This window comes from Seriola dumerili, unplaced genomic scaffold (assembly GCF_002260705.1).
Source record: "Seriola dumerili isolate Sdu_G_001 unplaced genomic scaffold, Sdu_1.0 BDQW01000091.1, whole genome shotgun sequence".
NCBI lineage: Eukaryota > Metazoa > Chordata > Actinopteri > Carangiformes > Carangidae > Seriola > Seriola dumerili.
The window spans coordinates 891620-963708 of NW_019174346.1; the positions used below are offsets into that span (position 1 = coordinate 891620).

The window sequence follows — 72089 nt, forward strand, 5'->3', positions numbered from 1 at the left end:
TCATATGACCAACAGAGATGGAAAATCAGTGTGACATGAGATCATGTTCATTATCATCTCAAGAAAATCATTTTGAATTTTCAACCCATGAAGTGAAAATTCACCCTCCTATAAATTATTTACAAATTAATTGGATGATCAGAAAAATGATTTTTCACAAAGATGAAAAGAGCTGGTTTTATTTGCTCACAGAAACATCATGTAGCAGTTCTCACTCTTTATTGTATATCAGTGTAATCATGTCATATTCCCCTGGTTCAACTGTCTGAAGTTAAATTGAAGCTGGTTGATTAGAACATACATTCATCCATTCATTAGCCAAACAGCTTATCCTTCAAAGGGGGGCTGGAGCCAATCCCAGCTGACATTGGGGCGAGGGGGTGGGGGGGGGTTGCAGACCGTGGACAGGTCGACTGTGTCTATCACAGGGCTAACATACAGAGACATACAACCATCCACACTCACAATCACACCTACGGGCAATTTAGAGTCAATTAACCTGCATGTCTTTGGACCCGGAGGGTTCAAACCCAAAGCCTTCTTGCTGTGAGGTGACAGCGCTAACCGACAATGCTAACCACTGAACCACCGTGCTGCCCTTACAATATATAGTATAAGAGTCATTACTTCAGTGCACAGTGACTGTTGTAGTTGATCTGAAAAATGAAAGTTAAGTTGACAAATGATATCTTGAAAATATCTTACAGGGTCAGTGAGGACATTTAGGATGTTCAGCTAATTAACAGACTGAGACAATGTTGTTCTGGAGAATGACCTGAAGCATAGTGAGTCAGCTTTTAAATATAAAGGTCACCTTTAAAAATATTAGTAATTATTCAATATGTAAAATATGTGTGTGTTTGTGTGTGTGTGTGTGTGTGTGTGTGTGTGTGTGTGTGTGTGTGTGTGTGTGTGTGTGTGTGTGTGTGTGTAGCAATAAGAGTGGCTGAGCTTTAGTTTGACATGTGTTTTGTTATGACCATGTGTCGTAGTCAAGAGTCAGGAAGCAGCTCAGAGCTGTGATCAGCTGCTCTGCTGTGTCAGTCCATTAGCACCCACCCTCCACCACCACCACCACCCACTGCCCTGCTGTCTTTGGCACTGTGACAGCTCCACAGGTGACCTAATGTAATATGATTAATATATTATGATGCTCATCATATTTACAAGGTGGATCTGATCATGTGATCATCTGTACCTGCTTCCTCACATCAGGACAGCTGATGTTCTCTGCTGTAAAGCTTAAAATATTACAGTGAACCTCTCTATCATGTGACTAATTAACTATTTTAGGAAAAGACTATTTTGTGGCCATAATGCTGTGTGCTGTGGAAAGCCTTGGGGCATGCTGGAAGAGAACAGATTAGCACATTAGCAGTGTAGCGGCTGAATGAAGACCTCTGGCTCTGCCTCAGGCCCTGCTGGCTATTAAAGCAACGTCTGCTCACTGATGTCAGCAGACAATCCAGCTCCTTTTGCCTGAAATACTAACACTGTAACATCAAACTATCCCACTCTGTGTCTTTGGGTTTTTTTGTATATATAATTTATTTATTCCCTCAGAGCACTGAAAATGGACGTGACATTGTTTCAGTCTACTGTCCACTGTCTCATCCCAGAGTTATAAGAGTTCACACAGAGCTCTCTCAGTCGCCCTCCTCTCTGCCCTCTGGGCCTTTATGCAGCCACAAATGAGAACCCACAAACACGCAGTGTCTTTTAAAGTGCTCCTCTTTCTCTCCAGGATATTGACCCTGCCGGTTAAGTTCTGGTTGGCTGTTCTCTGCAGAGATGTTAGGACTGTCAAAGGAAATATACGGTCCTTGTCGGGAACCCAGGTGTGCTGAGGCAAACTGTTAAATTTGGTCATTACTCTTGTAATAGTGCTTTTATGGTTTGTTCGCAGGGGTCATGTGTGTAACTGCCACAGCAGCTCTCTGTTGAAAGCTCTGCAGACAGACACGTAGGCATCAGTTGTCAGGAGGATCATATTAAAGCAGCTTCCTACGTCCTCAGACTAGGCTGACGCTGCCGCTCCCACAACTGACAGATTAGAGTTTTAAAAAGGTAAAAGAAAAAAGATCATTCTTTCCTTGGAAAAATAATAAACATACTCAATACACACCAAGGCTCCTTAGGCATGTTTTTGTGTGTGTGTGTGTGTGTGTGTGTGTGTGTGTGTGTGTGTATGTGTTCCACAGCAACATATGCACGTATGTTTTGATTTGTATGTGCTGGGCTGCTGGAGGCAGGACCAGGGGGAGGAGGCAGCAGTTGTAACGGTTTTTTGATGTAGATAAATGGCTTACAGATGGTCCACTCAATATATTCAAATGGGATATAAAAATAGGGGAGGGGCTATCAATACAGGGATGGTTCTAGTTGTGGCATCATGTGACTAGAATGCATTGATCAGTCTACCAACCAGACACAACTGAAGTGCCACATATTCAAATGTCAGGAAATGGGTTGTAAAACACTGGTCGGATCTAATGACAGTGATAACACAGGTGGAATAATACTGAACTTCAGCATTACGCTGTTTGATCTACATGTAAAGTTCAAGTGACAATGACATTAAAACAACGATAAACAAAAAGAACTTCATTCAGGCTGTAATTAGATACTTTGTGCTGACAGTTACAGTGTAAGAGATCAATACAAAAACCTTGAATATACAAACAAATACAAAACCATCAAATAACAAAGGATAATACGAGGATATCCACTTGTGAAAATAGCCTTAGGTGTTGGTATTACAACTCTGTAAGATCCAGCAGTCTGGACAGTTTATGAGTAAGGAGATAATCCTCTTCATCAGCATCACAGTCTGCAGGCGACATCCTCCAGGAATATCCTGTAACACATTCCAGACCAGAATGTTCGACCTGTCTAAATTGTATTTACCCACATTTCCCCTTTAACACTGGGCTAGAAAAGAAGACCAAATGCGATTATGCACGTGAGAATTAATCCGGAGATGAGCACAGGGTAATGTATGGTAATTATCCAACAGGACATTCTTACATAGCGATTAGCATATCAGGGAGGCCAGACAGGGATGGGAGGGTGGACTGAGAGGAAGAGAAGGACACAGCTGCTGATAAGGAGCCCAGTTTGTTTTTTCTGTTGATGAAAAATGTGGATAGTCTGGCTACAGGCATGTACCCACTCTGTTCCCCTCTATCTGACATGCACACACACACACTGCCTCAAGACTGCCCTCCTGTAAAAGCCTATAGGCTTGTTCAGGTTGGAGGACTTGTTGCAGCCTCAGATGTGAATAGACACACACACACACACACACACACACACACACACACACACACACACACACACACACACACACACACACACACACACGCAAACATACGCACACAGAATAAACATACTCAATACACACCAAGGCTCCTTAGGCATGTTTTTGTGTGTGTGTGTGTGTGTGTGTGTGTGTGTGTGTGTGTGTGTGTGTGTGTGTGTGTGCGCGTGTGTGTGTGTGTTTGTGTGTGTGTGTGTGTGTGTGTGTTCCTATGCACCACAGATTTTTATATTTTATGTGCATCTAATAAAAATAATTTAGACCAACAGGTTATTCAAAATAAACTTTTATCACGTTTAGTAAATCAATTAGCAATGCATGGATTCTCTTTTAATGGTGCAGTAAAGGTAACATGAAGGAAGGCAAAACTATACACAGTGACTTTAGTGCAAAGAAGAGACGACGGTGATTTCACTAATGACTATGTGATGCTTTGACTGAGTGACTGATGATTTGATTAAAGGCCTTAAAGGATCGTTCATCCGTCACTGTGATCTTACACCTGAAAATGTCATTTCAGCTGTATTTGTTGTTAGCTGCTCTGTGAGCTAACGCATACTGAGGCGGAGGATGTGAAGTAAAATGTCAACATGTTTGATTTTATTGCTGATGTCAAAGTGAGTTGTTCTTTGAAAATCATATTGTATGTCTTGTTGTTTCTCCACAGCATCAGTATCTGTATTTATGATTTTTTACTATCAATACAAACAAGTTCTAAGCTGTATTATCTTTTGTTTTTTTGTTCAGTTTTTTTTTTCTCTGCCCTGCAACCTCATTGCACAACGTGACCATGAGCCACTGTATCAATTCTGGGTTTGGTATTTAGGTGTAATCAGCCATGTAGGACACCAGCTTGCCAAGAAGCCGGAGCCTTTGTGAGACGCCCATCTGTTTAGTGCATTGGGACGAGCCCAGTCCCAAAGAGCTGCTGGAATGAAAGGGGTGAGAATGAGAAGGCCCAGTTGAAAAGACAAGGGTGGGCGGCAGCATCAGGACACAGTCTGTCTGCGGCACTCCTGCAGTCCACTCTTATTCTAATGCAGCATCTACGTCTTCCCCTGCGTGCATACGACTCAGAGATCAGAGGCTGACAGATGCACCATGGGAAGCAGACTGGGATGTCTGACACATGTCCATCCTTTCATCCATGCAGTCTGCCCCCCCCCCCCCTAAGCTGTTTGGCTAATATTTTCGTATTGACTCGCCAGTGTACATACTAAGCAGCTTTGGTGACCTCTTAGCGGGACATATCTGTGGAAGTGCAGATCGATTCATACAGTGGGGCTCCGTGTTGTCAGTCTTCAGTGGATGGGCTGGGCAGAGTGGGAGCAGGTGATAAACTGCTACAGGCTCGTCAAACCATTTCAGTAAGAGTCGTGACCCTACTGCAGCAGGGCTGATTATCCCTCAGCCAGGGCTGCTGGGTCTGAGGGCCTCAAGCCTCCTCACTCCAGCCTGAAACATATCACCCCTGCCTGAGATCCCAGCAGCCACCGAGGAGATGATGATAATCAGACAGCAAACACAAAAACATTGTATTTTTTATTTGTCTTCTGCATTAAAACTATGTTTAAAAATGAGTTTAATTTCTTCTAATGCATTCTCCTCTTGTTATTATCAGTATTATTATCATTATAACACATATGCTACTATAAATCAGTAGTGTCAGAAAGATAAATCGATGAACAGTGGCTGATGCCTGCTCTTTAAATTTACAACTTTTACTCTGAATTCTAGTTTTGAAAGGGGATTGAAATATAAATATAATTTATTGAAATATATATACTGCTATAGATTGGTAATTTCACAGTGTTATAAATGTATCATAATTCATGTATCATAGACCTTTAGTAAAAAAGCTAAAGCCAGAGATGTGCGGCAGGTGACCTGCTTGTGAGAGACTTGGCATGTGTTGCGTTGAAAACAGCCCTTTTCCTTGGGTGGAAGGACCATATGCCCCCAAGCTCCAGCAACCCCCCATCCCCTGTCCCTCCACTTCCCCCCAAACATACACACAAGCACGCTCCTTTCTATCAACACAGCCGGCGCCCCCACCCCCGGCCACTCCTGATAACTGACAGCAGCTGCATTGATGAGCACAATGCGTGGGCTGCGGCAGCTCAGCTGGGCTCACTCCCCACTTGACACTGGGTTGACCTCTGGCATGTGAGTCGTCCTCCCCAAAGGCTGCTCTGCCTGTAGCCTGACACACTGTCTCTCTATCTGCAGTCCACACACTCATCACTCCCGGGCAGGACACACACCCAACAATGGAGCATCCTCAGGTCAGCCCGGTCAATTAAATTCAACTTGAGGATAAATGATCAGGAAATCATGGACAGGAAACGACACACTTCTCTGCACAGCTGAGAATTCAGAAATATTCACAACAAAATCAACATTTGCTTGTTGACTCATAGATAGTCTTGAGACACACACACACACACACACACACACACACACACTCATACACAGTGTGTGTGCACAGGCAGCATCAGTGGTGGATCCAGTATGGATGAGCATGATAGGCTTGTAATAGCTCTCCTCCCTGAGGGAGTGATGACACCAAGGAAACTAAAGAGAAGTTGATGCTGTGACAGAGTGGGGGGGGGGTTTGGGCTCCCCTTTGCCATTCAGCTCCTTTACAACTTTACAAAATAGCCTTTTAATTTGCTGCAGCATCTGGGGTGTCTGAATTGTGCCCACATCAATCACCATCATCACCGGGGCTGGGGGCCCTCCGTCCCTTGGGGGCCTCTCACTGAACGACCCCTCAGGCAGATCACTCTCTCCTCCCTCCTGTGGGGTAGGTTTCCCTCTCCTCTTCCTCACTCATGCAGACAATGTGACACTGCTTGAACTCCACCACTCGCTGCTATCATTTCACCAGCTCTGGATAATCAGGTGTGGTGCATGAAATGAGCGTCTCCCCGCTGCAGCGCGGCTCTGACTAATCCACAACAGTTTCTGATGATGTTCAGCAGGACTGAATTCTCTCTTTTCACAATCGCTGTTTGATTATACACACGGGAGTTTTTACATTAACTTAATATGGCCCGCTCTCTCTGGGAGGTTCTAGGATAATTTCACACTGAGCTGTTCCATCTCCACTCCCTCTGTGCCCCTCTGACAGGGCAAGAGCAAACCATCAGTAATGTCAGTCCATAGGTGTTGGACTGATGAAGCTGCACATCTGCATGAGACCACATCCCTGATGTGACATTTTGTTTCCTAGTGTCAGATGGGAGGTAATTAAATGTGATGGGAAGAATCTGACAGTCCCTCTGAATTCTTCTGTGCTACCTGCATTACGCTCGTTGAGTCAGGCACACACTGTCCAAACACTGTAGCTGTTCTGAACATGTCCCACTGAGCTGCTCCACGTCTCAGACGGGTGAAGACGCTACAGGTGGAAACTGCTTTAACACTGCTTACAGATGTTTGTGTTTTTACCACATACCATGTTACAATCTGACCATTGAACTACAAACTAAAGCAGAGTAATACATAAATCCTACCATTATGAAGTTATTGTTACAAATGACTGTGTTCAAAATTTCAGTGTGAACCGTTGGGCAGAAGATGCATCACCTCTGATCAGACTGAGATTTGTCAATACACACAGTTATTGTGCTTAAATTCGGCTTTGTTGGCTCATTATCAGTTTTAAACTAGACTTACATCGAATACATGTATTATGTATAATTATTATAATTATAATTATAATTAGAAGAAGCTATTTGAAAAGTTCTACTTGAACTGAGCGCTGCAGACGCTCAGTGAGGAGAAGCGAGGTCAACACAGGTCACATGTGTTCTACCAAACGGTTAAAGGAAGTCAAACTGGGAGCAAACTGCGTCTTTAATTTGAAATAAGAGAGATAATAATGAAGCTTCATGACTGATTGTTTGCCAAGTATAATCCTCCTCCTGGTCTCAAGGCAGTTATTACTACTATCACTGGCGTTATGTGAGGTTCTGATTGGACGGTGAGACCCTGTGTTTTGCAGCAGGGAGCTCTTTGAGCTGCCACATTAATCATTAATCATGTCAGATTGTGTGTTGAGGTGTTTTTGTGCCATCTATAACTTTCCCTTTCCACCGCTGCCTAATCAGTTTTAATTGACTTTAATTAGCATCAAGTAATTAATTTTGTTTTCCACAAATTATTTGTATGAATATTCCCCAGTGGGTGGCCTTGCTCATCTCGTTAGGGCCAATTAGCTGCAATTAACAAATACTAATGACATGCTTTTTTCATTCCAAAACAAACAGTGTGGCTCCTGCCAGATTCCAGTGCTGCACTGAGACCTCTTGTGTGTTGGAGTGGTGCTGGGGGCCAGCGCACTGGGCCAGGCTCTAATCAACACCTCTCATGGAGAAACACAAACCCAGAAGGAGACACTTATCCACACAATTCACACTTAGTGCACCACAGAGATAATTACTTTCCCCTCTGGTCTTCTCAGTGTCACCCACTGTTACGTTTAGACGCCTGAGACCAGATTTAAGAAACTGAGAGGATGTACGAGACGTCTTCAGCATTCACTCTAATTGTGTCTGAGAGCATCACATTTATACATTGTCATTGTTCATAGTTCACATGAAGAGAAGCTCTGACAGCTGGATGTGACTGATGGGACACAAAAAACTAAAAGAAGCTTCAATCATTCACTGGAAGGTTTCTGCTCATGATTTCATGTCGTTTAATTCATTTTAAAAAGCATGAGTGTTGAGGTGTTGTCCATGGAGCATGATGGAAGAATCCTGTCCAGCACAGAAAGCAGACCCGCTATGAGCCCACTGCTAATATGAGCTGTATCCAATAAAATGAGTTTGTATACTGGTAAATGCTATTTTGTAATAAAAACCATGTAATGTCATAAATTTGAGGGAAAGATGTTCCTGTTCATGAGGTGAATTAATTGTGGTTATTTCTCTGACACATTAAATAACAAGTTTCTGAGGTTTAGGAAAATATTTAGGACATAGGAAGTTCAATGAGTCAATAACCCCTTATCCTCCCTCCATATTTTGCTCATTTGATCGTTTATTATATTGATTTTTTTTATTGTTAACCGTAATGTTTTTTTTTTTATAAATACAGAACAGAGAGATTTGTTTTTGATTTGAAATAACATCGTGGTCAAATGAGGTTGCGCGTGCTGGGTGAAGATGTTAGTTTTGATTCTTTTTAAGCTGATAAAAAACACAAAGAAAAAATCAAATCTCCTCCACTGAAGTTTAATTCAATGGAGCTTAGAGTTTCCCGGGTGTTGTATCAGGGACAGACAGAGCTGGGAGCCAGTGTGGGAAACGCGCTATCTCCGTCCCCAGTGCACCAACACGGAGCGATAACATCTAGAAGAAACAGCCAATCAGCGGAGATTATAACCATCAGTGATCCTGGTCCTTTAGGACGGGATGAAGAATAATACTGAAGCACAACATAAATAATAAAAGCCTTGTGTTCATCTGTCCTCTTCATACTGATGATGATTTATCATCTGCACTGATGCGGTCCACAGGAATACTGGATTTATTTACATGATGTCATCACTGACCCTCGGTCAGTTCACTGATGATTCCACTAAGAAGTTATTATTATAATGAGAATGTTGGTTGTTATTTTAAACACAGTTTGTGAGAATAAAGTTGGCAAGGTTTGGAAGAAACCTTCTGATATCTTGAGCCTTTTATTTCAATTTTATAAAATTAATTGAAAAAAATTATTTCTTATTGGTTGAGATATCTCTTTTGAATAAGTCGTTTTTGGAAAAGGAAAAACAAATTCTTCTGAATCAAAAGTTTAGACGTTGTAAAATACAGATTATGAGTCCAATTTAATTTTGCATCATGACACTAATTTACTACTAAATATTTTTATTTTTATTTTATCTTATTTTATTTTACATAATAGCCTTCATGCAGTGAGTGAAAGGAACCGTGGTCTTATAGGTTTTTCCTTAATCTGACGTCACAGCTTTCTTCACATGCAATAGGCTGAGCTTTAAGAGGTGCGCTCATTTCCAACGTTTCCCTCAGACTGAGCTCAGAGAGCTGAGCGGACTCATGGCAGGGCTGTTAGACACCACTCAGGATATACTGAACAACACTGAGTTGTAATCTCACGGGTAGCTACCTCACCTTTAAACCTCGAATCGTCTTGATGGCCTCTGATCTCCAGTCGTTTTCATCCTGTTTCAGAAATGCTGCCTGACACTTTCTCTCCACAGCTGAGCTTTTGTGTGGAGCTGTTGTCCACATGTGGATTGTTGTCCCGTGTAACAGAAGAGCTGCGTGTGACCTCACGGACGGTGATGTAATTACTGACATTAGTTTGGATACAGTGGATTTCCTGGATCATACCCAAGCAAGTGAAGACGGACACGTTGGAGAGAGACGCAGAGCGTGGGCAGGGAGACTCCAGACGATGCTGCAGTGTGCCAGCTGCGAGAAGCCTATTCTGGATAGGTTCTTGCTCAAAGTTCTGGACAGACCGTGGCACATCAAATGCGTCCAGTGCTGCGAGTGCAAATGCAGTTTGACAGAGAAGTGTTTTTCACGGGAGGGGAGGCTCTATTGTAAGAATGACTTCTTTAGGTAAGAACCCGAGGCGCCCACCGTTTAGTATTTATATTTTATTAACAGAAGAAAATGCAACTGTACCAAAATTATATTTTTATTGTCAATAAAAAAAGAATCGTTCCCTGACGCTGGATCCTCAAACACTGATGGAGCTTTACTCCGCTCGCTGACACATCTGAGGCCTTGTGACTCTTTTTATTTTTCGTCTAGAAACACAAAAAGAAAAAAATGTGAAAATACATTATTTCCATTCATAAAGACACTAATGTACATTACATTATTTTATCACGTTCTATGCATTTACATTTGACTTAATATAATTGTAATTTGATATGTGAGATGAGCTGCACAGTTAACAACAGTTCCCGGTGTCTTTGTGGGCCATTAGTCTGAGGCGAACTGAAGTCAGTGATGACTAGTCTTTTTGTTTAGAATTATAAAACCATCAGAAATTAACTTTGCTAACAACAAGTGTAAAACAGTAACATTACATGATGTAACACCTACAGTGAAACTTCCCTCTGACTGTTGCTCTGCCTCTTGAACAGGAGATTTGGGACCAAGTGTGGCGGCTGCGCTCAGGGGATTTTACCCAGTGATCTGGTCCGCAGAGCCAAGAGTAAAGTGTTTCACCTGAACTGTTTCACCTGTGTGATGTGTAACAAGCAGCTGTCCACGGGAGAGGAGCTGTACATCCTGGACGAGTTCAAGTTTGTCTGTAAAGACGATTATCAAAACAACAACGGCAAAGACACGATCCTCCTCTCGGGTGATTATCAGCCATCACTGCAGTCTTTATATGTTTTTTTTTTCTTAAAAAAAGGTTATTTTTCTAAATCAAACTATTGATAAATGACATGTAAAGTGGGCATTGTTTTATTTTATTTTATTTTATTTTATTTTATTTTATTCTATTTTTATTTCTAATTCTAATTTTATTTTTATTTCTATTTTTATTTTTATTTTTATTTTTATTTTTATTTTTATTTTATTTTATTATCTTCAGTGACAGTATTCCTGACATAAATGTGCTTCTGTGTTGATGAGTTACATTAAAACGTCTGAGTGGTTCAGACTGACTCCTATAATTACTAATACACAGCGCGTGCTATTGTCACGACAGTCACGACGTGCAGCGACCCAAGTCTGTCCCCGGACTCCCAGGACCCGCAGGACGACGGGAAGGACTCGGAGACGGGACATTTATCTGATAAAGACGTTTGCAACAATGAGAATGAGGAGCAGGGCGCCGTCGGGAAGCGGCGCGGGCCTCGGACCACGATAAAGGCCAAGCAGCTGGAGACCCTGAAAGCGGCTTTCGCGGCCACACCGAAACCCACCAGACACATCAGGGAGCAGCTGTCACGGGAGACCGGCCTCAACATGAGAGTCATCCAGGTAACAAGCGACAGAGAAAACGAGTGTATTTACTAGGACCCCTCTGCATCCATTATCGGACAGTCAGCTGCGACTAAACAGGAAACAATGACACAAACAAAACAACACACATACATATATGTGTGTGTTTATATATATATATTTTTATATGTATAATAAAGTCAGCAGCTGAAGTGAAGCACAGAACACCAGAAGAGGCTTTTATGGACACCAATAATCACCAGTGGCTTTCGGCGTTTTTAGACTCCACGTCTTTCAGCCACCCTGAGGGAATTCATCCTTAATGCTCTTTCTTACTTTTCAAATGGCTTTTTAAAGCAAACTGTTTTCCGCCTAATCTTTACTCCCCTCGCGCTCCTCCAGCTCTTAAAAGCAGGACTCACTCTGCACTGAGGTGCATGGACGTTTTTAAAAAGCTCCCTTACTAAAACCCACTCACGGACTAATTAATCATTTTCTACATCGAAATACTTTAAAAGTGAAGAGTGTTTCAGAGTGTGTTACACATCAGTTCATGTTCCCAAAATTAGCTTCAATATAACAAACTAAATCTTTTTCTAGTTCACCAGGATTTCTCACTTAGATATTATAAATTACAAACTTCAGTTTATTCTGTATAATATTCTATATTCTATTGTATAATATTTAAAGTGTCTGTTGTCATCAAATAGTCGGAAACAATTCAGTCTAAATATTCATGCAGCTCAGAAATGTTGCAGTGAAACTTGAATGGCGCTGGAGGACACCTGCTCGTCCTGTCTCACACCGGCCTGTCCTCTCTTTGTCCTGCAGGTGTGGTTCCAGAACCGCAGGTCTAAAGAGAGACGCATGAAGCAGCTGAGCGCGCTGAGCGCGCGAAGACACGTGTTCTTCCGCAGCCCGAGGAGGATGAGGGCGCTGGGGGAGAGGCTGGAACCAGGAGAGCTCGGACACTTCTCTTACTATGGAGGTGAGCTGCGTTCAGGGGATAAAGGATTGATGAGATTCTTCAGTCTGTTGATGGTGATTTGATGTTAGAGTGAAATGTGCATCTTCAGGTGTTTTCACCAGAATTAATGGAGTCTTCTTGTATTGAGGTGTTTTCTGTTTCTGTTGATTTGACTACATATTTTTAAAAAAAATTAAATTCTGTTCATGTTGTTTTTTTCTCTTTAAATGAAATTCAGACATAGACCTCACACTAATCCAGACTCTTTCATGAACACAGATTATCCTGGTGAATACTACAGCTCAGGAGGGAATTACGAGTATTTCCAAGGCCCACCATCGTCCCAGGCCCAGACTCCAGCAGACCTTGGCTTTGTGCCCTCCTCTGTCCCTGCTGGCACCCCATTAGGAGCCATAGACCCCCACCATCCGGGCCACCACTGTCCTGGAGACGTGCAGTGCTTCTCTGACACAGTGTCTCATCATCCCGTGGACTCGCCCAGTCCTGAGCCCAGTGGACCGGGCTCAATGCACAGCATCTCCAGTGAGCTGTGTGGCCCCAGCACACCCTACACCACTGTGTCCCTCAGTGACAATGGATACACCAACCAGCTGTCACAGCCGTCCTCCGAACTGAGCGAAGGCACGGTCTGGTAATCCATCTGAAACTGAACCACAAGGCACACTGGGATTTTGAAGGCAAATCAGTGCTTGTTATTTGTTTTTAAATGGACATTTATTTATTTATTTATTTATTAACTAATTTATTTATTTATCTATCTATCTATTTATTTGCTTGCATTTCTGTTAAGCTCTATTTAACGATTTATAAATCTCTATATTTGTATGTCAGTATAATTGTTTATTGATTAGCCTAATCAATAGATTGTGTTAAAAAGAAATCCGTGTGAATTTGACTCATTAATAGATTCATACTGCTGGGCCACACTGATCAAGCAATAAACAAACACATTTATAGGCTGCAGAAAGTGTTTTTTCTGCAACATTCAGTATTTGACATGAAATTTTAATGTGAAGATGTTTGACGGCATTTTCATCACATTTCAGTGTTTTACACACACACACACACAAACAGCCCCTCCCTCCACCCATGAGTTCACATGTAATAAAAGATTTTATCAGTCGATAACAGGTTATGATTGTGATGTTTAAGACGTTTGACCAAAAACCTCTCAGGACCGTGGAAGCATCGTTTTGGTCTGTTTTTATTTGCCAGTCCTTTAATTATTTGATTGTCAACACGTGTTTGCCTTCAAAAGGATATCTTTATAAATCTGAAAATTTTATATGTAACAGAAAATGATTTGACTTTAACATGACACGAGTCCAACCTTATATAGAGAATCATGGACACTTGTACAGAACAGTCAGTTGTTTACTCAAAGCTCCAGTATTCAGGGCTTCAAATGTCAGCTGTATAAAACCTCTTGGTTCACATTTAATGCAAACAGACCAAACTTTTATAGCTGTTTTCTTTATGTGGCTCACTGTGCTCGTTTGTATCATGTCCTCATTAAAAAAGAAAAAAAATACCAATAAACTGTTGCCAAATGAAAAGCACAGCATGAATCCTGCACCTTTAGTTGTGAGAAGCATCTATTTCTTAAGTGTTCACTTCTTAATTCTCTGAGGATGTTTCTGAGGTCAGTTCTCCAAACACCCAAGACTGAAAGAGTTTGTTTTTCTTTGTTCTTTATGTATCAAAATGTCAAATGATTTGACACTGATGGGCTCACATGCTGTCAGCAGCAGCAGCAGCAACATGTTTTCACCGAGATAATACAAGACTGTTTCAGTTTATGTTTAGACCATTCACTGTACAATAAAACACATATTCAACATTGTTATTTGTTAATGGTTTTGGGATGTGTATATATCCTGTAAATGTATATGGACAGTGATTTATGAAAGCATCCTCTGACAGAGTTCAATGATAATGTGAGGATCTCCTGCAGGACACACATATGTATTTGCAGAGCTGCTCTCTGTTCAACAGGGTTGAAGGTTTCATAAACACTTTGATCTCAAAGCTGAAAAAAACAGTGTCAGCAACTTCAAATGGCAAAACTCAGAAATATACAGAGACATGTTTATAATCAAACACACCTACATAACTGCATCACAATGATTGTGAACAACGACCGCCATGTACAATGATTTGAGATTATTTTCTCTGCTGTAGATTATTATTATAGATTATTAAAACACACCAGTAAATATCTGCTTCACTTTCATCAGCTGTGAGCTGATGATCGACAGCAGCTTGTCAGTGGTTGAAGTTCATCTTCCTTTATTCATGGAGTTTCACAGAAAACATTTGATCATTTATCATTTTTATCATTATCCCTGTATTTTTGTGTCCATGAGAAAATGCTGGCTTACACACACACACACACACACACACACACACACACACACACACACACACACACAGACACACTGAAACAATTAACAGTTGATTGATTACTTGATCAACAGAAAATGAATCATCAAATATTTTGCCATCTGATTGATCGTTGAACATTGAGGCTTTTTCTGACAATAATATCAAACATTCTTTGGTTCTGTAGCTTTTCACATGTGAAGTTGTTGTTTTTATATCATGATAAACTAAATATAAAAAACAACTCATTTGAAGAAATCACCTTGGGCTTTAGGAAACTGTGATGTTTTATGGCCGTTTATTGATCAAATAGTTGATTGATTAATAGAGAAAATAATCAACATATTGATACATAAGATTAGTCCTAATGAAAATAATCAGTAATTGCAGCTCTAAACAAACCTAATGGTGGGGCTCTGATTACATACCATTATAACAACAACTTGTTGTTGTTGGATTTAGTGGATTGTGATTGGCTGTCTCACTGAAGAGACCTGAGAATTTCATACCTGAGAATCTCCATCATCGGTTGCTGTCATGTTATTCTTGTATGGACGAAGTGAAACTCTTCAGATCTTTCACTCGACACAACCGACAGACAACATCACACTTTTTTTCAATGATGCTAAATTTCTGCAACATTAAGTATTTTCTGTTGTTACAGTCTGATGAATGAGCCTTTTCTCCAGAACTCTACAGCTGTAAACATCTGGACGTGGAGCTGACTTGTCCTCTTTCTGCAGCAGCATCATCAGCTCGAGCTGCTTGTTACTGGCAGTGCTGGCTAATCTAGATGAGACATCTCTCCACCAATCAATAAACTTTTGCATCCAGGAGCAATTGATCGGCTTTCTTCGGATCACTTTGCAAATGTTTGTGAGCTGTTGAGTTTATAAAGTGTCTGATGTCTGCTCTGTACTGTGAGGAAGGAACACGCTGTGCTACGAAAAGCTTGGACCCAAAAGTCATTTGTACCATGTGGCTTGAAATTTCTTCCTGTTTCCTTCTTTTCTCATTGAAATTAATTCACAATAATTTTCTCCAAGAGCAAACAATAACACCCAAATTCTATTAGCACAAGAGACGTTTCAGAGACAGCTGTATAAAGTTGTGTAAACTCATCAATGCACATAATTTACTGTATGAGTGTGTGTGTGTTTATTCATTCAAATAGTTTTGGTCTTTTGGAGAATCGTCCACCCACTGGGTGTCTTCTTGATTATTGAGGAGCACGGCTGCAGGGACTCAAATAACCTGCTTGTCTGAGATGACAGTCACATGTTAAGGCGTCTCTGGTAGTGGAAGAGAAGCAACTGATGACAGAGTGAATATATTTTATAGTCAGGGAAAGGTGAGAGGAGCAACAGGACAAACACTGAGTATCAAACCACTGAGGGGCAAATCACATGTGTTTGGGGGAGGAGCAGGGCAGACAGGGGCAGAAACTATAATGGTTGAGACACATTTCAGTGAAGACAACATGCTCCACAGTTCCTGTAAGACGCCACATACTGACACACATTAGACCTGACATTACAGGAAAAGACTCTCAGTCTCAAGCCCATTGATTCTTCCTGACGACTTCATCTCTATAATGACCAAGTCACATGAGTATTTATGGACAGAAGACAGCCCCAAAACAATGTTGATGGTCATTAAGAAACAGGTGTTATAATGCAACTATGATGATGACTAATGTGTTTTAATGGCCTTCAGACAGAACAGAGAACTGTGGCTCAGACTAAATTGATACAGAAACAAAACTTGTTTGTCAAATCGATCCATTGTTGGTTTTGGTCTTTTCATTTTTTAGATCAGACTTTTCCTTCACATAGTCAGACCCAGCTCTCTCTAAATAAAATCACTTTGTCCTGAGATAAGTTTGGAGTTCCTGTTTACAGTTCAGTCAGGTGAAAAGCCTGACCTCACCAGCAGGTGGTTGAAGATTATTTATACAAAAGAGGTTATTTCTGCTTCCACAGTTCTGTTTACTTTCTGTCACAGCCTGCTATGCCTCTGTCTCACTCTCCACTCTGCCACACCTCCTAATCACCTCCTAATCAGCCTCACTGTCCTCACCTGTTGCCCCCAGCTGCACTCCATCTCCAATCAGGCCAGTATATATGCATCTCCAGTTCACTCGCACTTTGCCAGATTGTTCTTAGTATCATGCAAGACTTTCCAGCGTTCATCTCCGGACTAACTTCCTTGTATCGGCTCTGCTCGTCCCTGACCATCCTGCCTCGTCTCTGCCCCGGTAAACGCCTCAGCCTTCTGTCCCCGTCCACAAGTTCTGCCTGCGCGCTTCCTGGTCCCCGTCTGCCTGTCCCTGTGGCTGTTTTTTTCCCATTACAGTACAATCTGGCCAGAAATGGACCCAGCGCACAATCCCACACCCCTGATACGCCTCGAGAGAATTGAGGGCGTTCTCCAGCAACACTAGGCCATGATGTCCGCTGCCACCTCGGAAGCTAGACAGGTGGCTGAGGCTAATGGACAGGCGCTAGCAGCGTTAGTAGGGCAAATGCAGCAACTAACGACCTTCCTGAGTCAGCCCGCTGCTCCCATGCCCTCACCAGCTCAAATGGCACCAGAACCAGCTCCAAGTTCCCCTTTGCCCAGAGATGCCGGGTGGGAACCCCAGAGCACTATGATGGAGACCCAGAGACTTGTGGCCCTTTCCTAACAAACTGTTCCTTGCTGTTCTCCCTTCAGCCCTGTACCTTTGCTACTGAGGAGGCGAGGGTGGCCTTCACTATCAATCACTTGACGGGCAGGGCTCGTATGTGGGGCACTGCTGAGTGGGAGAGACAATCTCCAGCCTGCGCTTCTTTCCAGTTGTTCGCCGGAGAGCTGTGCAAGGTGTTCGGCCTGTGGGCTTTCAGCTCAGAGACTGCACGGAGGCTTATGGGTATGCAGCAAGGAGACCGGACGGTGGCCGACTTCTCTATCAACTTCCGTACTAAGACCAGCCAGAGCAACTGGAATTCTGCAGCCCTCCATGAAGCCTTCCTCCACAACCTGGCTGACGACATTAAGGACGGGCTGGTTTCCCATGACATTCCTTCCACATTGGACGGGGTGATCAAGCTGGCCATCTGGATCGATCTCCATATCCAGGCCTGCAGACGAGAGAAGCATCAGGGGGTTCCTCTTTGCCCGCCGCCAGTTCGTTCCCAAGGGGGCTCCACCAATCCCTCATCCTCACCAGGGCAACAGAAGGGGGAGTCCGAGCCAATGCAGCCGGGCATTGGCTGCATGTACTGCGTGTAGGCAGGTCACTTTGTCTCCAAGTGCCCAATAAAAGCCATGGCTCACCAATAATGGGGGATACTGGCCCGGCTCCCGATCGGGCCCTCTACAGCCACCATTTGGGCACAGTCACGCACCAGACCATCCAGAGTCCCATGATCCTGTCCGAAAACCACCATGAGACCGTTCAGTTTCACATTCTGGACTCACATCGCCTGCCTCTCATCCTGGGTCAACCTTGGCTCCGTCGGCACAACCCCCACATTGGCTGGGAGACGGGGACCATCCGAGAGTGGGGCACCTCCTGTCACCTGTCCTGCCTGAAGCAAGCTTCCTTGCCGCTTTACACTCCCAGCTCCAGGGCCCCACCTGACATCTCCAGGGTGCCCCCGGAATACCACGACTTCCGCCAGGTGTTCAGCAAAGCCAAGGCAATGTCTCTGCCTCCGCATCGGCCCTATGACTGCGCCATTGATGTCCTGCCTGGCACATCACCACCCAAGGGTCGTCTGTACTCCCTGTCCACCCCTGAAAGGAAGGCCATGGAGACCCATGAATCTCTGGCTGCAGGCATCATCCTCCCCTCTTCATCTCCAGCCAGGGCGGGCTTCCTTTTTGTTGAGAAGAAAGATAAGACTCTGAGACCATGCATCGACTACCGGGGTTTGAACAACATCACCATAAAGAACCCTTTGCCTCTTATCTCGTCAGCTTTTGAACTGCTTCAGGGGTCCATCATTTTCATCAAGCTCGACCTTCGCAATGCCTACAATCTTGTTCGCGTCAGAGAGGGGGATGAGGGGAAGACAGCGTTTAACACTCCCACGGGGCATTACGAATATCTCGTAATGCTTTTCAGACTCACCAACACCCCTGCCGTCTTCCAAGCCCTGGTGAATGACGTGCTTAGGGACATGCTCAAACGCTTCATCTTCGTCTACCTCGGTTAACATCCTAATCTTCTCCAAGACCCGGGAGGAACATGTTCATCATGTCCAGTCAGTGCTCCAGCGTGTCCTTGAGTACTCCCTGTTTGTCAAAGGCAAGAAGTGTGAGTTCCATGCTTCATCCGTCTCCTTCCTGGGGTACCTCGTGGCACAAGGCAGTGTGCAAATGGAACCGGCAGATGGAACCAGCAAAGGTCTCCGCCGTCACCTCCTGGCCTATTCCTGACTCCTGTAAAAAACTGCAGTGCTTCCTGGGGTTCACCAATTTCTACCGCCGCTTCATCCATGACTACAGCTCTGTGGCCGCCCCTCTCACCGCCCACACCTCCTCCAAAGTGCCCTTCCAGTGGACTTCTGCTGCCGATGAGGCCTTCCAGACCCTCAAGTCCAGGTTCACCTCGGCGCCCATCGTCCAGATGCCTGATTCTGAGCGCCAGTTCATGGTGGAGGTGGACGCCTCCAATATAGGGGTGGGAGCCGTTCTGTCCCAGAGATCGGTCACCGACCAGAAGCTCCACCCCTGCGCCTTCTCTCTGTGCCTGTCACCGGCCGAGAGCAACTGCGACATTGGGAACAGAGAATTGTTGGCGGTGAAGATGGCTCTGGAGGAGTGGCAGCATTGCCTGGAGGGTGCCAAGGAACCCTTCCTGGTTTGGACCGACCACAAGAACTTGGAATACGTCCAAACAGCCAAGAGATTGAACTCCCGCCAGGCCCGCTGGTCCTTAGTCTTCACTCAGTTCACCTTCACCCTCTCCTACCATCCAGGGTCACGCAACGTCAAGCCTGACGCCCTGTCCCGGCAGTTCCAGAAGGGGAAGGATTATGCTGAGGGGTCTGCTACCATCCTTCCTTCTCCCTGTGTCATTGTCACCCTGACCTGGGATATAGAGGAGAGAGTGAAACTCGCCACCAAGGGTCAACCTGGTCCCAGCACCTGCCTGCCTAACTGCCTGTACGTCCCGCAAGCCCTGAGGTCGGAGGTGCTGCAATGGGCCCACACCTCCAAACTCTCCTGCCATCCGGGTTTCCAGTGAACTCAAGATGTCCTCCTCCAACGCTTCTGGTGGCCCACCCTGAAGGAGGACACCCACGATTTTGTCAAGGCCTGCTCTGTCTGCAACCAGCATAAACCCTCCCATTAGGCTCCGGCGGGACTCTTTCAGCCTCTCCCAGTCCCACATTGTCCATGGTCACACGTCTCCTTGGACTTTGTCACGGGTCATCCTCACTGTGGTCGACCGTTTCAGCAAAATGGCCCACTTTGTGCCCCTGCCCAAGTTGCTGTCAGCCAAAGAGACTGCCCAGCTGGTCCTGCTCCACATCTTCCACCTGCATGGTCTCCCTGTCAATGTGGTGTCTGACCGGGGGCCCCAGTTCTCCTCGGTTTTTTGGAGGGAGTTTTGCAGCCTAATGGGAGCCACTGCCAGTCTCTTCTCCAGGTTCCATCCCCAGTCTAACGGGCAGACTGAGAGGAAGAACCAGGAGATGGAGACAGCGTTATGCTGCATGGTCACCCGGAATCCGTCCTCCTGGTCACAGCAGTTCCTATGGGTGGAGTACGCCCACAACTTCCTCACCAGCTCCACTACGGGCCTCTCGCCCTTCTAGGGTGCCTACGGCTACCAGCCCCCGCTCTTCCTGGCCTTGGAGAAGGAGGTTTCCGAGGTCTGTCCAAGCCTTCATCCGCCGCTGTCGCCGAACCTGGGTCCTGGCACGTGTAACGGAGTTTAGTAGTAGTAGTAGAAGTAGAAAGTTTTATTTTACATTTTTCAGACGTGTGTGTGTGTTTGTGTGTGTGTGTGAGAGGAAAACCGGGACTGACTGTATTATTAATCCCTCTGCCAGGTACGCTTTGTGTGTTATTTTATGTTCATTTTGAAACTAATTGAACAGATCGACCTTGCTGTTCCCCTGACTTGTGTGTGTGAGAGGAAAACCGGGACTGACTGTATTATTAATCCCTCTGCCAGGCCAGCCAAGGTCTGAAATAAACGGCAAGTTGCCAACTGTGATGGTCGTCTTCGTCTCTTAAACTACACAATGCAAAGAGTACAAAGCCGCTACACACGCACTGCCCTCCAAAGCTCCTTGAGTCGCTACACTACTTCAGCCAACCAGTGACAATCTCCTGCTCCAGTCTACCAGGTTGGCCAGAAGGTGTGGCTCTCCACCCAGGACCTACCCCTCTGGGTGGAATCCAAGAAACTGGCTCCCAGGTTCATTGGCCCATTCCCCATCCAGAGGGTCATCAGTCTGACGGCGGTGAGACTGAGGCTTCCGCGCGCCATGCGTGTCCAAAGTGAAGTGGGTCCACGAAAGCCCTCTGTCGCCAGCAGCCCCGCCTCCTCTTCCTCCTCGCCTCATCGATGGGGGACAATTTTTTTTTTTCAGTTCTGCGCCTGGTCCATTCCCGTCGTCATGGAAGGGGGCTCCAGTACCTGGTCGATTAGGAGGGCTATGGCCTGGAGGAGAGGTCCTGGAACACGAGTTCTGCCTGTGTGCTTCCTGGTCCCCGTCTGCCTGTCCCTGTGGCTGTTTGGCGTTCTCCAGCTCCGACGTCGCAACGCGAGTGCTTCCCTGCTGGTTTCCCGATCCTTCGTCTGACTCCGGTTACCCGTCTGCCTGCTCCTTCCTGGTTCATCAGTCCCGCTGACTGCACACCTGGTTCCGATCCTCTTGCACCCTCGACCATGTCTCCAGCCTGCTCTAACGGTACCGTTGCCTTCCCACCAACTCGTCCCTGTGTGTGTGAGCCTCCCCAACCCGCTCCACTCACCGGCTCCGCAACACGGCATCTCCAGCCCCGGCCCCGGCCCCCTTCCTCTATCCCCAATACCCACCTGTGTGCAATATCTCTGCTGGTGCATTATTAAAAGTCATTACCAACTATTTGGTTGTGCTGCAATTGTTGTGCAACTTTCAAAGCTACATTGGTGTTAATAATATAATAATACATATAATAACACAACATTGGTATCTACTGCCTGCTAATACGTATACGGCATCTTGTTTATTTACTAAACTATATAAACCACATATGAACAACGACTGTTTTATTGCACAACTAAAGTTCCCACGACAATTTGAGTCTTGATTTCTGTCAGACCAAACAACACGAGGTACAACTGCACAAAGCTAATCGTTTATCACTGTGAAGTGAAAATGACAGAAGAGGGACTCAACTTCTCACAGAGAAGAAGAAGCAGAGATGGAACTGTATTCATCAATTACATCTTTATATTCTGTCATTATAAAACTTGGTCTGTTAACATTTCAAATTGTTCTTAATGTTGAAACGTCTCTTTTCCATATTTCAGAGAAGGACTCTCTCTCTGACTAGAACCTGTTTTCACTATTGCTGCTACTATCTAATTTAATAGTATTATAATATCTAATCTACTGTATCTGCACATTGTTTTTCTGTCGCTGTTGGTCAGTGTGATGAAGAGTCAATGTGATTTCACTCATTAAAATTCTTAGTCCTCACTTACCTGTCCACCTAGTTGTGTTAAAGGTGCATGGAAGTGTGATGGTACAGGAATGGGGATTAGATATATCACATACAGCAATATTACACATATTATTTAAACAACATCAAAGATAACGATGCAGAGCTACACAATAGAATTTTAAACAGGATATTAATATAAATATTAATGTTTTACACTTTGTCACATTCTCAGAGTCTATGAAGCGTCTTTGTTTAAATGTTCCTTCTCTGTTAGGAGATAATGTCATGCTGTTAATCAGCTTAATCCCTGTTTATCTGAACAAAATGCCTTGATTAAGAGAGAGATTTGCAAGTCAAACAGGAAGAGAGCAAATCAATTGAAATCTACCTGACAGTGATTATGGCGAGTGTTGGATAAACCATGTGCAATAAAGGTTATTTTTGCTGTGAGGAATGACGTGTGCACTTAGTTTTACTAAAAATAATTGAACTGTTTCCTTAAGTATTGTACGCAGAAATATTCTCTCTGAGGCTCAACCCACGTGTTTGTGGAGATCAGTATCCAGGAAATTCCAGGAAATATACAGTTTGGTCAAACAAATGAAGAGACAGTGTTAGGGTTAGGGTTACAGATGGACACACAGTGTAACAGCCTGACACTGGAGCTGGTTCACAGCTGGTTCACAGCTGGTTCGATCCCTGCAGCAGCTTCTCTTTGTTGTTCCTCTCAAAATGAAGCACTCTTCTCAGGTAGAGTCGCCACAAGGAGAAAAACACTGATGGAGTTTGCAGTTGAATAAAAAAAATGATCATGAGTTAAACAGTCCACACTGGAAAATACTTTATTGTAATTTGAGGTTGAACTCCTTCATAATCTCAGTGAAATCTAAATCTAATGAATCTAAATCTTGTTGGAACTCAGATTTGGTATTTGACATGTTCTGGCTGCTTTCTCCTTTTATTCACAGTCTGGCCCAATTCGCTAATTTGAGTCTTTCTTCACTCTTTGCTGGAGGCTTGGTAAGTCCACTTTCTGCATGAAAATCATTCACACATACAATTTTATAATCAATGCCCACAGTAATAGGATTCCTCTGGCCATGGGCAATTAATACAGTTTTTCCCTTTTTTTTTTTTTTTTTACTCCTTGCGCTGATCTCAAAGCTACGAGACATTGGCCTCTCCTCATTTACATATTTATTGCATTGGACTCAAATCTGGCGAGTGATTGATGTGGAGCCTGCCTCCTGAATTTTTAGCGGCCCATTATTATGAAAGGGGGGGGGGGGGGCTGCAGCATGTCTGTGTACTTTTGATTAAAGTTGAAGAGGACAGAATCATAAGAGTTCCCCACCTACTTTCTTCTCCTGCAGAGCTTAATCTGTGAGGCCAAGTGCTGCGGAGATTTCAGCATGTTATAGATATTGACACGTCGTTCTCGCACAAAAGCCGAGGCAGATATGCTTGTTAAGATTTTAATCTAGTTTCATTTGCTGTTAATTCTTAGTGAGTGTGATGAGTACACTGGAGTTATTCTAGGATCTACATGTACCTTGGCAAAGCTCTGTTTGTAATCCAGGAGACAGTGTCGGTCCACAGCTGGAATATAACAGCTGCCAGTTTTGATCATGATGACCTGATAAGTGATTATGATTCTAGCAGCATCACTCCCGATCCATGGAATCAACTATTTATGATCTTTCTTATGACAAAACATCAGTTTGCTTCAAATAACAAATGAAAAGGACCCAAAAAAACAACGACATGCAAAACAGAAATCTTCAGAAATATCACGTCCTATTTTGTCATGAAGAGATTTTCTGTCCTTGATTTGTTTTACACAAATATTCCTTCACATTTCACACTGAATTCCTCCAAATCACATGTGGTAATTTTAGTCAGAGCAACAAGACAAAGAAACGTCACGCTGAAGGCTGATGCTTCTCTTAAACATGCTCATCAGTCCTAAATGTTGGACACCGACGCTGTTTGATGACACTATGCTGTTATAGCACAGCGATTTCCCTAGTCGGTTGCCTTTGTCCTTCACAACCAGAGGACACTGGTCACGAATCCAGCCGATCCACAGGCTCCACGAGAAGCAGTAAACCAACAGTTCCAGAGGGAGTTGGCTTTAAACGCTCCACTGCTGTCCCTGTAATGCATGCATTTTAATGTGGGCCACTGCTGGACTGATGTTTGCATTCAGCTGAACTCTTTCAGTCAGCAACTCTGTGCAAGCCATAACTCACAGTGAGTACACTGTGTGTATGCAGCAGACTGTTTTCAGTGTAGTCTTGAAGTAATCAGTCAGTCAGTCACGATGCTACAACACACAGCCCTCCCTGCTAGTATGCTAACACTTACTAATTAGCAGTAAACACAGGTGCAGCTCAGGCAGTGAATGTTGTTCGTTTTCAGGTATGAAACTTTGACCTGATCGTGATGTAAGATTAAAGGTCAAAGTTATGATGGTTCATCCAGGGACCATGCTTCACATCAATCATCCAATGTTGTTGAGATGAATCCAAGAAAAAGACCATAACTGTCAATCTGGACCAAAGTGTTGGGCCAACGACTGACCTAACTCACACCAAAGACACAGTAACAGCTGACAGCGACTCCTTGCTGGCCGGACCGGCCCGCTCCTCCAGAATGCCATGTGGACCTGCTCCTATAATTTCCATGCCAGTCAATGACCTATAGTAATAACTGTGATGTATGACCAGAGATGTGACACCTTGGTTGCTGACCTTTCCCACAATCCCACACTGAGCAACCTTCCCCACCAGGCCCCACCTCTCCCCTTCCTCCACCAGCTCTATTTATGGGGCCTCCATCCTCCCTCGTCCCCCTCGTTCTTGCATCTTGTCGTTGGCTTGATGTACGTGGCTCGCCACACTCCAGTGGCTCTATGAATGTTAATGTGGGGACGGGGGGAGGGATGAGAGGGGAGGGAGGAGTGGCTGTGTGATGCAGGGAGCACATTCACCTGGTCTGCAATGCACAGCTACAAGGAGCTTTGTGTACATTATTATTCATAGTAGCTGAGCTATGTTTCCCTTGTGTTAATATCTGACACTAATTTACAGTGGAGTGCATGAGCAGCAGGATTAGGACAAATAGTGAGCTAGTTACTGTGCTCTCAGCTCCAGCATCATATTGATTTAGTCTTGGAGATGAACAACAGACGGCACAATGATGAGGAGCTCCACGGATCTCTTTGTTCAAACCATAAAAACAATGTTTTTGTTTGTGAAGATGAAAACATTTTGTGGGTGATGAGCTCGTAACGTCAGACCTCTGTCTTGTTCTGATGCCGTCTTTGTCTCCTGTCTGCAGCAGGTTTCTCTTCCTGTGATTTATCCCTCCTCTCTGGTGTTCGGTTAGTCCTCAGCAGTGTTTACCAAGCTCTGGCAGAATGGAAATGTGTGCATTATGTGGTGATAATCACAGGGTGCAGTAATCTTTGACCCTTGTGGCACATTTCAAACATGGATGGGAGATTAAGCCTCTCATGCAGCTGGCTGACAGGCTGCCTTCGTGCCCCTGGAGAGATTCACTGCCTGACTATAACTCAAATACAGATCCAAGATACAACACATTATTTACTTTCAGTTTCATCTATTGATGGAAATTGCTGTTCAGAATTTTGTTTTGCCCTTTAAAATTTAGGCCAATCAGACAGAATAAATCATGAAAGACTGACATACGTGGGAAATCTCACTCCATAAAACTATATGCAAACAAAGCCACCAGTTTGACATCAGTGTTTTACTGCCTGCCACAGGTTCAGCTCAGACCCTGGGTCTCAGTCTGGGAACATTTGATTAAACTGTATCACATTGTTCTGGGCACTGAATGAAAAGGAAACAGGCTGCTGTCAAATTCATGTGAAGTGGGATGCTAGTGATGCAAAGGTACTGGACATGTTGACTTATGGACTGTGTGTGTGTGTGTGTGTTTTTGTTAGTTTTGTTTTGTTCTTTTTTGAATCAAAAGTTTTCCTCTGATGCATAAATGTCTGTTTATCAACTCAACTACTTCATTCATGATGTACAAACTGCTGAATTATGAGCTTTCACAGTTCTGTAAATGTTTTATTAAATCAATTTCAATAAAGGAAATAATGAGCTGTTGAAGTTTTGACAGTTTTAATTATTCATGACTTAAATAAACACAAATAAAAGTACTGAATGAATAATGAATAAATAAACACATATAAATAAAATAAATGTTGGTGATATGAACGGTGCCAGTGAAGGGCTTTACCGTGCTTCTGCTTCCCAAAACATTACACTTTTAGAATACTACAAGTACACTTATACATATACACATATATCTTACGTTGAATGCAATAAAAATATATGTTGTAAAATGACACATAATACATTAATTACTTAAATTAAACTTCACCATTGTACAAGCTTTATTACATTTATGAAAAATATACTTCAGCCCACAAAATAGTGCACTTTGACTTCATGTACAACTTGAGTTATATTGCTGTTGTAATGAACTAATGTACTAGTGGTAGTCCACTAAAAATAGATTCACATCATTCGATAACTGGTAAATAAAAATAACTTTACTCACATATTCAACTCACTTTATATTCTTTTCATATACTGTAAATGTAAACTCCTTTTTTACTACACAGTATATTGAACAGTTCATCAGTTTTCTTTATTTGGAGAATAAATATATTTTGGAGGTGCTTAGTTATACGGCCACAGATGGTCTCATGTGAAAGGACAGGAATTCTATATGAAGTTTCCTTGAGGTGATGGAAGCAGCGTTATGACCCAGAGTTCATCAGTCTCTGTCCCAGACTCAACTCATCTGAAAAGTGTCTTTGTGCGACTGTGCTGCTCACACTTTACAGTATGGTAGAAGAGTGACGAGGCGAGCTGACAGGCGGAGATGAGATGAGCTCTTCAGAGTCTTCAGCCTGGAGAGGAGGAGGACAGCTGGGGCCTGGCACTCCCTCTGTGTCGCTCCACTCTTTGTCACGGCCAAAAGACTCTTGTTTTCAGGCAGTAATCAGACAGCCCTGGGGCTCTGTAAAGACCCTGTTCGCTTTTCATCTCAACTGTTGCATACACCCCACTAATTGGAATCCTGCAACTGGGTCACAGGCATTGTCTCTCAAGTGCTGTCAAGTCATTGAGACGCATGAATGTGGAATTCTGGTCGCCTCAGATGCATGATTGAGTCTCTCTACACCAGGACTGATGTTGTCCCTGTTTTTACATTAACATTTCTTGCTGTTCCTTCCTTCACTTTGACCACATTTCTGTTTCAGGCCAGCCGTCACAGGAACAAAGTAAATCCAACATCAGCTTGGTTTTATTGTCACATTTTAAGTATTTCTGTTGAGGCCAACGACTGTTTCAAGACTGTTGACGCGACTTAATTTTTATTATTATTATTATTGTTAATGTAAATCAGCACTGGCCCACACTGTAAACTAGAGAAAGGACAGTTATCAGTTTCCTGCAAGTTTCACCTACAAAACCTCTTCCCTCCACTTGAGTGGAGGAGTTGAGCAGCAACCTGAATCTGAGTTTGTCAGTGATTAAAAGAAGAATTAGCCGCCTAGCATGCCACCACAAATGAGCAAAACCCTCTGGGAGACCAGAGAGACCAAGCAAGGCACATTTCCAATTATACTGCCAAATGACTCATTTTCTTATTGGGCCTCCTATAATTGTGGTGGGTATTGGGTGCATGCAACTCAATTTGTCTTACATATTTGTTGGTAGGACAGTAATAGAGTTGACAGAGCCAAGGGGATGATATGAATGAGTGAGACAAAATAAAAAAAAAAAGGGATGAGATAGATCCCTCAATATTTGTTTGATCTGTTTCATCCTCCTTAAGACTGTTGAAGTTTAACAGCCAGGAAGAAAATGCCACTTTAATCATCTGTGGATTGAGGAATGGGAAGACTATCATTTTCGAGTAATCAGAAAATGTCTCCCCAGAGTAATAGTCTTTGCTCTGACTGCTGAAATTAATGAGGCTTCCATTGATGTGATTATCTGTCCTGAGGATCGTCAATATATGAAAAATAATTGACAAATTAAATTACAGAAAATTCTTGGAAACTTGAGTTTTTGTTAAAAACACTTTCTTAGTTTTTTTTCCATGTAACAAAAACAGAGATTTCAAAGTTTTTGCACAAGCAGATTCAAACTAAGTTGGGTAAGCTTTATTAAATTTGCAGACACATTTAGAGCTCATCACTGTAAATTCTTCCCCATTGTTGTACAGGAAACAACCAGTTACTTATAAAGCAACTGGACTACATGTCAACATAGGCACATCAAAGGCACAGCATTGACCATGAAGCCATTTCACATCGCTAACATATGACACAGTGACCTATAGGATTGCATTTAACATGATGGTGCCGTTTTGCTATGATTATGTTCGCTATTGTTAAAAAAAATCCTTTTATGATACAGTTGCCTGCTCATTGGTAACAAACTCAAAGTGGAGAATAAGTGATTCAAGCATTGTTTTCAAAAATGAATATTAAAAAATAAGTAACATTTCATATACACAAAGGTACAAACTTTAAATAGAACAGTTAATGTGGATTACAGTAAAATTAGACACGTCTGACATGTAACATACAGTAAGTCCAGTGAACAGTAGCCTTTGTTTATTCACAAATATTTAATCATTAAGTCATCCAACTGTTGTAAATTCAAAAATATTTCTTTAGTTAAAAAAAAGAAAAAAACCCTCATCATTTAATAACTGGTTTCAGAAGCAACACAATAGTTGTCAAAATAAAAGTAATAACCCAAGGCTGTTTAAACCATCATGCTATTATCCACTCTGTTTAGTTCAATTATCAATTCCCATTTAAACTATTATTAACTGTATTACTGTCTGTGTTACCTGTGTGTGTGTGTGTGTGTGTGTGTGTGTGTGTGAGGGAACAGTTTGCAGTAAAGTGCACGTAAAGCAGCATGTGTGTGCTGAGAGAGTGAGAACAGAAGGGACAGCTGTGGTTTTGTTGTGAGGCGAGCTGCCCGTTGCTCACTGCAGGGTAACTGTGAAACAGTCGGGGTCTAAAAGGGACCTTGTCCCTGCTCCCTGCTGGGCTGTCCTGTCCAAATCTGTTATAGTGTTCCCTGTCTTTGTTCAGTAACTAAGTGCTCCCCACTCAGGAGTTTAAAACCCCCTTTTCTTGCTAATGCCCCTCGCGATGTGTTGTCATTATGGAGCTGGTCAACAAAACGCTTGCAAATCTTAACAAGCATATGTCGCAAACCAAGGTGCATTTTAAAATGACAACGTTCTACATTTACTGTGCAAACTCCAGTTCAAAAGAATGGAGGTCACTGATTATCATGGAAACATCGTTTGAGCCAACTGTGTAAACATGTTATTATATATTAATCACTAGATATTTCTTTAGTCATCTTTCAATTGCACTTGAGTACAAATACATGGACTTATCTAAACACTAACACACACGTAAGACAATCTACAAAATGTTATAAATGATGTCAGTCATCTGAACTCTTGCTTAGTGAGAATCATTGCCAACGGTTCATCAGTAACCATCACGTCGGCTCCTCCACCCTCAGTCTCGAGCACAGGCTCCGGTCAGAGCAGGAAGGCTGAGCCAGGCTCCTTTGGCTGTGGTTCTGGCCTGGACTGTGATTCAGCCAGGGAGGAAGGGAGGGGGGAGAGGCCAGGCTCGCATTAGGAGGAGGCCGTCTCCATAGTGGACAGAATACGGACCACCTCGGTTCTCTGTGTGGGAGAGATGTGCTGGGTCATGTGCACGATGGAATCCATGGCCACCTCTGGATTGGCTTGAACGAGGCTGAAAACAAAGAGAAAACAACGTCAGTGTGACGCAGGGAAAAGCTGGACTTCACGTCTGTTTGTCAGCTGACAGACAGAGGTAAAGACTCTTCACCTGCGAATCTGCTTGAGGATGTGATCACGGCGGATGTACTTGATGTTCTCGTCGATGACGGACCGCGCGCCCTCCTCTTCAGCTAACTGCCTCTCCAGCCATCCCACCACCTCTTCGTTGTTGTCCCACAGATAGGCCTGAAAAATGCAGAGAGGGGGAGGAAGAGTCTCTGTGAGCCAGACTCTAGTATTTATGGATAAATTAAGACTAGGAATCAAACTTTTTCTTATGGTGTGTGTGAACAAATGTAACAATAAAAAACTAGGAAACAATGAAAACTTGCATTTTAAGTATTTCATAAAACAGATAATAAATAAATAAATAAATGTCAACAGAGGAGATGGACAGGCGTAAAGTGGAGATGATCTGTTGACTGGACCTGATAGGAAAATTAGTATTCATGAGGGCTGGCATCTCTGATCCCAAACAAAGCCAGGCTGGAGGGCTTAGCTAAGATTTGGGGGTGGAGGGGCTTAATGGGCTCTTGCCTTTTTTATGAACAGTCCTGCTTGAGGTCCACAAGAACATTTAATGCCCTTATTAATCATTTTTAATCTGTTTGCTTTTAATTAAGAAACAGTGTGTTACTCTCCTATCTGCACGTGCCAGGGCTGTGATTAATTGTGGCTTAAGACAGCCAGTCCTGATTGGGATAATATATTAGCTAACAAGAGGGCCACATCTTAGGAGATCTCCAGCGCAGGGCCGCTTCATGTCACCCCTGCTGCTGGTCCCCTGAGCCTGAACCGGGCCGCAACGAACCGTTTTTATGTATCTCTGTGCGGCGTTTGTTTTCATTAACTGCCGGTCATCAGTTCATCTTTGTTTAATCACAATGATTTAACGGGGAAGATTTCTTCTTCTTCTTCTTTAACTGGTGGATAAGAGACGGAGTGTGAGGATAAAGAAACAGCCTCTGATCATTCCTGGGGCTGAGAAAGTGTAAACTGAGAACAAGCACACATCAGATTTGAGTTCACAATGAGACATTTAATACTGGCCTAAGAGAACACAGTTATTAAGCCTCACTCAAGTACTCACCACAAACGACTGGGTATAATGATGAAAGGTTCACATTCAATCTCTCGGCTTAACAACATTTTATAATGTAAGATGTCTGGAATCATTTTATGGTCGTTTGACTTTGTGAAACTCTTCAGTGCAAACGGCCACTTCAGCTGTGCTGGAGAAGCTGCACTAACTGACTTCTGTTTGTCGACTGACGGGAGGTGAAACAGCAAAGTGTACTGTAGGTTTATAATAAATTATAAGAGCAATGATATTTCTAATTCTAATCCAAATCATCTGTGTGTGTTGCTTTAAACTCTGAAGTCCTCAAACCTTAAATTCACAGGCTGGTAAATTCGATCAGATACATGACTTTTACCTTGACAGCTCCCTCGGCCTCCACGAACCAGCGGCGCAGCATGGCCTGGATCTGGCCGTCCGTCAGCTCGCTGTTGGCCGCTTGGATCTTCCTCTTCACCGTGTCCTCCAGCAGCAGACGCCGCAGACGCCAGTAGAAGAACTGACGGGACGTTTGCCATTCCAGGACATCCTGAGGAAGACAAAAGACGAGAATGAAGAACTGCCATCGCCCATGTTTGAAATGTTATTAGATACATGTACATATATATGTACATGTATTTCATATTGCTAATTTAAGGTGGAATATGGATCATTTCCTTCCTGTGCCAACCCATACCTGGGATGTCACACTGAGGCAGAGCTCACTGAGGAAATAAACTGTACTAGCTGGAAGATGTGCTCTACATGTAGCTGTTTATTTTCTCACACACTCTCAGGTTCAAAAGCAACTCACACAAGATGAGAGACTCTGCTTTAAAATAAATACACTCAATGTAAAGGACTAATTCAACTTTGTGAAAGATGGAAGATGAATCTGTTCATTTTGTTGTGTATTTCTCAGTGGGTTTCTCTGCTGATGAACCGGAGATGAACGTACACATCAGTTAGTGCTGATCTGTAAGTCTCTCCAGTCCTTACTGTGTGTAAAAACTCCCTGACTGCCATCCATCCGTGAAACACCCTTCTGGTCATGTGAGGAAAGTGTGTGTGTGTGTGTGTGTGTGTGTGTGTGTGTGTGTGAGAGAAAGATGGGGCTAGGGAGGCACAGAATGAGATGGGGCCCGCCCGAGGCTGCTCTGTGGTTGCTAAGGTGATTGACCAGGGTCATCAGAAGATAATTATGAGGACGAATCTCACAGCCTGGTGAGACCAAACATTATTCACCAGGCAGGTGCAGCAGCAGCGAGACTGATACTCCCCTCTGGGCTTTTCAGGTGATTCACTTACTGCACATTCACACTGCAGAAATACATGCACAAGACAGCTTTAAAAAAGATTAAAAGAAGAGAGAGAAAGAAAAATAGTTCTCACTGTGATAACGCCCTTCTCTTGCATGCGACCTGGGGTGTCATGGAGGTCTGCAAACTGCACAGCCACCTGGTGGTAGATGGGCAGGAGAAACTCCTCCCGCTCCTTCAGCTTGGTCTCCAGCTCTTTACGATCAGGGGGGCTCAGCTCTGGAGTTCCTGTTGGGAGTTTCAAAATAATACAATAAAACATCATCGGTCATATATCTGCATGTTTAACTACAGGGAAAGAATATTTTTTTGGCGTTCCCTTATAATTCCATGTTCTACATGCAGCTGTGAGTTAACTCATTTAGCTTTTTGTTCTAGAGCACCCCCCCCAAACCCCTGGCTGCTGTCACTAAAGAATGATTTCTGTCGATTCCAATCTGTAAGCCCCCCCCCAGTAAACCTCCATTCCACCAGTTCGCCCAAAGCAGCGAGCCCCACATGGCATCGGACCACAGTTCCTCTGAGCCCCGAGTGAAATCAATAGCCTGCTCAGGAGTGACAGAGCGCTGGTGATTGATCTGAGCAGCCTGTGATTGACACATCTCCCTGGGGGTTGCAGTGAAGATGATACAATCAGCACCAAATAAAGAACAACAGTAAAAGCACACACATGCTCCCGCCTGATATATTGCTCCTTACTACATCAGACCTACAAGTGAGAACAAAGCTGAGGGGGACAAACACCCAGAAACACCTTTAATTAGAATTGAACTGGAAGACTCACCCAGTCGTTCAGCCAAGCCCGTGTAGACCGGATCGACTCTCCTCATGGTCTTCACCAGGTCCTTCCTCCTAAACTTGATCTCCACGGTTCCTTCAGGCTCCAACACTCCACCTCTGGAGACCACAATCATTCCACTGAACTGAGCTGCTTTGATAAAGACGATTCTTAATCTGTCCTTTTTTTTCTGTCCCACTCACCGGCTGTCCTTGTCTGCGTACATCTCCATGTGACGAGGGTTGATGGTGGGATCGATAACCACCCAGGAGCCTCCCCTCAGCTCAGCCTGCGGGGGAATATAAACCAGCACCGGCTGCTTGTATTCCCTAAGTCCATCCACAATGTAGGCCCCGAACTTCAACACCTGGTCGTACATGTCTAAGAAGGAAACATTCTCAAATGAGATGCTGAAAATAACCCAGATTGACTCATTGCTGTGGAAGCAGAAGTACCTTTCATTCCTCCAGAGAAGCCCCTCCAGTTGGCAAACACGATGAGAGGGAGGCCTTCTCGGTTCAGGTCCTTAATGGCCTGAGCGGTTTTGAAAGCAGAATCTGGGAACCACACCTGTCCCGCCTGCTGGATAATCTGGACATACACATCAGACAATCTGCATCAGTGTCTGTAAACGTCTGAATACCTGAGAGTTCAACCACCGGCCGAGCCCTTACCTTCGCCTCCGAGTCCAAATTGGCCGGATCAGCTGGGATTGACAGCTCCACTGACCTGGTTTCCACAGCAACCACTCCAGTTGGTATCCCACCCAGTCTGTGGAGAGAGGCCTTTCATCAGCACTGACATCCTCTCCATCTTATAATGGCAGGATAATGATCTATGTTGTAAACAGGGTCACAGGCGGGTCTCTTACCTGGCTCTGCCCACCACCACACTCTGAGCCCACGGCTGCATGATCTCCATGAAGGAGCCGTGGTCGAAGAATCCGTTCTGCCAGGCACCTTTTGGAGCTTTATATTCAGAGAGGAGTGAGAGCAGTGAGACAGAGAGTAGAGAGGTGAATCAGGAGAGAAGGTGGAGTTAATTACTGCCAAATGGAACTGAAACGAAAACAAGCTTTCTACTTTTTAAAGCTGCATGCAGCCCGAGGTTGTGTTTTTTTTTTAAACTTTGAATCTGTAATCTTGGCAGCAACCATGATGGATGACTGTATGAGGAGGCTTGCTCAGCTCTTTTACTGCCTGCACACCCTGAGAAACAAGCCCAGTCTATGAGGTTACCATTCAATTAAGCCTCGCCACTCATCACTACCAGAGACATTGACTGGCTTCCCACACGGTCCACCAATCTCCGTGCTGTCCCAGGCTGCTGTAATTACACTGATGTGGAACCTGCTCCGTCCTGACCTGCACTGTAAAACACGCCGCATCCATTGTGGTGCTAATCGTAATGTTACCTTCAGCTCTGTGATGTTAGGCTTCACTGTTTCTCTCCTGGTTTCTTAACAGCCTCTCTCTAGTAATGAGCTGTTTCAACATTTAACCCAGCGGATATCAGGCCGAAACAGAAAATCTCTACATTTTAAATATCACACAAGGAGAACAAATGGACTGTACAACTGCTGATGAAGCATTCTGTATGTAAATGATCAGCAGAGTAAATATAGTCTGTGTATAAATCATCATCATAGTTACATACAAACAATGTATTTTAGCACAACTCATGATATGATGCTGCTTCCCCATTGTTCATTTTTGGAATAAAGAAAGACTTGAATGTAAGGATGCAAATAACAGCTGTTTTCATTATCAATTAATATTAATTTTAATATTAATATTGATTAATATTAAACAAGTCAAACTGTCTAAAAAGTGAGAACCTGACGGCCATCGTTCTCAAAGCAAAAGTCCAAAACACAAAGATGTTTAATTCATATGAACATAAAAAGAGATTAAAGTGTTTGATAAGTGATAAAAAGATGAAAGAGTAGCCACTGACTCTGGCTGGGACGTCCTGCTAACATCCAGCGAGGGTCATACGGAGCCTTGGTTGGAACAAACTCCACTGATCGATCTATGGGATCCTTGGCACTGAGGATGGGCACTGGACTAAATTTACACTGAGGAAAGAACATTTTTTCATTAAAAAAAAACATGAAGGTGAGTTCACTTGAATGAATTCAGGATGCAGCTTCTTAGTCAAAACAACTGCTGGATTACCTTGGGCATGAAGGACAGCCACTGCAGAAGAGTGAAGACTCCCTCAAAGTCATCACACACAGTGCAGTGGGTCACGCCGTTGTTGTGCATGATCTGAATTCCACCGAGCTGGTTGTTTGATGTGTACACTTCTCTGCCTAGCACCTGGAGATGGACAAAGACAAAGGTGTGGATTTTACATAAAAAAGAACATTATAATATTAATAGTACTTTGATGAATATTTTCAACATTCAGCTCATTATAAAAAACAAGGCCTCCATGTTTCAAACACACAGAGTCACAAACAGCAGTAAACTGTTGCCGTGTTGGTCTTGAAACTTTCTTCAAAATGGGAGCAGCAGTTTTCTGCCCAGTTGAATCGTGGGAAGATTTTCCCTGTAAAAGCTTCCTCTCCCTGGCCTCCAACGGCGCCAACAGAGTTAATCTACTGTTCGTGTTGTGCAAACAGGTGTTGGCACCAGGTTTCTGCTGTGTGGAGCTGTGGATCAATGAGCTCGCATACAGACGCAAACATGTCAGGCAACAGCACAGACCCTGCATTACATTCCCCCACTGCGCTGTCAATACAGGTGATCAGCAGCCACACATCTCTCTATTGCAGCGGTCACAGGTGGGTGGCAGTACCTGCCGCTCTTCCTGGCTGTGAATTAACACTTAAATACTCACTTCATGCTCATGCAGCGGCCGCCTCTGTACTGGCTCACAGTCCCAGGCTTTATTCGTCGCTGGCTTCATTCTGAATACTCTGACATGGAAGGTGCAGAACAATGTCTGCCCTCAAAACTGACTCTGCACCAACCTGAAGCCATAAAAGCTCACACCCAGCCCACCCTATTTTCATAAGCAGCTTAGAACAGGTGGCAGGGCCCTGACATGGTTCCATAAAAATCAGAGAGGAGCTCAATCCTACCCTCCACTCTCACCTTTTCAGCCATCATTTACTTTCTTTATTACCATTACTGGTTATGTATCTGGCTACAAATCTAGGGCACTCTCCTAAAGCTGTCAGGAAAGCCTGCGGCCCCAAGAAACATTGCAATCACCTTGACATACACAAAACCCCGGCGCCCGCGGCCGTCGCCGGCTTCATTAAGATTCCACAGCAGAGAGAAGAGGATGGGACGTAGGAGGAGGAACAGAGGGAGATGACTGGGAGGATGAAAACGAAGGGCTAACTGGATGTAACAGCTCACTGGGGTATTTGTGCTAGTAGTTACTACCCAGTCCCCATGAAAATATAAGAGCTTTCCGGCAGCTAATGAAATGACGATCTCTGGGTGGCAGCCTCCTGCTCTCCATTAAGTTTCAGTTAATAGCCAGGAAACCACATGATAAACGAGCAGAGAAAAAAAAAACAGCCCACCTCTTCCCTGTGCTGCTGAAATCACTACGAATTTCATATACACACAGGAAACAGTCGACTGCAATACATCGCCTACACAATGTAGACACTTGTCACAGACCGTTACCACGAGTCGAATCGCACAAATACAGCTGAACAACAGGGCATCTAAAAACAATTGAGCCTCCACTGAATAGGTAAGTCATTATTGGGCCATTGACATGATTTGTCATGTTGCAATCCATCATGTAATTTGAAATGGAGTCATCTTAATTCACTGACAAGGACAGAGAATGGAAAGCAGGACAACAGGAGGTAGTGAAGCATGTAGACACACACACACACACACACACACACACACACACACACACACACACACACACACGCAAACTGCATTCAGAAAACAATTTACCTCAGCAAAACTTCATTTTGATTAAAAACAAATGATATGGGTGTCCTGCATTGCAGCCTCCGGCGTGTCACTCTATTTCTATGCAAATACAACTTCATGGTTTGCTTTCAATTATTCTGCTATGAGTGGCAGGCGGGTCTGTCGCTGGGATCGGAGAGGCAATCCTAGCAGAGGAGGTAGCGAGGCAGGAGGGGGCAGGAGGGGGCAGGAGGAGGCCTGATCGCCGAGTTGGAACAAGCAGTGAAATCATACTACACTTTTCTAATTTCTTCTCTTTGATACATAAACACACATTTCTTCCCTGTCATTTCAGATTTCACAAACTGGAGTTTGTGTTAATCTATAAAAAAACAAGACTGTACAGTACCAGCTGCAAAAAGTTTTACACACACACACACACACACACACCACACACACACACACACACACACACACACACACACACACACACACACACACACACACACACACACACACAGCTCCTTTCCAGATCTGTTTGCCCTTCGTCTCATATTAGCTGCAATATTTTAATAGCCAGCTAATGAATATTTATCGTGGATTCCTCATTAAAATGCAGACGCATCAATTGTGTGAATTTTGGGACAATTCATTTGGTGCTCAGTCAGTGTTACAGCAGCTGCACGGTGCACACAAACACAACAGCAATTTAAAACACTAGACATTTACAGATGATTTTACCTTGTTGAGTGCTCCAGCTCCAGTAAGAATAATGTGAGAGTTGTCCACCTGGATGGTTCGCTGTCCAAGCCGCACCAGATAGGCCCCAATTCCTATGGCTCGACATGTGACCTATGAGACAATCACATTTGATTCTACGTAACAGATGTCAGTCTTTGTACTCTAAAGATCAGACGTGTGAACAGCTCAAAGCTGAGGATGGGACTACATGTGTGTTTTTGTCCACATGTCGGCCCACTTCAGTCTCACCAGGTTCATGGTGATGATTTCCTCATAAGCCAGAGAGGATTCTCCAGCGATCATCCCAGACCCCTTCAGATTCTCCACACCCAGCCCTTCATCCTTCCCAATGATGTCAGTGATCTTGTACCTGCATGACAACACATACATTCACTCAGAGCCAGACATGACCCTCCAGCAGCTTTCCTGTCTGCGGTAACCTCTACTGCACTCTTTAATCTGCAGAGTCACGCACATTCACTGGTACTGGAGCAGCTGCAAGATTCATTTCTTCACCTACAAAGTTAAGTATCTTAATATGCAATAAAAGAAATGATGTACCTGGATTCTCCTTCATCCTCCACATGTTCACAATGCACAGAGTTCAGAGCTGAAACCTTTTTGTAATCCTGAGGTGTGAGGTAGAGATACTTGAAACCCTGCAGGAAAAAATCAACAGAAAAAAGAAAAGAAATCAGATACCATAATAAAGAAATACACAGACACATGAACCAAAGCCACCAGGTGGATGTCTGAAGTAATGACATCCACTATTGATTATAGCTAAAATAAAAGTATTGCGTTTTTGAAATATTGAGTTAGTGAATTTTAGGACACAACATTTAAAACTATTTATAACATTTTGTAGGGGAGCCCTTAATGACTGTGTTATGTGACTGAGCTCTGCTGGCTGACCTTGTAAGGGTCTGCTGGATCTTGCCAGGCCACATGGAACATGTGTCTGATTTCCTCTGCCAGCCCAATGCGGGCGCCACTGTTGGCTGCGATGTAGATTCGCGGGATGCCGCTCTCTCGTGCCATCTCTGAGGCTCGCAGGAACAACACGTCCTCCTGGGGCCCGAATGAACCAATCTTGTGGGTGATGTCGTTACTTATGACGATGATCTCGCGTCCCGCTGGATACTCTGGAGTTCGCAGGGTCATCCGCCAAGCCACCATACCAATCTTGACAGACAGAGCAGCGGCACGTTTACATGAGAAATGCTGATTATCTATATCTGTTGTATCATGAATATACTGCAATAACTCTATTTAGATGTTTTTTATGGTTTTGAGGATGAATGAGCAGCTGAGAATGAAATGTTCCATATGTCATGCTCTCAGCACTGATTTTAATAAGATCACTAGACACAGGTATCAGTGCACTTTCAATGATGCATCAAGTTTTCCCACTCAACAATAAAGTCTTGAACAAGCACTCAACAACACAGACAAAGAGACACAGAGACACCTACAGAGTGAAAAGGAAACTACACGTTGGAAAAGGAGGTGGACATAAAGAAACGGGTCATGTCAAAGTAAATGGATATTATTTAAACTATTTATTTTTTATCTATATTCGTGTGTCCGACTAAGAAAACTGACCTCGTTGCCCCCTGGCAGTCGGTTCATCTGCACCAGCTGACCCTGGGCATCCAGAACCAGCTCTGTGAAGGTGAGCAGCTCAGAGGGAAGAGGGCATTTGGGCAGGTGGGCAAAGGCCTGGCTTGAGTGCCACAGCTTTTTCAGAGCCTGGGAAAATAAATGAATGAGTCAGAATAAAGTTATAAATGATTCAGTATTTGTAAGCAGAAGCTAAGCACAATGGTGAAGACTGTACCTGTCTGAACATCTCTGGAAAGTCGTAGACGTAGGTGGTGCCCAGAGACTGCGCCTGGAAGCGCTTCGACTGCAGCAGGTCCTTGGTGACATATGGGGTGTTGATGAGCATCCCATGCAGTGGTCCCTGTTTGTCTCCATATGCCTGGAACATGATCTGAACAAAGAAGAGAGACAGTCACTTTCTACATAATCTGATTCTGTAACAACCTCGGGATTAACGCAAACAAAAATCAGGATTTAGAGCAGGATGGGGATGATGATGATTATGATGATGATGATGATGATGATGAGCATTTCTCATTCACACTGATACGACATTAAGTCATACAAAGCCTATGATATAACAATCCCTTGTTCCATACACAATCACACAGACATGGTCAGGTGTTAAAGAATAACAGGAAGTGGTGAACATCAGACAGACATGACCATCAGATTCTGAGAGCTGCAGTGTTTTAACTGTCAGTATGTTTCTAGAAAGCATTTCCAATCACATGTTGAAGTTGAACATCTTAATAAAGCTCAACAGCAGAAACACTCCACACTGTTATTACTGCAGGAGATGCAGCTCGTTCTTCAATCTTCACATTCACTGTTGTGGATCTGATAAAGTCACCGCCAGCAAAGTGAAAAATAATATGTGAAATGTGTACCAGGATAATGAGCCTATTTCCCTCCGCTCTTTAATGCTCCATGTTGGTACTTCCTGTTCAACATTCACTTACTAGTGAATGGATGATAGTGATGATGGAGGGACGATGGAGGGATGACGGATGAAGTGAACTTACCTGATCAGCTGTGAGAAGAAACATATTACTGGAGGAATTGTCCACCAGGCAAAGGGCAAGACTCCATACTGGATCTCTACTTCACATCAGTAAACCTTAAAGACACTTTAATATTCTACTGAGTAAAAAAACTCCATCTTTAACTTTAAGAGAGGTGCACTCTGTAAGCTGAGGTTTCCACGATGGAGCTGAAGCCCTTTGCCTGCGACTGGACAATACGTAGATGAGATGGAAGATGTATGAGTGCCCCACCTGTCGGTCTTTGGGCCCCACCTGTCCCGTTCGGGAATCAGTGACCTCCTTGTACAGGCTGATGTCCAGGTAGTAGCCTGATTCATTGGTAAGAAAGAGGCGGATGGGGATTTGCTTTCCTGTTGGAGTCAGGCGGATGTTAATTTTCAGTTCAGCCTGCAGGACGCGCAGCTTCCACAGACGGCTGCCGTAACGCATCACCATGGAGCGCACCGACTCCTCAATCTGAGGTTTGTAGAGGAATCAAGTCATGAGTAAGATGTGAGCTGTGGTCAGTGTTAGACACGTGTATGTGTATGATTATCTCACAAACCTTTGACGGGTCCATGATGACTGTCGGGACAAAGTTAAGGAAGATATGGTTACAGTCAGTTCGTACAGTTGTGTTGTTGAAAGCCACCTCCAGCTCATCCATGGCTTCCAGCAGCAGACGCTCTGCCTCATTGTGAAGGTACTCAAAAGAAGCTTCCTGGAGAGGGAACAGAATAAAGACAGGGGTCAGGGGTGAATCCCAAAGCTCGAACAATATACTGAAAAATCATCAATATAAAACAAAATGTCTGTTAGTTGGTCTTTTGAATTCTCACCTTTGTCACCAGATCAGAGTGGCGGATAATGGCTCTCACAAAGAAGCGGTAGTCTGTGACCTCTGTGCCCACCTCCACACGGGCTGCACCCAGGTACAGGTGCATCTTGTGGTTGGCACACGGGATGGCAGTCAGGGCAAAGTTGCGCATGCGGTTGAGCTCCAACTGGAAAGCTAGTGCCGGCTCCAAATGACGATAGATCCTGTCCTCCTCAAACTACAGAGACGAAGGCAGGACACAATCTCAAACAGCAACACGACAACATTTTGAAATGAGTTTGTTCACAGACTTTCCTGCCGATTGTTTTTTTGAAGTTAGATTTCCCTGCCATCATCTTTTCCATTAACAGAAGTAGCTCAAATTGGCAATTTCAGGAGCACTGGGTTGATACACAAGCATGAAGATGCCTGTGAGCCACACACTGTATTAAGTAAATGAAATCACGGGCAATCTCAGTCTGTGAAAGCTGCTAATGGCTGTCATTTCTCTTAAATGGGAGAAATAATTAGAGTTCATTACTTTAATGAGTTTTGGTGGTGTCATTGTAGTGAAACTATCGGGGTAACGGATAGGAAGAGACATCACTGATTGCAACAGAGTCAAATTCAACACTGCCAAAGGGGATGGAAAGTTGTTTGTGATAACCGCGGCACCTTTTCAAGCTGTTTCCCAGAAAAATCCATCAGTCCGTTGAACATCTGTCGACATAAAGGTCTGTATATATATCCCTTCATCTCTTTAATACAAAGTGTTAACTTCTGCACGACCCAACGCCACTGTGGCCGTCCAAACAAATCTTTTGAGTAAAGGTGATGTGACACCCGGTCCGACACTCACCTTGTCTCTGGCACGGAATGTGAAAAATTTGGGGAATTCTCTCTGTGTGGAAGAGAGTGAGACAGAAAACAGAAAGAAATCAACAACGTTTCTGTAACAGAAACCTCGGCTGTAAATATGTTAACAAAACCAAATCAGTTAGAACACACAGCAGGTGGAAATAAGCTCTTCTGGGCTTTGCTTAAATTGCTACACGACTAAGTCTGGAGTATTAAGCAGTGATGATCAGGACCTTGCTCTACATGCAGTGGGCCCTAATCGCCTTCACTGCTGGATTCACTGCGTATTCACTCACATAATAATGCTAATAGGCTACATATATAAAGCACCCCTCACTTTGCTAATGAATAAAACATTTCCTTTTTTTGCAGAGACGTGTGATCCTCTGAGTAACGGCCTGCAGCCCTGTTTGACGTTATCAGGTGAAGTGTCCCACTTGCCAAAACAATGGCAGACCGATTGGAGATGCTCTCATCAACTCACAGCCTACGTGATGATGAGAGAACTGCAACAGCACACACACACTGGACACCTCCACAGCCGTGATTTGACACTGTGATTACACATTATATTCACTCTCCACAATATGTGAACTGAGAAAAAAAAAAAAAATTTAGGGTGGGTGCACAAGCTGCTACAAAAAAACCTGCATGTAACAAGGGCCACATAATGACAGTGACACCAGTTAGCATGATTTGCTCTCATCACAGGCTGTTACCACCCAAAGAGAAATCAAAGCCTATTGTTAAAATGACAGCAGAGAACTTATCAAAACCAAATCCTGTCCTAAATCCCTATCATTACGGCTTTCACCCACATTTTAGTGTGTATTCTGTTTATACTGGGTCAAACCTGGGGAGATAAATACTTTCTGGTTTAGTAAAACACAATCAGCTGCCATGGCCGGGGGTTCAGTTCCTACATGGCTTTAATGACATATTTAAACTGCAGCTCATCAATAAATTAATCTGTCGCTTAACCAAACATTTATTGATTGGGGACAATAAGCTTCCTGTTTAAATCGAGGAGCTGCCCAGCTCTACACTGGTGGGCCTGTTTCAACTGTTTTTACAAAAAGAAAATGTGTCGACGCTTCTCCAGTAAATCAAATCAAAGAGGCACCTGTCCTCATTTCCTTTGTCCTCCTATACTTACATGAAACCTTTGGTCCACCTCACAGTTGACTTGCTTCCTGAAATCCTGTCATCATAAATGCAGCAAAAGCAAGGCATGCAGGAAGAGATACAGAGACAAACAGGAGAATAAGCTAAATTTCAAATGCAAATTATTACAATTACCACAGTAATGTCATTCCATGTAAACATGCTCATGAAATATTAGTAATTACAATAAGAAAGATGGACATTGGTTCATTTGTAACACTTTGACATGTGCTTTTCAGAACTACTGAATAGGTGACATGCACGGCAGCAAATTGTGAAGACAGGTAGCTGATTTAGTGACGGAGGGAAAGGATGCTCACCTTCTGGGCCACGAGGAAAGTCAGCCTTCGGATGCCGTGTTCAAATAGCAGGGATTTCTGGGATTGATAAGAAAGTCAAATGTCAGAATGAGAAAATCTTTCTGAATCGTCTCAAACATTTAAATCTCTCTGCTGTTGCTGTAGATGGCTCCCACCTTTGACTGAGTGAACTCCCGGAACATGGCCGCCAGGCCGTCGTCATCGATGTCGCTGTCCGTCTTTATAGCCACGTTCAGGATGTGGATGGGCTCCTCCAGAATACTCTGGGTGACAAAGCAAATAAACGTTTCATTCCAACATAAACAGTCACACAGGTCCTGAGTAGACTGTGACCATCACAGGTCTGCTTTCATCACCTTGTTGTCCTCTTCACCGTACAGGACGGGATTACCTCCCTCTGGGAAGGTCGGACTTGGGGGAGGAGAGTCGGAGAAGCAGCTCAACACGTCTGTAATGTTCCTGTAAATGAGGAAAATCACAAATCCCATTAATCACACTTGTGATATTTTCTTCACCTACAAACAAGATGAATGTAAGTTGAGGGTTAGAGACTGACCTGGTGAACTCCTGGAAGGAGCGGAAGGAGACCATGGCTCCCATGCGCTGACAAGGAGGTGTAAAAGATGTATCAAGCAGAACATCACTCACGCTGGCTACATGCACCATGCCGTAGTGGTTCAGGTTGGATGAGAATGACATCCTGAGGTGTTGACAGAGAGAGTGTGATTATGGGAATCTGCCATAACACTAGACTGACTATGTAAAGATGTCCCCCATCCACCTTTGAGAACCTCACTGCAGTTTTAATCCCTCGGCTTTTTGGCAGATGGATAATAATATGTATGAAAACATTTAAGTATAAAAACTGAGTGAGGTTCAAATTATAAAAGCAAATAGTAACAAAGTTCCACCATGACAAGTGAACACAGTGAAGCAGTGCAGTTTTTTGATAGACCACGTTAGTTGAATTAAAACAAAGAAAATATTCCTTTCACAGGAACAAGGAAACTTAAATCCACCAGGAAGACCCTTCATTCACAGATTCACAGGTTTCATTTTGTTGGTTGTTAGTCCTTTGGATTGTAGGAAGTCGTCCCAGAAGACACACCCACTGAAAACACTTGAGAGGTTTTGTGTCAAACCTGTCCACAGTTTCCGACTCTGAGACATTTTTCTTCTCTGCATTATCATCCTTAGATTTACTCTCTTGAGCTTTAAGGTCCTGGGGTTTAGTTTCCTGAAATCTAGTGTCCACGACTTTTACAAGGTCCAGGATTGGAGCAGACATTTTCCTGGCAGGACAGTCACAGGTTTCAGTTCAGGAGATTTGGACTCACGCACATCTTTAATTACCTTACCCCCACATTATATCCCAAATTATTCAAAATCTATGAGGCACAAACACACACAAACACACACAGAAACACACATACAGACTGAAATGTTTGACACAGAGGCTGAATGCCAAAGGCCATGCTGTTGTCAGTGACATTAAGAAACATTGTGCTCAACAACCAGACGACTGTCCAGCTTCATTTCGGGAAATTTAAAAAGCACCGAACAGTTAGATAACCAAACAACTTGTTGACTTAAATCATCAGATGAATTAATATTTTTAATGAATTACTGCTTTGACCATGCGGCTAGCTAGTCTACAGTCACTAGTAGTCTATGCAATAAAAAGAATGTTTACAATACCTGTTTAGAGTGGGGATGTTCCCTCTGCAATCAAACAACATTGATTACTAAGTGGTTAGTGGCAGGCATCAGAGAGGAAGACAGTCAAGGTGTAGCAATGTGTGTGTGTGTGTGTGTGTGTGTGTGTGTGTGTGTGTGTGTGTGTGTGTGTGTGAGGATATTGAAAATATCTTTCTGGCGACAAACACAAATTTCACTTCCTGACTGCTCCCTTTACAACATGCGTCATGAGATCCTGCGGCCTCTTGTCCGGAGTTACACTCTGAACAAAGACCCAGGATCATCACTCCCAACATGAAGGTTAAATCAGACACATTAAATCACAAGCATGCAATGAAATGAGTATGTAATGGCATCCACGGGACTTCTACCACTAACTGCATGAACAAGCCGAACCCAACGGAGCAGAAAAGATGATAATACAAGCACTGCGAAGCAACATCAGGCACATTACACAGAAACATACAAACATTCACTCACAGACAAACCAAACACAATCACACAGGTCGGATGCAGAATATGGGTGCAACAGAAATGCCACAGCACTGTGTCGGTCACAGGCTTTTTTTCAAATGCTAAGCATGTACAACACAAATCCAGAGTGTGTCTCTGGTTTTCTCTGATTCTCAAGTTTAATATGAAAAAAGATTAATTTTTCTTTTCCAGGACTTACGAGGAAGAGTAACTGACATGAGACTCTTGAGGCTGGGAGCTTTGCTGCTCATGGCACTCACACTTTTCACAAACCAAGAAGAAGTATTTTCAGTCTTGCAAAATACCTTCTTTTGCACATGAGGAGCATTTTACATGGAGAGCAACGATGAACAACGACAGAGCCTGGGGGTGGGAGAGGAACCGTGGCACCATGGAGGTTTCTAGGAGTTGGAGTGATGTGTTTTGTGTAGCCACCAATGCTACAAACACCTACACAATGGAATAATGCAGTTGTCCATGGAAATAGACAGATACAAGAATAGAGGGAGCCACCAAACGATGCTGCTAATTCTGAGGAACACGGCAGTGAAGACAGCTGCTAAGATCAATTAACATAAAGCTGTGACCAAAATATAGTGTGAGGCCAGCATCACTCCCACCAAGGGAAAATTCTACATATTGTAAATATTGATTCCTGTCCACAGTGCCATTTTGGGGGGTGGGAGGGGTGGGTGGAGCATGACAGGTGATGCACAGCACGTGAGCATTGCGGCCATTTTGTGTGTGTGTGATACCTGTTGGGATGCGAGGTGGGGAGCATGAACTGGAACTCTACTATGCACGTGTTGTCCTTCAGCTGTCGATGCTGAACACTGTTGAGCTCATAGGCGATGTATGCCCTGCGCACATAAACCTGCAGGTGTTGGAGCAGAAACCACAGAAAATATCAGTTAGACGTGAGGCGACTGCAGTTTTCATTAAAATGAAGTAAGGGCAGATTGATTTGTCAACTGACGTCATTGTTGGTCTCACCTCTAGAGCCGCCATCCTGACCACCTGATTGCTGTGGTAGAAGAAGTTGGGCAGAACATCAAAGATGGATGTCTCTGAAAGGATCAGTTTCTAGAAAAACAAAAAGGAGAATTAGCCACTTTTCAGAACATTAGATAAAGCTGACGACTTCTGGTCATGTCCTTTTGCATCTACCTGCAGGTTCTCGATGCAGAACTGGTGTCCATACATGTCAATGGCAGAGAGGAAGATGGACTCCACCTGGTTGTGTCGTAGCTCATAGGAGGGAAGGTGGGAAGCTATCAACACCTGGGTGATGCAAACAGTTCTTTACACATTCAGTTACATTTTGTGACATACTCTCTGTGCAGTTTCAGTTCCACCTTTAAAATCTTTACGAACATGACGGACCTTTAGATCTCATTTTGCCAATAACAAAGAATATCAGTGTCACCTCCCTGCCACAGTGGAGGGTGGACAGTGACATCTGGTGGTAAAATTCTTACCATGGATCGTGGAGAAAAGTAGATGTTCAGTAACTTCCCTATCTGATCCACCTCTGCATACTCAGTGAGTTAAGCCTATCCACATTTTTACTACCTGAACAAAAGACGCTTTAACCAAAAGAATCTATAATTTATATATATATATATAAATATTATCTGCTTTCTAATTTAAGCAGGCACACATTAATATTCTTCCTGCTGACAATACATTATCATATATGTACTTTTTAGCTGTTACTAAATGTTGGATATTGAGCCTTTTCAGTGGAATTTCAAATATATTCATCAACCACAACGATGAGTGAACATCTGACCTGCCGAGCACGCAGGGCCACCTTGGCGTTGGTCGTCTTGCTGAGCTGAGTCAGTTCAGTCAAGATGGCCATCAGCTCATCTGTCAGTGTGGGGTCACGGCCACACAGTTGGTCCTAGACACAAGAGATTACATGTTTGGTTTGACACTTTAATAATATATATACACACATGAATGTTCTATATATATATATAAAGTGTGACATTATATTTACTGAGTAACAAAGGAATGTCATCATAAGAGCATCATAAGAATTTAATAATTTAATTTTTTGTTTCATCCAACACTTTGTATCACACATTGCTAATGCTTAAACATATTATACATAAAAAAGACAATCATCATAACCATCATTAAAATGTTACAGAAGGAAAAGTCTTGACAGGGAAGTCTGTCTCCATCAGTCAGTCAGAGAGGACACTTACGATCAGCATTGTAACCAACAGGTTCTTCTTGGTGACTTGAGCGTGGGAGAAGATGTAGTTGAGCACGTTGGCCATGTCGCCTTTGTTTTCCTCACGCAGTGCAAACACACATTTGTCGTAGTGTCCTGTTGACAAGCCAACACATACAGTATGAGCTGTGAAGTGCAGAGTCACACATGCTGAGGAGTTTATTGTGAAAGATTCCACCAAAGGGAGAGAATGAGTAAATGCAACTGTTCTAAAAATCTCCACAAAAGTTCAAACCAAGGCTAGTTACTCCTGCATGTTGAAACATGTCACCATTATGAAACCTCGAAACCAGTATGGCAGAGTGTTGCCCCCGTTCCTCACCGTTCTGAAACTGGATCTCTACTTTCAGGTACTGTCTGAGCAGGTCCATCACCACTGCCTTCATGTGACCTCGGATGCCACTGCGATACCTGGTGGAGAGGAAGAACAGAAGAAGAATGAAGACCTGAACTAACTACAATGCGTCTGTGGATCAGGAGATCCAGTGACAAGGAAAACAACCAGTATACAGCAAACACAGTAAATCTCTGTTACTGTGTCGGTGCAATCTGTCACTTTGGGTCACACTCAGTGATCACTGTGTCAAACTTCTCATCATGTTGAGATGTAGAGTATGAAACTCACTTCTGCACCAGCTGAACAATGCTCTGTGTGTTCATGAAGAAGACTTCTCTCTCTGACTTCTTGTTAAGAGTAGCAGCATGGCTGTCCAGGATGTTTGCAATCTGGAAACACAGGAGATAAACCATATAAGCATTTAATCCCAGCAACAGTGCAGACTCATAAATACATTATAATCCCTGTAGCACCGCGGACCTCTGTGTTAGCTGGTTCTCGATACGTCCAAACTGTGCACAGGATCCAACAGAGAACGTCAGATACTAACTGGGCGTGAAATTTGTCATAAAAACTAGTAAAATCTCATTAGAGGTGTGTGACGGCACCTTTTCACTACGACTTACATTATTGTGCTGAACTGTTTTTGCTTTTTATAAGTTATGCAGGAAAATCACATTCATGAAATATGCACAAATATCAGAGTCCAAAATGTTTCAGAAGTAATAGCAAATCAAATCCAGACATCTTTTCTCATTACAGATTTATACTGAATAAATATTACACAATTCATCACACACACACACACACACACACACACACACACACACACACACACACACACACAGTGAGACTTGCCTTTCACCCTTTTACTAAGACAAGTATTTTGAAATCATTTGTTTGCACAAGAAACAAAAGTCAAGCAGGTCGACAGTATTTTTCTACTGACTGAAACTCACAGTGTAACTGGGCAACACTGTGGCGATCATACTGTCAAAGTAACAGCTAACTTCTTTTAAAAGAAAGAAACCAATGGAAAATATTTCTACTTTACTGTAGAAAAGTGGCATCATCAGAAATGTACTGTATATTTACACATGACCAGTCACCAGGGTTACAGTGAAAACCAAATGTTATTGCTGGCACAGAAAAGAACAGAGAGTTACTTTGAGTGTAGCTGACGAGGTATACTGTGTGGGTGTCTTAGCCTGGTGTGTGCGTGAGTTATGGGTCACCTGCTGGCTGGGGAACTGGCAGAGCACAGACGTGATGTTGCTGGCATACTGAGCCATCTCCTTCTTGATGGCCTTCTCCACAGCAGGGGGGATGCGGCCCGACACGCTAGTCATGATGTCTTGTAGCTCCAACAGTGGTAAAGAGGGGTCGCGCATGGTTTTCATCAGCCGTTCCACCCATTCTTTCAACTAGCCAAGACACAAGAGGCACACGGATTGTTTAAAGACACAGCTTCAAGTTGGGGGGGTGTTGGTGTTGGTGTCGGCATGCACCCAGAGTGTATGCATTCTCACCTTAGCACTGAAGAAAGGCTCAGGAAGACAGTAGCCGTTCATGATGTGAACGAGGTGGTCGAGTGTGTTGTGGAAGACTCTGTGTAGCTTCTCTCCTCTCAGAGCTACTGCCTGGATAGAAGGCAGGGCCCCTGTGTGCAGCTCTGCCTACAAGACCAATGCAAATACTTATAATACAGTCCATCATGTTGCACATATGCCATTGTTTCACAGACGCTGTAAATGATGTGGTACAGTAGGAAGTAGTGGCCATACTGTGAAACACACGAACTACCACCTCTCAATGTAAGCCGAAGAAACCTGCACTTACTGAATCATCATACAAGGAAGAAGTCGAAACTGTTTGATCCTCTGAGGGCAGTTACCTAATGAGTAGTGACACATTCACCAGCAGTGACTCCTTCTATAAGTCTGCCTACTGACATCAGCTGTGACACAGATTATTGAGCCTGCCTCTTGAAGTTTTGACTTCATGAATTCACTTGTCTTGAATGTAAATGAACTCACACAAGCAACAGATATATCTATCAAAGTAAAGTCACTACATAAAGTGACTTCATGACGCACCTGTTGCACTCTGCTTGGATCATCCAGCTGCAGCTTGGCAATGACGCAGCCAGGCTCCAGCGCTGCTCCGGACCTCTTCACGTAGTGGATACAACCAGACTCTGCAGCTGTAAGGGTCATCACCATCTTCATCACCTGCAATTTAAAAGCATCAGTTTATCTATACAACCCCCCCAACAAAAACAAAGTGAGTTTAAACTGACTCCATCTTTCCTGTGGACATACTGTACCTCTATCTCAGCGTAGCACTGGCCAGAAAACACATGTCCGCCGTCCTCCACTGTGTACTGAATGATTTTTCCTGCTGATGGAGAACGCAGCAGAGAAGGATCATTCTCCTTTTCAAAGACGCACGTCTTGTTCCCAATTGTGATGCGATACCTGAAAGGTAAAAAAAAGAGACTTTATTTTACAAATTCGATTTATAATCTTGCAGAAATCAAGATGTGTAATTTCTTTGTCTTTTAATTTATTTTCATTCTATCCTGAGGAGGAGTTAGAGCTAAATTAGTCATTATGATTTCAGTTCTCTCTTACCTGTCCACTTCCTCCTTCATGTAGGTGGTGTAGCTGCTGCCATCATAGGACAGCAGAAGACCTCCGTCACTGAGCCGATGGACGTCCACCTCAGCTGAGGAGTTGTTCATGATGACCACGTAGGAGTTGGGAGACTGGCGTGTCACTGTCAGGACGTACTTGGTACCTTCATAGATCAGCTCCACATCCACAGTATTGAGTAGTGTGTGTGCTGGCAGCACCTGGCCCCTGGGTGGAGAGAAGAATGTCTCATGTTTTCTATTCAAAAACTGAATTTGTTTTTTTCCTGCTTCACGCTGATCACTACAAGATGCCATATTTATTACCTTTCCAGAGAGTGCAGGAAATTGGACACACTGTTCCTTAGATTTACATCTGCCACATGAAGAGCCCCACTCACAATCCCCAGCATGGTGTCGGGACGCTCAGCCTGCACACAGCAAACACAAAACATCTAAGATTCAAACTGCATGGTGCCAGGAGCATAAACCTCAAGGCTTTTATAATTATCTCAACACTGAGTGTTGTGTGGTTTCAGCACTGATATCAACATATGGATTAGATCATTATAGTTTTCTTAAAGAGCATCCAGTGGCCACAGCTGACGCATCTCTGCACACCTGCATCTTCTCTGAGATGAGCCTGTCCAGCCAGCCTGTGTCAATGCTGTTGTGCTGAAAGCTTTCAGTCTCCAGCAGCTTAATGAGGTATTCCACTGTGGTCCTGAAGTCTCCTCTGATGGACAACTCCTTCAGAGCCACCACCATGTTGCTAGAAAAAGACACAACCACATGAGAAAAAAATATAAAAAACCTCTGATTAGACAAACGAGTAGAAGATATCTCCTACAGTAAATATGTATTAACATGAGTGAGCTGCTTTCAAAATTCTGAATGCACTCACGAGATGGCTTCTTCACGATTCTCTCCCCAAGAGAAACAGTGTCCAAACTGGGAGTCGGCAAACTCGTGCAGACCTCCAGCTGCTGCAACACTGAAGTAGCCCCACACGTTCTTATTGCTGCGGAAGTTCAGCTCTTGCACCGTTCCTGAGCTTGGCTTGAAACCCTGCAATCAGACACGAACACCGCATTTCATCTTCTGATGAGCTGAACCAAAAACTGTTAGTGTGACATTTACACAAGGGGAACATTTCAAAGTAAAAACAATGGCTTTTATTTATGGTACCACTGAATCAAGAAGAGTAAAATTGACAAAATAACAGAGGCAAAACAGAAATCACAGTCTTCATGTGACCTTTAGCTCTGAGTATTTTGTATACCAGGAGGGAGTGAAGCGTACCTCATCAGGATTTTCACTAGTGATACGTGCTGCAATGACATGACCCCGCGGGGAGGGGGCAGTTGACAGACCCTCAAAGTCAATGGGAGAGTCTCCCCAGGGCTGGACCCCATAAAGCATCCTGATGTCTTTGATGCGGTGAAGAGGAATACCCATAGCGATCTGACAGAAGACAGCAGCATTAGCACAACATGAGTTTTTATATAGAACATTAAGGAGCCGGTCACTGAGAGGAAAAACTCAGTACAGGCTCATATATGGATGATACATGTATTTGCTTTGAATGAACTGCATAGATTTTCTCTGGCATCCTCATATGACCGTTGTCAATACTGTGTTTTCTAGACAACCCATAAACAACATCTTGCTGACAGATAGTGAGTCGTCCTATTGTTGCCTGGAAAAAGACAGCACAGCCCTCTGTGCCAGAATGTGACACTCCCACAGCAACACCCAATCAGCTTGACTGCACGGCTTTCCCAGCAGCTCTGCCCTTCAGCTAGACTGCCAGTGACCTATTTACACACAATCCTAAACACTGCAGAACAGACCACATGACCCGCGGTCGCTACAACCACTGGATCCTACTACACTGTGTCTGCGCGCTGTCTCCTTCTTTTGCAGTCGGTTTCCATGGAGACAGGGGGCCCGTCCAGTGTGGAGCAGTGAAGCGTGCTAACTCTGCCCGCTCCTGGACAGTGTTGTATGTGACATAAGACAGAGTGTGCTTTTTCTAGCAGTGCGGGAGTGTGTGTGTGTGTGTGAGACTGACCTGCAGCTGAGCAGCAGGCAGGTTGACATCGGCCACCATCTCAGTGCAGGGGTGTTCCACCTGCAGACGAGGGTTGAGCTCCAGGAAGTAGAAGCTGCCGTCCTGGCTGTAGAGGTACTCTACTGTACCCGCACTGACGTACCCCACCATCTTAGCCAGCTTCACTGCACACTGAGGGAGTTAAGAAGCTCTGTTCATATCTTGGTTGAAATTTGTTGGTCTTAGGGTTAGATCTCCATTATCACCTATCTATTTCTATATTTGTTATGCTGGATGGGTTATACCTTCTCCATATCCTCAAACACATCAGAAGTGGCGATGGTAGCAGGAGCCTCCTCTATAATTTTCTGGTGTCGTCGCTGCACAGAACAGTCTCTACCAAACAGGGAAATGGCATTGCCATACTGATCGGCTAAGATCTGGACCTCCAAGTGGCGGGCATGCTTGGCAAGCTGCATGACGAAAATAGGCGATCCTGGAACTTCTGCCTGGACCTGGAGAGCCGAAGAGAAAGTAAATCATGTAGTCAAGAAATGCACAAAAACCTTTTCTAAATCTTTCACATGAAATCCTCTAACTACAAGTTCAAAGCATATTCTACAATGTGTTACTATCCTGCATGATGTTTCAAATTACACACTTGGGTTTCCACCTACCTGTCTGAAGAGGTTGGGCAAATCATCAGCAGAGTTGACTTTACGGATTCCTTTCCCTCCACCTCCCTCTGAGGCCTTCACCATTAGAGGGTAACCAACCTTCTCCGCAGCCTGGCAATGGAAGAACACAGCTGTTCAGCATACATATATATATGTAACGTTCATGCATTATGAACTGTCAGGTAGATGACATGCTCACTTTCAGGCCGTCCTCTACATCCTGGATGCAGCCAAGCTCGTACACGTCATGAGGAACGCTGATGATCCTCTTGTTCTCTGCCCATTCCACTGTCAGGCCTGAGAATGGCAGACAGCGGTGTATTCAACATACGTACAGACATCACCATGACACCGTGTGACATTTATTATTTTCCTTTTCTGAATTTGCAATATTGCTAAAACTGTACACTGATGAAAGTTGGGGAATGCAGAAAACACAGACTGATTTTTTTGATTTCGAACACAGAAAAAAAACATTTAGATTTACTTTATCAAATCTAATCCTAAACAGCTTGAACAGGAGACCCCACACACACTTTGACCCACCTGCTCCGCTCCATGGAAGAGTTGGAATACCAGCCGTCTGAGCGACTATGGAGGAGGCGATCTTGTCTCCCAAAGCCCACATGGCCTGACTTGGGGGCCCTGAGGAAGTAAAAACAAAAAAGCATTTAGTTAATTAGACTAATTATGCGTATGTAAACTAACGGGTCAACAAAGTGATAAAAAAGGTTCTCTGACCCATGAAAGCAATGCCATGCTTGTGAAGCAGCTCTGGGAGTTTGGGGTTCTCTGAGGCGTGACCCCACCCAGCCCACACTGCCTGTAAGGAACAACACAATGGCAACATTCACTCAACCTTTGATACAGTTATTGATTACTGTGCCAAAATTATAGATACACTAAGAGTGCAGTGGTACCTGAACAGGTATGCGTTTAGCGATGTCCAGAATGAGCTCGACGTTGGCGTAGTTGTTGTTGTTAGTCCCTCCTGGCACAGGCACGTAATGATCTGCCATTTTGATGTACTCTGTGAGACACACAAACACAGAAAACTCATTTGTAAAATTATATTAAAATACATGATCAATGGTGCAGCCAGTTTGCTACCAGGTGGTTAGGGTTTAATATTCATCTACAGCAGAATCAGCGTATTGTATTCAGGTGTGTTACGTGTTTAGATAAATCGTGCTGAATCTCACCTGCATTGGCCTTCAGGTCCTCTGGGGTCACCATGACAACAAAGCGGATTGCCCTTTCATTACGAAACATCTCGTAGGCCCAGCGGCGGATAGAGCGCATACATTTGACGGCTGCAATACCATTGTTGGCGATGAGCACCTGGAGAAGCAAGATAGCTGCGTCAGCAGTGCTTATCAAAGTCACATGCTAAAAACTTTGTTAATCAAAGTCCTGAACATAAACATATTCAAAGAATTTGCTCCTTGTTTCATGAAACTGATCATCTTTCTTTTGATTGGCAGCACAAGCTGGGGCTACATTTCTAATAATGTTTACTACAACTGTGAGACATGGAGAGCCATTGAACTGGATTAGTAAATTATTCCCTTCATGCCTTCCAGACAACTGCAAGATATTGTTGTGTCTATATGTACAGTGACTTTAAACTATATTCTCTTGCACACATTTAGCTGTGCGGTTTAAACAAGTCACACTATTTGTTTTGAGTTTCCACATATTATCTCAGATTAATCTCTGAATGTGGCATGATTGGACTGTCATTCAAGACAGTGTTACATATAAATAATCACCTTCTCGATGACCTTGTTGCCACCGAAGCGGGTGACAAACTCAGCAGGAGAAGCCACAGTGAAGTCCCTCTGCAGATCAATACGCCGCCGATCTCTGCCTTGCTTCACCAGGTGCAGCCCTGACATGCTCGGCCTGTTTTAGGAAATACAAAGAAGCCATACAATGGACTTAGAAACTGAAGTGCCAGAAGGAAACTATCACAACTTTCAGTAGCTGCTGTGAGAGATAAAAACACACTGATATCACATCATTTTGATAAGAGACCAACTTGTCTCAGGAGCAGGTGATTTGACCACTGTCTCTATCTTACACTTCCTAGCTTGTGGGTGAGTTACAGTCTGTAACAGTAGCAATGAATCTTTTTTAAAAAAGGCTGAAGACTTATTTATGTTATGAATGATGTAATCATTTGAGATTAAGTTTTAGAACAGCAGAAGTATGATATATCTAAGCAGAAAGGTCTGATGAGTAGTATAAGTACGAGTCACTCTGCTGAACATGTTTACATACTTGGGAAAGTGCCTCCAGCAGGATCTGCACAGCACTATAAATCAAGCTCCACCCCAAAGGGAGCCATAGGAGGGGAGTGGGTAGTGCAGGGGGAGGAATATTACTATTGGCAGGAGGGTGTGGCAGCGCCTGGGCTCGTTTGGCTGGCTTGCTGTCTGTGGCCTGATACTGCATTATTGCATCACTGATGGGGTTACCGGCACGAGGCACAAATGAGCTTCTACTGAATGGAGGCTCTGATTTCAGTCCAGCTGTGAAACTGCGAGACTTTGTTCTGTCCTGTCAGAGAGGAAATCATGGGGGTGGAGGAGACAGGCAACCCATCCAGTATTTCCGGTTTTTAAATTGGCATCCCAGCTTTTTTCTGTTAAACCCCACTTCTCTGACCCTTTTTGTCCTTGTGAAACTAATCACACAACACCTGACTGGACGGAGAAATTGCTGAGCTCTATGAGATCCTGATGTCCTTTACAGATGATGTGATTCTGAAATTGCAAAGAAAATGAAGCTTTCCTGACAATCACACATACAGAGTCAGGGGGCAAAAGCACACCACTGTACACAAGGCTGGCTGCATATCAGAACACACAGAAGAACACCAGCCAACAGGAGACGGAAAAATGTGTAATTATTGGAAAGACTTTCTGTAGGCAGTTTCCTACATCAGCATGACTTCCTCACTGAATCTCAAATCTTCAAACACAAATCTTGTACGAGGCTTTTGAGGAAAATGTAATTTACAGGCCAAAGCTGTGAAAGTGAAGGTGAAGTGAGAGGTCTGCCGAGCCCAGTGAAAGACCTGTGGCTGGCAGTGACTCTGCTGCTCTGTCAGCACTGAATGGCTCCTTTAGACTGGCACATTTCTGTGTGTGAACATTTTCCAACTTTCCCAAACCAACGTACTGAGGTCTCTGCCCACTCTGCAGGCTGAGAACACAAAGAAACCCTTAAGCAGTGTGCTGCTGGTGAAGCCACATTTTTCACATGCACTGTAAAAAAAAAAAAAAAGAAGGGGTTCCCCAGTGAAGGAGGAGCAAAGGACAGAGTGTACTCCAGGTCTAATAAGAAAGCATTTGAAGATGCAGGTTGCCAATCTGTATCTAATGTATCTAGTCTATCCTACATTTCCATACATCATAGCCACAGAGACATTATGCAATTGTAGGGTGTTAAAGGTAATGTTTTGCTTATATGTAAAAGTAACTACAACAGAGACAAAAACCCTAAAGAACCTGTAATATTTCCCAGATTGATGTTTGTTTGAAGCAGCTTGCCAAACATGGTACAGTCTTGATACAAACTGATCTGCTTGTCTGAGCAGGTTTTCCCTTTAGGATCCCTGAACAAATAATTACAGAAAAACCACATTTTTAAAAAAAATCACAATTCAGCAAGATATATTTTAGCCAGTAGTGTGTGGAAAAATTGTAAACCAACCCTGACAGACTAAAGGTGATGCAGACCAACTGGGTCTGGATTCTAACCTTAGATTGTGCATGGGGCCGTCAATATGGTCGAAGCCCATCTCATAGGTGCTGTCTGAGCTACCGGAGGATGGTGACAAAGAGCGCGTCTCCTTCTCTTCCAGCTGCATGTCTAGCTTCCCTTGGATTTCATCCTCTGAGTTCTCCTCCGATACTGATCCCACAATGAAGTGAGAGTGCAACGCCGCTACAGCAGGGTTCTTCTTGGCAGCACCGTCCTGTTGTGCCATGGCTGGGCGACACGAACAGGCTGCGAATACTGACAAGACACGGAACAGTGACGGTTATAAAGGAGAGACAGGGTCCAAATTGCAGGGTACAGTGACACAAGATCCCCCAGCTGGCAAGTTATGCTGTTTGTCATATTGCAAAAGTGGTTTACATAAACTTAAGTATCTTGATCATGCAACTGATATTGCATCACTAGCACCAACACTGTCTGGGAGCATCAGTACATTGACTGCAGATTCTGAAAACAATCACCATTATTGAACATATCAAAGCAGATTCATAATCAGAATTAAAGAAGGATGAAATAATGAAATATGCCTGTAATCCTTGGTCATACTGTTAGCAGGTCCCACACAGTCAGAAAGATCTGGAGCATTGTTTCAACCAGAAATAACAACACTGCCGATTTGAAAAACATATATTCAATGAATTACACTCCATAAAACAAATATATAAACATCTGTACACAATGAGAAGTCCTGCTGCCACGTGACATACACTTTGAGTGTGTCTGTCAATTAAAAACAATGTAAACAAAACACTTGATCTTATAGTCAAGACTATCACTACAACTGTAAGCTGCATGAATCAATTACAGAGCACATGAAAGAGGGGAAACACTAACATTACCTCCTCTTGTATTGGACCTCTCTCACTTTCTGGTTCAATAGCAATATTACCAAATTAGTTCATTAACATCAGTCTGTGTAATCATGATATTATCTAACTGCCCGCCTCTGTTCCTTCACGTTGCTACGACTACATTTGTTTCCACCTGTCCGTGTAGGTGCAGGGCAGACTCTCAGGTGAGGCACACCTTACCTATCGATAGCTGCTTGCGGGACCAGAAAAACAAGCCGAGCACCGCCGCCAGACACACTGCAAACGTGAGCCAGGGGAGCATCACACACTAATACCGACGGCTACATTTAACTCGTTAACAACCCGAAACTTCGGACGCAAACCATGTTGGTGAATGACAGCCCTGGAGGACTGACTGCTAGCAAGCGTCAAGGCACCTAACGTTACCTGTCAATTCAAAGCTAGCTCGCTAAACAGCAGCCGATAAACCGAGGCGCAGATGCTAATAACGTAGGTGTTAGCTAGCTTACTGGCAGCGGCTAATACTATTACAAAGCCAGAGTAGCGGCACTAATACAGTCTTGCTGACTGTAGTGCCGCCGGTGTACTGTACTGCAGCGTGCCTCAAATCTTCTGAGCGCAACTACCGGTAAACAGCCGTTAACGTAATCTGAGACAGACATCTAGGCGAGCGACTCACCGGTGGAGATGAACCGACAAGTAATCCTGACGAAGAACAGTCCAAAAGATCGATAAATTAATTGAGTCTATCAGACATCTCACTGATGATGAAAAAATCACATCATGATGAGGTCACAGTGATCCGTTGGACGCTTCAACAGCAGAGAGTGGGGTGATGTGACGATGCGCAGGCAGGTTACTCTTGGACATTGAACTCTGACCTCAGCTTCCGCTATAGAAACAGTCTAGATAGAAAAGACTTCACATACGAGTACATACGCTCAAGATGTTACACCAAAGATATTATATTATATTATATTATATTATATTATATTATATTATATTATATTATATTATATTATATTATATTATATTATATTATATTATATTATATTATATTATATTATATTATATTATATTATATTATATTATATTATATTATATTATATTATATTATACAAAATTACAATGCCAAGTGTTCACATATCTCTAGCATTCTAGTTGTGGTTTTAAATTAAATTCGTTGTAAACATTATAAATAAATATTGCGTTTAACCTCCGTGAGTGTCTTCAAGCTTTTTGTTTCTATGTTTTATTTTTACTTATTTTATTTATTCATTTATTTATGTTTGTTTTAGTGACTCGGTTGCAGTAAGAATTTCCAGTTAGTATGTAGTAATCTTAATGGCACAGAAAACGTCTAACCTAATCTAACTTCCAATAATGTTAATGCTTCAATGGCAGCAGAAAACGAAAAAGTTACATCTTTGTACTGCCTGTAAATATTCAGTGTACAATAAATGCTCTCGATCTATTTTACCAAGCTCTAGGACGGGCTCACTCTCAGCGGACCAATCAGATTCCTGTGAGATTTCTGTGGGCGGGTTTAGAAGGGTTATCGGAGGGGCGGGTCCCGGAAGAGGTGGTCCTTCTTCACACGTGTTGCATGTTTCTCTGTGCAGCAGAACGAAGCTGGTGACTGGAGCGGCTCGATGCTTCACTTGTTTTGGAAGAAAAAACGTTTCAGAGCGTCAGGTGTGTTGTTGTCCTGATGGGATAGTATCGCGTGCCAGAAGGCAATTGTGAACACATCAATTAGCTCTCACGATATTTAACTACAAGACCTCGTTAACGTGCAGTTATGACGATAGTGAAGCAGCAGCTTCACTATCGGGACGGGAGGGGGCAGTACATCGCTTTCAGGGTGAAACAGAAAATCTGCTTCAGCTCAGCTTCTGAAAATCACCCCATGTGTTGCCAAAGGTTGTTAGTACCATGCGATAACTCTCCAACAGTAAATATGGCGTTTACTCTGCAGTTATGAACCAAACACGTGAAAAGAGTCATATATTGCAACGATAATCATATTAAGGGAGAATGGGAATATATCTGCATGTATCCTAAGTCCTGACCCCCCCCCCCCGAGAGCAGCACATGGACATTCAGCATTGCACAAACATCAACCTTAGCTGAAGTTCAAAACAGAAATCTCAGCCTGAAATCAAAGTCAATTAGATAAACAGACTGAGAGACATGGTTTTGTGCAGCCCTGTTTCCTCCAAAGACTAACTCTCTAAAATCACCAATAATCAATATCCTGTTACAATATAGACTCAGAGAAAACATGCAGCTATAAAAGGTTGAAAACTGTCATTTCTATGTCTCACACTTAAAGTGGGAGGAGTTTTTGTGAGATAACCTCCCATCTCCAGTGTTTCTGATCTAAACATAAAGAGTCACTGCAGCGTTAAAGCTTTAAACAGTGTTGTCAGAAATGCAGGTGACTGCTATTCTAATCCACTAGGTGGCTTCAGAGGCCATGAGTTTACCATCTCTAAGTAGCCACATTAAATTTTGGGCAACAGCAGAGATCAAATCTTTTTTTCTGAAATGGTAACCAAATGGATTCAATGGTGTGAGACTCCAGTATTATCATTAGATAAGTACAATTTTTAATAATTTAATATATTAACAATAATAGGAGAAGCAACTAATAGAAAAGGACGCATGTTGAATTTTAGTGAGATAAATGTCAGCATCAGCAGAGTCATGTTTGTTTATGTTCCCTACATAAATTATATTCATTCAACTTAGTTTCACCCCTAATTTTCCCCTGGTCACCCCCCCCACCACCACCACCACCACCAATCCAACCCACCCTCCAGTGGCTGTTATCAACCACTGCTATAAACCATGAATAATTAATAACATTGCTATCCTCTGACATGGTCTTCCATTTTTCATTTTCTTGGCCTGTGAGCTAATAGCAGGAGAGCTGAGACACCTTCATATTCATGTACAGGATGGAAGGGATAAAGTGTGTTATGAAATACATGTAACAAACCAAACATGAGATTTGCATGTCTAAACAGCTTCAACAGACCTACATACAGAATGTCATATATAATGAAGTTTGAATTAATTAGCACAAGACAAAAAACAAACATGTTGTCCATCAAAATTAGACTTCATCCATTTGAATGCATTTAGTGAGAAAATCCACAAAAACATCCAGAGGAAGTTCTCAGTGATCACCAGCTAACCTTTTTACTGCACTGTGGGCAGGAAGTACTTTGGACATAAATTGTAATTTCTCTGCTTGATTCTACTGAAAGAAAGCAGCACAGCTACTTCAGGATCCCTGTCAAAACCCAGGGAGATGAAGTTCAGTGCTTTCAGAAAGTCTTCAGATTCCATTTGCCTCCAATTTCTCTGATTGTTACTACACCTTGACTGGATTCCACCTGTGATAAATTCAATTGATTGGACCTGATTTAGAAAGACACACACCTGTCTATATCGGGCATCACAGCTGACAATGCAGATCAGAGCAGAAACCATGAGGAGGAAAAACTGCAGAGCTCAGAGACAGGAGTGTGTCGAGGCTCAGATCTGGGGGAAGATACAAAACATTTCTGCTGCACAGTGGCCTCCATCATTCTTTAATGGAAGGAGTTTTGAATGATCAGGACTCTTCCTGCAGCCGCCCAATAAAACTGAACAATCAGGGCAGAAGGACCTTACTAAGAGAGGAGACCAAGAACCCAATGGTCACTCTGGCTGAGCTCCAGAGATCCTGTGTGAGGATGAAGAAACATTCAGAAGGACAACCATCACTGCAGCTCTCCGCTGAGTGTCCAGATGGAGCCTCTCCTCAGTGACAGACCCATGACGGCACCAGAGGACTCAGACTGTTGCAAACAAGCTTGAAGTGTTTGGCTTCATGTCTGGATTGAACCAGACCGCTCATCAGCTGCCCAGTGGTGAAGTGTGGTGGGGGCAGCATGATGCTGTGGGGGTGTTTTTCTGTTGGCAGACAGGGAGACTGGTACAGAAAGATCCTTAATGAAAACGTGGTCAGAGCACTCAGGAAGGTTGAAGGTTCACCCTCCGACAGGACAATGACCTTAAGCCAAGGAGTGCAACTCTGTGAATGTCCTTGATTTCACTTCAACCCAATCGAACATCTCTGAAGAGACCTGAAAATGTCTGTCCACCGACGTCCCCATCCAACCTGACGGAGCCAGAGGATCCAGATGTGCAGAGCTTGTTGTGTCAAACCCAAGAAGACTGGAGGCTAATGATGAGTCATCGGGTGTGGGAAATCTCTTTACCGAACCTTTCCTTTGCAAGAATAAATAGAGCCGGATTCATACCTTAAACATCATCACACCACTCTAACAAAGCCCTGGCAGATAGTGCTTTATTCATGATAACACTGGCTTTTAGATGATATCCCTGTTAAGTGAATTATTCATTGTAAGCTACAGATGACTTATCTGTTCTCTTTAAGCCATCTATGTTGACATTTTTATCTCAGCGCTTACTTTCAGAATAATTTACAGCACCAATATGCTGAGTATTCTTCCAGCGTACAGGAGGTAGCCTTGATGCACCGTGTTGCCTTGACATTGTGTCATGGATAATGAAAAATACCATCTGACTTTTACAGGCCTCTCTCTTTCTCACTCTCACTCTCACTCTCATTCTCACTCACTCACTTTAACCCATAGAAGTCTCCACAACTGCAGGGAGGGAAGTTTTCATCTGGCTGCGAAACTTTGTATTTGACCTTCTCGCCAGTGGAGATGTTGTTTCAGTAGAAGCTACGCTCAGCCAAGGAGAAAATGCTTGGAGGAGGCAGCACAGGGGGAGGACTTTTCAGATCAATTTTCCTCCTGGGAGACTGCCTGCCTGACTTTTGTTTTTTCTACTTTCTTTTTTTTGTACCAGCAGCTACAGTGAAAAGAAACAATTTTGCCACAAAGTGTCATGTCAAGGTTATCCTGTCTTCTTCATCCTCTTGTGAAAAAAGAGCACTAAGAGATTTTTTAAAATTTATAATTATTTAAACACAAATGTAATTTGAAATACTTCCCATAGATTTAATGTTTAGGAGGTTTGTATGGAAGTGTATTAAAGTAGTTCAGAAATGTAATCTGTGTTTCCATAATTAACAGAATGGAAAGTTAAAGTTTCAAATTCAGATTTGAAATATCGTTTCTTGTAAATCGACTGCACAATATAAATATAGTCCATTTACCACTCAGAGGGGCATTTTACTGTTTCACTATGATGATTGAACATAGCAGTTTGTGGTTTCATTCAAAATAGATTAACTGAATGATCTGAAGAGGGATTGGCTCAAATGTCTCCAAGCCCACAGACCAAGTGCTTATGGATGTATGAAGAAAAACTGGACATGTTATTACAAAATGGCCACACTTTTGCTCTTATTGTAATTTCTTTTTTACATAAGCTGAAAAAGTGTTTGTTTCTTCTAAATGCAGCACAGCTGTTCACACACACACACACACACACACACACACACACACACACACACACACAAAAGCTTTTCTGGGCTGTAAAAGGTGTAAATAATGCCTGAATCATAATGGCTTGAAAATTAATAATTGACCTTGTGAGCTTTTAGACTTTTAGCTTTTTCAACTGTTTTATAAGTGTGTCTTTTAAAATGGCAGAATTGTGTCCGTGGTTTTCATCACATCCATACAGCTCCTCCTCTGCGCCCGGCGCCATGTCCTGATGGTATCAGGCAAACAGACAACACATCATCAGGAGAACTGTGGGTCTTTTATTACTTTGGTCTTTTATTACAAAGAATTTACCCCCTGTTTCCACTATGGTGAGGACACACTTTGGCCTCTGTTCAGGAGTAAATATAGTCTGAGGCATCTCATACATATGCAGCTATCTACATTTATTTGCACGAATGGACTAAAGCCTCTGTAAGAGCCAAAAGTGACATGACCTTTTGTCACAAGGCACCACCCTCTGATGTCCTCAGTCTACAGCACACTTCACTGTGGAGCCTTCCAGCGGTCATTTCTCTCCCCATCCACAATCAAGGATGTTAAACTGCAGCTTTTATGTGTCAATTTACATGTACTTTACATAAACATATATATTAACATGGAAGAGCTGTGTACATATACATACATGCATTCCCACTATTTGCATATACATATAAACAAATTACCTGTGTGAAAGTTGTAGTGAGTGGAAAGGTCATATATATACAGTAAATATATATATATATGTCAGAAATATTTCATAACATTTTATATTGACTGTACGATATGTACAAAATGTCATTTACAGATTCCACAACATGTATGTTTCAGTGCATCTCGAGGAGATTTACTTTAACAACTCAAGTGTAGCTTTGCTGTCACCAGCAGAGATGTTTTGGGAATTGCCCTCGCAAGCAGTGAGCTGCACTCATGCATAAGGAATGAAACGCACCGGACTGCAGACTAACTCATTCACCTTTATTGCTCAGCCACCACTGCCATGGCCAGGAGCATAACAGCAGCAGATGGTGCACAACACTACTTTTAGCATTCTGTGATAAAAAAAACTAACAAAACAAACAATCACATGAAGCAGAAGTTCCAGAGGAAAATTAAATACTTTAGTTTTACATTTATTAATGTGACTGTTAAAGAAAACATGACTGTTACATGTGTCTGGAGAGAGGTGGCACCAGTTCAAAGATGTACTCTCAGATTAATGTCCACAGTGATTACCTCAGAGCTAAGATCATTAGGTTCATATTTCTCCTTGTCTCGTAATGCATCTGACTGGCAAAGAGAGTGAATAACGAGGTCAGAGGGGCCGAGGCCGAGGCACAGTACGTCTGTGAGACAAACCAACATGGAGAATTAAGAACAGGCCAGAAAGGCTGAAGCCACGAGAGCTGATGTTAAGAAAACAGAATAATTCAAAAGTGCATAAATGAAACAGACAGTTTAAAGGATGAGGTCTAACATCCAAACAGTTCCTGAAGCGCATCGCAGAATTAAATCCAGGTCTTGAATCCGGTTTAACTCTTAAAACATATATGATATGTGTAGACTTTGATCTTTCATTCTCTGTTACATGAAACACTTAAAACTGATAACTGATAAGTTACAGTATTTTTCATCCTCATATCAAGGATTTGCCTTTATTTAGGATTTAATTTTATATAACAGCAGAGAGTTATAGTTCCAGTGTCTAAGAACAGTGCTGAACACAGAGGGTAGGCAAGTACATGTATTCCTCCTATATATTTGCATTTAGTGTATATTAAGACAACTGAATTCAATGTGAACAGTATCTTTATTTGAATTGTGAAAACACACACACACATAAAAAAGGTTTACCTAAATAAGCAGACACCCTGTGAAATCATCTTATCTGAAGACATTTTTCTGAAGTGCTGGTAAAAAAAAAGAAACCTGAGTTTACTCCAAGTCCACGGTGCAGCTTTGGTTCATCAACAGAATGTGAAACGGGTGCTAGATACAATTTCCTCATATCTCTTTGGCAGGTTGAAGAGTGATCAGTTACAGTATTCAGTCTCAAAAGGCTTTGATCAGTCATGTTTTATACAGTCTGTGAAAAAGGACCAGACAAAATATTTACACAATTGTACGGAACAAATCAATAAAAAATGTGTTTTATTCATATTTAAAGCACATCATTGTTCTTCTTCTGTAGAGTATTCCACTTGGGGGAGCTGAGTTTTGCATATAACCCACTTTCCCCAAAATAAACTCCAACAAGCATCTTTTAGTTTAATTGATGTTAATTTCTATAGAATTTCCAGTATAAACACAAACTGGAGTTTTTGTAAGTCAAAGGACACCCTGATGTCAAGGTTAAAACTGGGCTGAATCTAGCTGAATAAGAGCATGTTTTTAGATATCTGGATCACATGTAGCCATTGATTCAAAAGGGAAGAGTTGGACTTGTTTCACATGGAAATGTGTGTAGCTGTCTTTTGACCAGCAAATCCCCAGATAAGATATGTTCTGTTGATGGTATAATAAGTTATTCAGCAGCAGTGTTCTCATGAAATCTTAACTTTAGGTCATTGTAATGTGAAACTTCATTACTTGTGTTGTTTCATCCATCAGCCAGTACAGAAGAGTTTATTGTGGAGTACATGGTTCATCAAGTCCTCTAATCCATGGAACCCTTCACCGCTGACTGAGGTGGAGCCGTCTTCTGCTTGGCCTTGGTTTTGTGGCTGTGACTGTCACATAGACCTGACTGTCTGCTGCTCGGTTTGCACAGCTCAGGTTGAGAGTTTGAACTGCCGGGCGATCTGGTCGTAAGCAGGCCGGAGGTGAAGGAGCCGGGGATCTGATAAGGGCTGAATCGGAACCAAGGGCGAGAGCTGCGGAAACAGTGGCTCCTGGCGAGCGATGAGGTTGCAGAGGAAGTGGGGAGAGCCGGGGTGAGCGCAGCTGGAGCTGCCATGTAGCAGTATGGATATGACAACAATCCTCCAAAGGGTGACAGTGAGATTCCCTGTATAAAAAAATTAGAGAGTTCATTTGATTTAAAATCTTTCATGGACATCCTCGTAGGAAAATAAAAATATTACTTCAACTTCTGCTTCAGTGATTTGATTTAGTTGAAACTGGTTATATAGTGGAAATCCATTCAATCTAATCCTATCAGGTAACGGTGTTATATTCAACGCTCACTGACCTGCCTGTTGCAATCATATATCTTCATACTGTAATTAAGTCGGTGAGAAATCAAAGTTTGTCTGTCTTTGGGAAATTTAGAGAAAATAAAAAGGTACGTCTTTCTTGATGCAGAGCCATGTGTCTGTGCCCCTCATCACAGGCTGTGATCAGGTCAGCTCACGATGGATTTTACCTTCTACAATTAGAAAAAAGTCACAAAAATATCAGAAAAAACTGCCTTTATTTCCTAGCCCACTAATAATCTTGCAACCGTCTAAAATGTATCTCACACCCCCTTGTGAGGGTCTCCACCTCTAGGTCGAGAACTGCTGTGACTTGCAACACGGCAACAAGTTGACACTGTATTTTCACACTGTCAGTTCAGATTGTTTCTCACCAGGAGCCTTTGTGATTTTTTAATGGATTTTTTGGGAAAAAAGTAACTTCATCAACAACTTATGGATCATCATTTCCCTGCTGAATGATATGATTTTTATTTCATGTTTTCAGGTTGTCCATCCGTCTGATTCTCGTGTACATGATATCTCAGTAACGACATCAGAGAACTTTGTCAAATTTGGCACAAACATTCACTGAGACTCAAGGACGAATTGATTAGAATTTGGTGGTCAAAGGTCAAAGGTCAAGGTCATGGTGACCTTGCAAACATGTTTTTTTGCCAAGATTCATACACTAATTATGACACAATTTAACTCAAATGTCTAACAGGATCAGATGAGGTGATGACATTTTATATCCACAAGATCAAAGGTCAACTTCACTGTGACATCATAATGTTCTGTAAAAACACCTCTGGCCGTTATTCAACACTGTAACTCAGGAAGGAGAGACTGTGACTGTATTTCCTGTAACTTGATTGGTTGGTGGTTGGATTTGTGATTCTAGTTCCTGATTTTTTCAAACAATAATTTCAACAAAAAGTTGTTTTTTAATCAGACCTCACTGCACTGCATGTTCAGCCTAATGGTTGCCTGTTGCTTGGTCAATATGTCAATAAAAGACTCTACTGATTGTATTAACTGTAATGTAATATCAGGTAATCAGTCAATCAGGTAATGACTATAAAAACACAAGTTAAATGGAAGTTTTTCCAAATTACAAATTAAAAGCCACCCAGTTTTAATTTAGTTCTTTCTGTTAAATCATTTACAGAGTTAAAAGCATTAAAGCAGATTACTCTGGATAATCTGCAGATTTCACTGTGAACACTTTTCACTGAAAGTCATTTCAATCTCAATGTAAACCAACAGTTACATATGAAGATTATCCTCAGAGACTACACCACTGTTCCTGGAAAGACACTTTGCTGTTGAGTAAAAAGTGAGGAAGAGTTTTTTTATGATTCAGGTGTACTTATCCTAAAGAGCCAACAAGCTTGAACTACAGCCTATGATCTCTACTTATATTACATTTATTAAAATATGTGGGATATTAGAGGTACCTGAGATGCCAGCATGTGCTGTGACAGGTGCAACATGAAGGGGGATGGAGAGGTGATGCTTTGAGGAGACAGGCCTCCAGTTTCTAGTTCATTTGCTCCAGACAAAGAGGAAAATATTTGTCCCATACCCAAAGTGGGAAAAGCCTCTGGCTTCGCTGACAACTGTCCAGGATGAAACAACATAGGTGCCCCAAGCTTGAGAAGCTGCTGGCTGTGAGCAGCTGAGAAATCCACAGTCTGCAGGTGAGCGGAGCCGAGGGATGATGAGTTCTGTGTCTGCAGCATCACAGGCATGATCCCGTCTTTGATTTCACTCTGGTGCTTTTTCTCCATGGAGAACGCGTCATCTGATGATCTAAACTCTGTTCTGTCCTGTGTTGTGTCCTGATGCTCCTTACTCTTACTGGCAGCATATCTTTTCCACAGTATCTCCTCACTTGTATGTTCAGCCCTGGAACAGCTGGCTTCAGCATGGTCCTCACGTTGTAGATCAAAATCTGAATCACTTCCAGTATTGTTCTCATCTGTGGGAAAAAAAATCATATTAAACGTATTTGTAGTAGTGTTTTTCTGACTTGCTCGTATCTCATTAGTTCACAGTGACGACAGAGGTGATGGACACTTGCGAGAGAGATGACTGAGTGCAAACATCTAGAGCCCTGAAAGAGACAGTGTTCATGTGTGACTGACCCCGAGGCACCAGGAACAGTTGATTCATTGAAGCAGGAAACTATTTTGGTTGTGTCAGAATGAGTCAGACAGTAAACAGTGGTTCAAATCCACCTCCCAAACAACTTCCCTCCATATCTGCATATTCACACCGTCAGCATCCTGGTCCTGTGGTAGTGAAGATGTGTACCATGTACAGTTACTGCAATTCCCACTCCACAGTTCAGTTCTAGCCGGACTCATGTGTAAACCTCTTCCTCCTCTGTCTGTCAACTGTCCAATAAAGACAGATATGATAGAGAAATATAAAATAAAATAATGTAAATGAATTTAAAAAAAATTAGTAAATTAAAACTTCTTAACTTGAGGTCCACTTACTGTCCGATGAAGACCACTCTATGTGGTTGGAAGCTAGTTAGTGTACAATAAGTTAGGCTTTTTTTCTGTTACATATAATGACAATCATCCTCAGTGAGGTGAACAGCTCAGAGCCAACAATAGGCCTTTTTCACAGGAGGCTCCTGTAATTTCAGGGTCCTGCAGGGACTGACTCACTTTCACACTGCCGAGCTTTAATGGCACACTTGACTAGAGTAGTAACACCTGTCTTCCAACTATGAGAGGTTAAAATGTCTGCTGTGAAGAAGGCTGAGAGATGAACTGATGGATGGATAAGAAAACTCCTGAATACTCCTAAAACAAAGAAAAAAGTAAAAGAAAAAGAAAACACAATAAGAACTGAAAATGTTGAATTATAATTGAATAGTTTATTAGTTGCTTTTTATTCATTATTTTCTTCCATTGCTAATAAAAACACATCGGTGGAAGGATCTGTTTGTTTTATCAAAATGAAACTCATATACATGCTTAATTTAATTTAATTATTTTCGTAACATGCCATTTTTATATTTCAGCATTCCTGAGTGGGATTAATTAAAATAAAGGAATCATGATTCTAATGTGCACAGTGAGTCATAAAGGACAGAGGACAGAAGTCCTGTCTGTGTTTCAGGGATTTATTTTTTCATCACACTAAATGTTATTATTACAAAAACTAAAATCTGAAATATGATAAATTATAACACACCCACCCACCACATACATATTTGTACAGGTCCTGAACATCATTTCATATATCTATAAGGTTAAAGGTTGCAAGCTGTGTTTAATATATTAGATCAACACACTGTCCTAAAGAATCATCTGGGTTCATAGAAACACTTCATGGCTTAATATACTGTCAGTGAACCCACCTGGACAGGTTGGGGTGGACATCAGGGGGCTGCTCACTAACTCCCCAGGGGAATAAAAGGGATCACTGGTGCTGGGTTGTTCACAGGAGTCATCAGAATCAGCACTGTCCCGGTCTTTACTTTGGTTCTCATGCAGCAAAGAAACATTCAGCTGTTTGTTCCTGCGGATCACACTTTCACATTAAATACAGACTTCCAGGTCCTTTGCTGTTCAGATGTTTACTGGGGCATAAAATAATTACCTCTTTTCTCGTCTGCCGTTCCCAGTGTCTCTGAATCCTTTGGCAAAAGGATTATTGTCGATTTTTAACTGTGTGATCTACATGGAGCAAAAAAATCTTAAAGTTAGTCAATGCAAAAGTGCAGTGACAGATTAAGTGTAACATCAACATCCGCAAATAATACAAATACATATGTGGAGCTGATGGAGGCTCCATTTTCACTCCAACAGAGCCATACTCATGTTTCTCTAATCTCTCCACACAAATAAAATCCACATCACTGCACGCAACTAGAGGTCTGCTGTGCGTGCATGTGGCTGCGGAGGGGAGGGGTGGTGGTGGTGGGTGGCGGTGGGGGTAGGGGGGTGTTACCTTTTCATTCTGATAGGCNCAAAAGGATTATTGTCGATTTTTAACTGTGTGATCTACATGGAGCAAAAAAATCTTAAAGTTAGTCAATGCAAAAGTGCAGTGACAGATTAAGTGTAACATCAACATCCGCAAATAATACAAATACATATGTGGAGCTGATGGAGGCTCCATTTTCACTCCAACAGAGCCATACTCATGTTTCTCTAATCTCTCCACACAAATAAAATCCACATCACTGCACGCAACTAGAGGTCTGCTGTGCGTGCATGTGGCTGCGGAGGGGAGGGGTGGTGGTGGTGGGTGGCGGTGGGGGTAGGGGGGTGTTACCTTTTCATTCTGATAGGCAGTGACAGCGATGAACTCCGTCTCCGGGAAAACGTAAGTCCGGAAGGTGCTGTATGGAAGCTTCATGATGTCGTTGGCTCTCACGATATGAAATCTGGGTTGGTATTTATGCATTGAATTCAAAATCGTCTGGAAAATTAAAGACATGTGACACATCACTGAAATGATATAATTATAAAATGTTGAAAAAGAGGCAACGAGGTCAATATAAAGTCAACATTAGTCATAAAAGCCACAACAATTCACATTTCAGTTACTTACAAATCCGTGTTTATCCGAAATATTGTTGGTGAGTTTGAGTTTGTGGAAAGCCACGGGCTTGCTCATCCACTGCTCCCCTGTGGACGGGCTGTCAGGGTGGATGTACATGCGCTTTGGCATCTCCGGGTCAGCTTTTCCAGCCACCATCCAGCGGGAGTTGTGAAACTTGTAGCGGCAATCATCAACGGCCACGATGTCCATCAGCAGGATGTACTTTGCTGTTTCATCCAGCCCCCCCACCCTCACTTTGAAAGGCGGAAACATCCTCCTGGAAACGAAGAGTTGACGATTAATTAAACATAATTTGGAGTTTATCATTAATAACGTTGAAAGAGGACAACAGGACAAATGACAGGAGAGAAGAATGGAGAGTTTTTACTTGACAG

The 72089-nt window shown here is 43.0% G+C and overlaps 3 protein-coding genes across 6 annotated transcripts in view; 1 reads left to right on the forward strand and 2 right to left on the reverse strand.

Annotated features, from left to right (window-relative positions):
• The first annotated feature begins 9748 nt into the window (after nt 1-9748).
• LOC111222337 (LIM/homeobox protein Lhx1-like) lies at nt 9749-12888 on the forward strand. Its single transcript, XM_022746039.1, has 5 exons — nt 9749-9921; nt 10455-10675; nt 11030-11304; nt 12097-12253; nt 12512-12888. Exons 1-5 carry the CDS (start codon nt 9752-9754, stop codon nt 12886-12888), a joined length of 1200 nt encoding a protein of 399 aa, XP_022601760.1. The 5' UTR covers nt 9749-9751.
• Nucleotides 12889-28499: 15611 nt separating this feature from the next.
• On the reverse strand, nt 28500-59289 carry acaca (acetyl-CoA carboxylase alpha). 4 transcript variants are annotated; one of them, XM_022745743.1, is made up of 54 exons: nt 59155-59289; nt 57642-57900; nt 55647-55779; nt 55077-55215; nt 54795-54904; nt 54616-54697; nt 54421-54519; nt 54074-54171; nt 53875-53985; nt 53503-53712; nt 53219-53389; nt 52447-52608; nt 52049-52212; nt 51766-51916; nt 51472-51575; nt 51146-51373; nt 50839-50989; nt 50609-50743; nt 50042-50188; nt 49748-49936; nt 48801-48901; nt 48498-48586; nt 48147-48271; nt 47723-47836; nt 47098-47211; nt 46924-47013; nt 46686-46804; nt 45457-45480; nt 44315-44458; nt 44115-44217; nt 43914-44021; nt 43759-43815; nt 43431-43475; nt 42276-42317; nt 41439-41654; nt 41165-41320; nt 40873-41076; nt 39810-39965; nt 39575-39721; nt 38885-39154; nt 38531-38628; nt 38219-38339; nt 37970-38080; nt 35516-35659; nt 35295-35415; nt 34210-34306; nt 34013-34109; nt 33794-33929; nt 33542-33719; nt 33345-33457; nt 32634-32788; nt 31621-31791; nt 30234-30370; nt 28500-30137 (listed from the first exon to the last, which is right to left on the reverse strand). In XM_022745743.1, the coding sequence occupies exons 2-54, from the start codon at nt 57869-57871 to the stop codon at nt 30014-30016; spliced, it is 7041 nt and encodes a 2346-aa protein (XP_022601464.1). In that variant the 5' UTR covers nt 57872-57900; nt 59155-59289; the 3' UTR covers nt 28500-30013. The 4 variants fall into 4 exon arrangements, with proteins under 4 accessions (XP_022601464.1, XP_022601463.1, XP_022601467.1 ...); XM_022745742.1 differs by having other exon boundaries at nt 40852-41076; XM_022745746.1 differs by lacking the exon at nt 45457-45480.
• A 7316-nt stretch (nt 59290-66605) lies between these two features.
• Nucleotides 66606-72089, reverse strand: part of LOC111222371 (T-box transcription factor TBX2b-like) — a 5909-nt gene continuing 425 nt past the window's right edge. Inside the window, exons 2-7 of the mRNA XM_022746083.1 lie at nt 71704-71971; nt 71425-71571; nt 70747-70823; nt 70505-70665; nt 68583-69106; nt 66606-66956 (exon numbers count right to left, since the gene is read on the reverse strand). Coding sequence (XP_022601804.1) covers nt 66606-66956; nt 68583-69106; nt 70505-70665; nt 70747-70823; nt 71425-71571; nt 71704-71971 — 1528 coding nt within the window. The remainder of the gene's footprint in view (nt 66957-68582; nt 69107-70504; nt 70666-70746; nt 70824-71424; nt 71572-71703; nt 71972-72089) is intronic.

Excerpts from the sequence above, each read along its gene's own strand:
- LOC111222337 (XM_022746039.1), top strand. The coding sequence starts at position 9,752 with ATGCTGCAGTGTGCCAGCTGCGAGAAGCCTATTCTGGATAGGTTCTTG. Across the intron at positions 9,922-10,454 it reads TGTAAGAATGACTTCTTTAG|GAGATTTGGGACCAAGTGTG; the intron begins GTAAGAACCCGA and ends CCTCTTGAACAG. Across the intron at positions 11,305-12,096 it reads TCAACATGAGAGTCATCCAG|GTGTGGTTCCAGAACCGCAG; the intron begins GTAACAAGCGAC and ends TTTGTCCTGCAG.
- acaca (XM_022745742.1), bottom strand. The coding sequence starts at position 57,871 with ATGGCACAACAGGACGGTGCTGCCAAGAAGAACCCTGCTGTAGCGGCG. Across the intron at positions 45,481-46,685 it reads CCCACCTCGCATCCCAACAG|AGGGAACATCCCCACTCTAA; the intron begins GTATCACACACA and ends GTTTGATTGCAG. Across the intron at positions 34,110-34,209 it reads GTGGTGGTGGGCAGAGCCAG|ACTGGGTGGGATACCAACTG; the intron begins GTAAGAGACCCG and ends CTCTCTCCACAG.